General features: G+C 38.4%; 3 protein-coding genes across 4 annotated transcripts in view; all 3 read left to right on the forward strand.

The window, feature by feature from the left end:
* The window catches only part of LOC145771684 (uncharacterized), a 7138-nt gene extending 5729 nt beyond the window's left edge, over window positions 1-1409 (forward strand). Inside the window, exons 3-4 of the mRNA XM_082583417.1 lie at window positions 1-969; window positions 1150-1409. The exon at window positions 1-969 is cut by the window's left edge and continues 4983 nt beyond it. Of these exons, the coding sequence (XP_082439543.1) occupies window positions 1-252 (252 nt within the window). The 3' untranslated portion in view covers window positions 253-969; window positions 1150-1409. The remainder of the gene's footprint in view (window positions 970-1149) is intronic.
* A 28542-nt stretch (window positions 1410-29951) lies between these two features.
* On the forward strand, window positions 29952-37394 carry LOC145772679 (uncharacterized). The gene is made up of 6 exons (XM_082584550.1): window positions 29952-30214; window positions 32457-32615; window positions 33126-33393; window positions 34284-34488; window positions 35384-35668; window positions 36617-37394. The coding sequence occupies exons 1-6, from the start codon at window positions 30004-30006 to the stop codon at window positions 36872-36874; spliced, it is 1386 nt and encodes a 461-aa protein (XP_082440676.1). The 5' UTR covers window positions 29952-30003; the 3' UTR covers window positions 36875-37394.
* Window positions 37395-44177: 6783 nt separating this feature from the next.
* LOC145772244 (peroxisomal sarcosine oxidase-like) lies at window positions 44178-60135 on the forward strand. 2 transcript variants are annotated; one of them, XM_082584100.1, is made up of 8 exons: window positions 44178-44270; window positions 53679-53827; window positions 54487-54703; window positions 55223-55411; window positions 55985-56128; window positions 56626-56793; window positions 57444-57519; window positions 58298-60135. In XM_082584100.1, the coding sequence occupies exons 2-8, from the start codon at window positions 53685-53687 to the stop codon at window positions 58420-58422; spliced, it is 1062 nt and encodes a 353-aa protein (XP_082440226.1). In that variant the 5' UTR covers window positions 44178-44270; window positions 53679-53684; the 3' UTR covers window positions 58423-60135. The 2 variants fall into 2 exon arrangements, with proteins under 2 accessions (XP_082440226.1, XP_082440225.1); XM_082584099.1 differs by lacking the exon at window positions 44178-44270 and adding an exon at window positions 50372-50550.
* The last annotated feature ends 3814 nt before the right edge of the window (window positions 60136-63949 follow it).

Genomic DNA, 63949 nt, shown 5'->3' on the forward strand with positions numbered 1-63949 from the left:
CGCTGGACCCGTGAGTTCCTCCCATTCATCATTCAGAGACAGAAGTGGTTTCAAAGAGAGAAGAACTTTGAAAAAGATGATGTTGTCCTCCTCGTCGACGATTCCCAACCTCGTTCGAAGTGGCTGTTGGGGCGAGTGGTTGACACATACCCAGACAATAAAGGGACTGTACGCACAGTTTCGGTGAAAACTCGATACAATGTGGTCAAGAGACCAATTTCGAAACTGTGCTTGATTTTGGAAACTGCTTAATGCAGAACAAAATGGACTGTTTACCTGTCGCCGGGTTAAAGGCATTGATCAATGTGTATTATGAACTATTGAACGAATTTCTGTTGGCTAATAAAGCCAAAAACAAACATTTCTTGTTGAGAATAGTGAAAAACACACTACCTGCTTCGAAATTTGCCTTTAATTGTGATAAGTGACTGCATTTTGCAACCCTTTGTTCATGAGGGTCCTCTTGAAGGCTGATTGGATTGTGAAACATATCGTTCCAAACACGACTTAGTTTGATCGTAAAAAATGTTCACTCAGTTCCTATTTTTGTGTGGGGGTGTTACGTCGTATTTGTCCGCCTCCTTTTCTATGTTTAAAAACTAAATTCGGATTCCCTAAGTAGCACCTGGCAACCCCTGCTGTCTCACCTCGAGGTGTGATCGTTACGTCATAATTACATTTGCGCCTTTGCGTTCGTTACTACGTTTCTTTGTGCTTTGAGTTTTGTTAAGTGGCAGTAGGCTACATGTAAAGATCAGCTTAACGTTTACAGCAACTATAGTTAGCGACTGGTAGTTAATTCGAGCTATTAACGGACATAACGGTGCTGCTGTTTTTTTTAGTTGAATAAGAGTTAGCCTACTGCGTTAATGTACTGTGTGGTTGAAGCATAGTTGAACTCTGTGCAGCAATTTCATCTGTCGTTGCCGTTGGCCTATGTGGCCAAATCAGTGATTATCACAGTTCACGGTAAGCTTAACATCCTACTGCAACCTTTGTGATAGGCTAGGCCAATGTGAATTTTAGTGTCAATGGTTAAGTGTAATAAGTACCTCGTCTTATTTCCCGATGTTTAAATCAAGTACGGGACACACCTATGATGTGAAATTTATAGCATAATATTTTACTGTTTACCGTTTATATGTTTAGTTTCGATCTACAACGGTAGAATTTTCAATTGTTGGGTTTCTCCCTGTGCTGTTCCGTGCGCCACAAAATAGTCGGTAAGAATTCATTAGGCCTATAATTCGTCATCTGTAATTCCGCATTAGGCCTAATTCGTAAGTTTTGTTTGCTAATCGTTGTTTTGCTGTGTTGTCACAGAAACCTTCTTCTTCGTTTGACCTTCTGCTTGTTCGTTGTCGTCGCTGTCGTTGTCGTCGACAGTTGAATACATTACCGTCACTCTGTGTGCGTGTTCGTACGTTACAGTTTGTATAACTCTGTGGCGCAAAGACAGGGGAAATTATGCGAAGCCACCCAAAGAGGTTGTAGTCTTCGTGTGCCCCAATTTTTTTTAATATTACTAGGAGCTAACATGATTTAAGAAACGTTGTTTCTGTTTTTTGTTTGCATTGCACTACTGTCTATGCACAGTTTTTTTTTTACCCTGTAATGGAACTTTTGTGTAAGCTTGCTTGGCATTTGGACATATATTTTCTTTTGTCTCTTGAGAAGGCAGAATCGCTGTCACGTGTTCTGGTGCTGAGATCGACAAAACAGCACTATCCATCACACTTAAACTTTTACTCAGCAAAACAATCCATTGATGATGCCAGTCTCCCTCGACTCAACTGACACTATATAATTTCTTCCATTTGTAATTTTGTATCGAAATATGGCTGATCAACGTTGGATAACCGTTTTGTAACAAATCCCTGAAAATCTTCCAGACAACCCATAGGGTTGACTGCAAATCTTAGTGTTCAGTGTTCACGTTGCATGAACAGTTTTCGATGTTTTAGTTATGTTGCTGTATAACGTTTTTTCTTAACAGTGCTATTATCCCCACAAATGATGTCACACGCTGTGAACAACAGTGATGGACCTTCGAACCCCGGAAATGTTGCTAAACAACAACCTCATCAATCAGTGACGTCATCCGGCGAACAGTCGATGGGCAGCTCATGTGATTAAAAGCTGCAAAACCTTGCGTTTACGTTGTATTTTAATATTGTAATTACGTAACTTTTTACTGTAGTGTTTGTGTATTTTTAACAGCGCCAAGCTGTTGTGCTGAAACGAATGGTCTTAAGGATTGTCCACTCCAGCATTCGTCCATTTGTTTATTTTGAAGTCTGCAGACTCGCAGCAATTTAGGTTATTTTTGTTTGTTCTAAATACATGTGACTGTTTAATCAACCATGCAGTTCCTTGCAGGAAAGTTACAGCTTCTTCCAGTATAGCCATCTCAAGTACTTTGGAATGAGGTGCACCTCAGCCATTTGGCAGTTCTTCGATGTCTGGCTATATAAGATGGCCTACCTGCGTTTCAAAAGTTCTTGCCTACACTGCAGGTTATATAACTTCATCGCAGGAAAAATGCAAATATTGCATTAATACGTAATCGTTGTCTTTTTCTCCAACTGTCTGCATTCTTTCCAATGCAGAACCAGTGGTTGTCTATTTCAACCTTTCTCTCTGTATAGGTTGTCTGCTAAGCGTTTTTGTTTATTGTGTATGGTTGAATATGACTGCAACTGAGCGTGTGGCATGCAAATGCGCATATCTAACAGTTGGCATGGCATGTTACTAACCTAATTAACCTATGTTGGGCAAGCATGCATATGCCCACGAAACATTAGTTTACCTACTGTATGAAACAACCGCATGGTTTTGAATCATGTGTTGCATCTTTTTTATTTCTGTGTTTTGTTTGCAGTTGCTGAACGACTGTTCAAACTTATGCACATTTACGATTTTGTGAATGGTATTTAGACCTGTCGATGCCTATGTTCTTTTGTTTTAATTAGTTTTGTTCGCCTTTCAAATCGTATTTTTACATTTTGTACAGGTCGACTTATAAACCAAGTCGCTAAATATTTCAAAGTTGAACTTGTAATCAATTTGCTTTGCCTTTCTCAGAAATCATCATGAACAACCAAGATCAAAAACGCAAGTGTTCTGCCCTTTTCACCGCCTGCAACGAAAAAAGTGCTTCAGAGCCACTTGCAACCGACTCTCTAGCGCCTCACAGCGAATGCGAAAGCCAAATGCCAACAATTAAATGCTACGACTACGTCAATGATCTCCAACTGCGATGATCTCTAGCAAGCAAAAAGCAAGAAAAGGCTACATTTGTATCAAGTCAATCGGCATGGTCTGCTTTTCAACAGAAAAAGCCAGACAAACAATGAATGCCTGCTACGGTTTTCAACGGCGCTTACAAAACAATTAATGTTTCTACGAGGTGGACTCTTCAACACAGCACAAACTCAGACATTCCTTTGCGGAAGGCGGTGGACTCTTCTTATACGGCACAAACTCAGACATTCTTTTGCGGAAGGCGGTGGAACCACGCAGAATCACTTCGCGACACGATATCACAAACACAACACCACATTATTATCATAAACACTAAACATACCTATTTCATACTATGTCTGTTACAATTGTGTTAACGTTTTTAACTCCTTAAATTTGAACTAAACTTGGTACCCTTGGTTCCAATTTAGCCCAAATTTGGGGGGGCCTCTGTAGCGATCCATTATTTCATCGTATAAGTTTTCCTGCCTTTTACTAAAGTTTCTGTAATTTTCCATGCAACTGCTCCCAAAGAAAATAGAAAAAAGGGCGCACACAATAAAATGGTTTGTTCGTCCTTTGACGAGAGCTCTAACTCTATCAAATCGGACTAGCTCTAACACATCAAACCAGCTCAATTAGACAGAGAGCTTGATCACATCAAACCAGCTCAATTAGACAAAGAGCTCTATCAAATCGGATCAGCTCTATCACATCAAACCAGCTCAATTAGACAAAGAGCTCTATCACATCAAACCAGCTCAATTAGACAAAGAGCTCTATCACATAAAACCAGCTCAATTAGACAAAGAGCTCTATCAAATCGGACTGGCTTACATCAAACCAGCTCAGTTAGACCAGTTCAGCTCTCAGAAAAACATTAAAATGATTGTTTAATTAAAATGTAATAACTCGTGATAATGTTTCACTATCCTGAAATTTCATTATTCTGTACTGTTTAAATTCAAATTGTGTTATAGACCTACAACATTATACGAACACCTTCTGATAACTTAAAATTACAATTCGAATAACAATTGTGTGGAAATTATTTCATGGAGTCAGATAGCCAAACTAGATAAATTAGATAGATAGAAATTTCATCAGGCAGTTAGACAGCCTTCATCTTAATTCAACTTATAAACAAAACATTCTCATACTTAAGCTTATACTTAAATAAGCTAAATAATATGTAACCACAAAGGTATTGTTCTCAAGATGATCCCCACTACATGCTAGTACCCAGGATGTTGCTGTAGCAGCTACAGCTAGGTATGAGAGGATGTTCAGACCACTCGACGTCCGCTACAAAGGCAATACCTTAGCAAGGTATGAAAGGAATGGTCCAACAGGAAAGAGTCTTACTGTAGTGTCGAACAGACCTGAACACTTTTCATAAGAAGGTCAAATATGAAGGCAATCAATATTAAAATGTCGTCAGTGAATAAAGCTAAATTCATATCGTCATAATTGAATAATTTATGTTCATGTCGTCTAAATTCCTCAATCGTCGTAGGCTACTGCGTGATGTGCAGTTTGACCATGGGAAGAGCTCAACACTTTGCTCTCCTGGGCCGCATCAAAACGGGCTTTTGCCTAAGGATGGGTTTCTTTTATGCCTGGTTTTCTTTCTCCATCCTATTTTTATTATGATGACTGCTCATCCACATTAATATTGGAACTGGCAAATGCGAACCACAACACTTTTCATTAGGCTATCATTTATTGCTACATGTGTGCTTCTGTTTGTTTTTTGGGTTTTGTGGCCGTGCTAACTACAGACATACAGGCTACTACATGATTTACTATTCAGGCACGTTTTAAACCTTTCAAGGTTTTGCCACCATTTCCCGTTCATTAACGTCCTGGTAGGCCTATATCGACTATTGTAGTTACTATACTTAGTTAGTATCTTTTTCGTCCCGGATGCGTTAATGACTAAAAATAAATGAATGAATGATGTATGTATCATTTAAGTGAACATTACTACAGTAATTATTAAAAAAAGATTCTTTTGTAACAAGTCTATGATCAATAATATATTTGCTCATCACAAATTTATTTATAACATCACAATAATAGTAATTTGAAACGCACTCAATTGCACAACCACGAATCACTTGTATTGCTCAACAACTGAATTTCTGAAAGTATGCTCTGCTGGCAAGCCAGCGGTTGTGTTGGACTACCGATCGATCGAAAATGCAGCTGACTTTAGTGACCTTTTGGTCTATCGCTGCCATCTTTGTTGTGCGAATTATTTGTGTTTATTGTGTTTTTGTATATTTTTGTTTTTTTCTTTCTTTTTTGCCAACAAAACAAAAATAAATTGAACTGAAAGTGAACACGTTAGTCGTTACATTTCTGTGTAGGCCACCTACTTTTGAGCGTTAACATTATAATTCCAAAATAAAGTCTATAACATTCATATTTATCGGTATCTTATGACTTGTAGCGAATTTTAATAAACTATAGCAAAAATAATTCTGAAAGTAGCAAGTATATGTAAGAGAAATATTGATTATTATGCATTTTAAAGATTAAATTTAAAAAAGGCCAAATTTAAGGCCAAATCTAGAAAAAGGCCAAACGTATAATTTCTAAGGCCAAACGGCTTTAAAAAAAAGCCAAATTCGAGAAATTTGGCCTTAAAAAGGCCAATCTGGTAACCCTGAGCAGAAACAGGAAGTTTTCGCGCTAGTCAAGAATGAAGTTGCCAGATGTTACTGATACATGAGCTTTATTTCATGTCCAACAATGTGCATTGTGCAATAGGGTGGGACGTTTTTGACTTTTTTTCGAAATTCAAATACGGCTAGTCATAAAAAGTGGCACATGCATGAAAAAATTACGTGTGCAAAATTTCATCAGTTTAGGGGTGCATCTTCTGCCCTGCAGGGGGGTCAAACTTTCAATTTTTTGAAAAAAAAAGGAGAAATTTCACTTTCCATTTTAACATAATTTTTTTTATAATTTTTCTACTGGCTAGTTATAAATTGTAAGTGGGATGTACCCAGAACTTTCCTATGTAAAGGCATGTTCGAAGCTTAACGTTTACTGCCCCCACATTGACGACCAAAATGCTGAATTTTCACCAATTTGAGATGCTATTTTGTCATTGCTCAATGAACAAACTTGTCGTAAAAGGGCGAGATGGTGTTAATGCTCTACGTTCATTTATGTGCTGTGCATTAACTTTGCAGGATGATACGAATGAGGTACGAACATCAGTACATATTTATGATAAAGAGTTACAAAAAAATAATGAATAACCTTTTGAAGTCAAATTCTAAAGGTGGGCCTAAATTTCAGTAAAATTTGGACCACATGAAAGAATCTGCAAAGTGAAAATGTTTGAAATCGGTTGTTGTAGCCTAAGTGTTCCAACTTTCTGCAATGTACTTGCCTGCAGGAAAATTGTGTCTCTGTTACAGAACAACAGTTCCTTCTTGATCAAAGAACAACTCGCATAATGGTGATTGATAAACATGATAAATCGGCCAAAAAATCTAATTTTAAACGTTTTCCGAGGAGAGTCGCAAGATTAGAACAATTTCGTTCTTTACGTGAAGACCCAGGAGCGGGCACAAGTAGCGCTTTGGTTAAAACACCTTTAATTTATTCAAGCTCAGAAACTTTGTCATCCAATGAAGAACGCTGCGAAGATTTTGATTATCAACCCAGTTTTGCCTCTGAAAACCCCAGAAAAAGCAAGGTTACTTCCAGTTTTGTAGTATTTGCTGAATCATGCGATCGTAGGCTACTGGTATTTCAGATAGGTCTGCAGCACTTATTGCTTCATCACTTCTACAAGATGCGGTAGTTTAACGGATAGCGAATCTCAATTAGTCATAGATAAAAGCAAAGTGAGAAGAGCGAGTAAAAAAATGAGGTTTACAACTCAAATGGAAAGTAGGCCTATCATGTGCATAAATTTGCAAAGCGTATATTTTGATAGCTAAAAAGATTAAACCATCAAACAAAATGAAATTGCTAGGCGACTTCGAAAACATTTTGCAGTTGAAGAACACATTACTTTACTTGAGGAGCCAAGTTATCATTTCATTGGTCATTTTACTGCAGCCAACTGATCTAATGTGTCAATAGCTACCGGGATTCTTGAATATCTTGGATCCAATAAAATTAGCTACGATAATGTAATAGCAATTGGATGCGATGGAACCGCAATAAACACAAGTCAAAAAGGCGTCGTGATAAAGCTCCTGGAAGATCATTTCCTAAAGCCACTTCAATGCCTACTCCATACTAATGAATTGCCTCTTAGGCATCGCATCTTATAAAAGATATGGCAATACTAGCAGACCTGATAGCTTCACTGGGCCCATTATAAAGCAGCTAGCTGTCACGATTTCTTTCTATCTCTTACCAGGAAAAAGACTTGGAAAGATTCAATGACGTAGTTTAATGGGTTATAACCGAAAAGCAGTCAATTAAATGTCGAATGGTTTCACTAGTGAAATGATAATCTAACTTATTGAAGGACTTTAACGAACGGCTTCTCAAATAACTCTAATTTCGAACACAATTTATATCAGCACCAATTCTCATCTAGGCCTACTTGTATTCGATTTCTTCAACTCTCAATCAACAATAATTTCTGCACCAATTACCAATCCACAACTCTCATAATCAACTCGTCATAATACAACTCCCATAATCACATAATCAACTCAATAATAATGATTACACAAATTACACCACTATTTATAGAAGGTTGTTTCGGTCTAGTAACTTCGAGAAGGTTACGTAATGTCACATTGTTCTATCAAGTTGCATTAATGTAAACAAGCAGAAGCCCAAAGAAGTTTAAAGAATGTCACGTAGGAGTAGAAGATTCTTACATAATAAATATTTCGCAATCGGACATCTACTGGTAAACATCCTTATGACGTCACGACAAACGACGCTCAGAAATTATGAAAAACAACAGAACATTCCAGATTTGCATGCTTACAGACGATTCTGGAAATGCGTTACATAATACAGATTTCTCATTCAAAGGTTACTTCAGGTCAATACCCGATAATAACACATCGCTCAAAATTCCATAATGAAAACAGCACATTCTGTCAAGACGCAGAGTAGCCCGACGCGACACCTTGCACATTGACTGTGACATACGCCCCCCCTTAGAATATTCTTGCAAACAATATAACAACACAATCAATACAAAACATATTACAAAAACAATTAATTACTCAATAAATCAATTCTCATAAGTCCATCGTTGCATGATCTACCAACGATAGCTTTTCTCAAAACAATAGTCACGTTTTCTGCGAAAGTTTTCAACGACCTCAACAACTTCAGTGCATCGGCGAGCGAGATGACCCATCTTCCTACATCGGAAACACCTCCTCTCCGGACAGTCCTTGGCGAGATGACCTTCTTTGTGACAGTTGTAGCAAGCATTTTCATCAAAAGAGCAGCTCCTGGCTATGTGTCCAATCTCCCCACATCGGTAACAATGGTTGTCACGGCAACGTCTGTTTTCCGAATGTCCGCCGTCAGCAACACACTCCCTGGCGAAGTGTCCGCGTCTATCGCATCTATAGCAAACTCCAAATGATCGTCGCCTGCCTCTTCCCCTCGGTTCTTCGCGCTCATTGTATCCATGACCGTGAGATCGTCGCTGATTATCTGCAGAACAATCTCGAGCAAAGTGACCATTCTTGCCACAAGAATAACAAGTAACTTCAAAATTTCTCTCAATAGACCTTTCCCGCAGCTCTGTGCAATGAAGCGTGACGTTGAAAACAATCACATTGGCTGCTTCATTGGCAAGCACAAAATTGCTTGTCAATGCTTGATAACTTGTTGCGTAGTTAGTAGAATCTTCGTAAAAACATGGAATCAACGTTAAAAAACAAGGATCTGACTGTTAAATTTTATTCAAGTTACTTTTATATGAAAAACAAGCCAAGTTGATGAAGACTTAAGGGCAAACACTTAACATTTGCCCAAACTCATCCAATAAAAGCTGGATTTCCGCAGAAGTTTGGTGATTACTTTAGATATAAAATCGAAGCTACGTTTTAATCTTTTTTCCGACCACAGAAGATTTCAATTATTTGTTTGTTTAGCCTACCCAGTTTCATATCAACCACCCAGTAAAGTTGACATGAAGTCCAGTAATGGGCTAGCCTAATCATGTTTTTTTACTCCCATTGCAACAACATATAGAGTACGTAGCCTTCACTGCGATCACAAATGCAACACAATAAGAAGCAACGAAGAGATATATGGCCTAGTTGTCGAGTCAGCTGCTATCCTTATTTTAGCATGACATTAAGTGTCTTTGCCGAGACACAAGCGCAAACTCTGGAGCGGTGTCGAACCGACGTCCTTTGCGAACGTCGCGCAAACGTTTTCACCACTCAACCATGCAGTTGCTACATTACTATAAATTGTTTGTACTTAATTAGAGTTTTATAATGTTAAAAAGTTTACTAAAATTTAAGACAACAAGGCTAATAATTTTCACTGTCACACAGCTAGATGTTGTAAAATATAAAGCAGTTCCGGCACCAGAAATTGAAATTGATGAAAATGACCTCAGCACTGACCAAAAATATCTTCTACACATGCACAGAGCAGTGAAAATTGGAGATATATCAATTCATTTCGCATATAGGAGTCCAGGTATGATGAACCACTCAAGATGGTTGAACACTGCCAATAGAATTCTACGTTTACATGTTGCATCTAACGCGTCAGCTGTATTGGTGGAACGTGTGGACTATATTATGAATGTTTATATTCCAGTATGGTTTGCCATTATAAAGGAAAGCAATTTCACTAATGGCCAAAAACATTTCTTTAGAATTCTACACTCTGCTCAGAAGCTATCAAATAAACCCCCAATATCCTCAAAAAGTAGATAGAGGAATGCGTTTTATGCCCATCCTGAAAACATTTGTAAATGTTTGTAAATGACAAATTTGTGTAAACAAAATCATGATAACAATTTACGTGGAACTGTAGCTGTTACGGCCAATCTCTGTACAAATCAAACGTCATATAAAACCGTTCAAGTCTACTGAATATTACGTCATGGAAATTCCTAAAGCATGTGCCAAAATTGCACCATCGTTCATAAGACCTGTTTGGACCTGTTTGGGCCTGTTTAAACAGGAAATATTACATCAGCTTAAACACCTGTTGGAATGACTTCATAATTGTCTTTCATTTATTGCGTCACAGTTACTTTCTACGTGAATTTGAGATATTGATATCTATTCTGGTCATTCGTAAAATGATTGTTTGAAAGTTGGCCGCACATTTAACTGTTGGCTTAGTGCTTGCTAGCTGGACAAAAGTTCCGTCTTTTATCCAATTAATCTGTATTGTAGTGACAGTTTTTTTAGAGGTGTAGGCGTTACACCTATTTTCGATAGCCTCGGGCTAATTTTACTGGAATACACTGTTTGAATAGACGTTTCGAAAGTGTGTTTATTTTTGGGTCATTGCATGCAGACGAACGGATTTGGGAATCTTACGTTACAATTTTCCCACGAAGAGATTATGGTTTACCGCTGTGACCATAAAAAATAAAAGACGATTCTCTGTCTAGTGTTTGGCACAGAAGCACTTAGAAGCAAAGAAATAATAAAAGAAGATCTTATTGGTTGGTAGTCTAAAGAAGCAAAGAAAATTAAAGACATTTCTTCTCGGTAGGCAACTGAAGAACTTTAAGCTAAAAAGTAAAGACATTTCTTCTCAGTTTGGTACAGAAGAAAAAATAACTTTGACATTCATTGGCAAGAAAGAAGATTAAAGGCAATCCATCTGTGCTTGAAGATTCAAGTGGAAGAATCCAAGCAAGTTTTGTGGACGTTTGGACTTCACATACTCGTACAGCTACGGTATCGTGCATTTAAATTCTTTTTTGTATTTTTACGGTCTTTGCAGTTAAGTTTTTTATAACTACTGTAATTTTGTGTGTTTGTGTAACTTAATTTTTTAATTGTTAAATTTAGCCCTAACATTTAATATGTCTACACTCGGTGGCGACAGGGACTCGACCGCCGTAGACTCGACTGAGTTTAAGCTTGATGATGTTCTTTGCGGTCGGGCAGGCCATTCTGGGGAGGGACCCATTAACGATGAGGCTAAGTCAGTTCGAGAGGCCCGGCATCTTAGACGGGATATTTTGACTCAAATTGGGAAACTTTCTGTGGCCCTAGGTTCTTTGAGTGATAAGCAGGAACTGTTAATTTTTAGATCTAAGTTATCTACTTTAGAAGAGGAATTACGGCATTTCCATGCTCTTTTGAGTAAAATTGTTAACTCTGCAATCTTGGCAGAACTTCGTGATAGGGTAGATCCCGAATTTAACTCGTTAAAAAATAACTTCGAACAAAAAGAAAGTGAGTTCTCAGATAGGTTGGATGCTGACATACATCCTGAGGATAGCGCCTCAAATGTAAGCACTAGGATGTCTGAGAGCTCGTCACGGATAGTTGCACAAATTAACCTACAGTTAAGACGAGAGGAGCTCCAGATCCAAGCTGAGGCCGAAGCAAGAGCTGCTGAGGCCATCGCAAGAGCTGAAGCCATACGAGCTGAGGCTGCCGCGAGAGCTGAGGCCGACGCGAGAGCTGCTGAGGCCGAAGCGAAAGCTGCTGAGGCCGCCGCGAGAGCCGAAGCTAGAGCTGCTGAGTTCGCACTCAAAGACGCTCAGTTGAGGGCCGAACAAGGAAGGAAGAAGGCTTTAAAACAATCTGAATTTCGAGGAACTTGTGTAAATGATGTAATGTCTTCTTGCCCTGACTTGTCCGACTTGTTAAACCCTCTGGCAGATGTCTTGGCTAGATTTCGGCTTGAAAGATTTGGTTTCATGGCTGATGTGACCAAATACTTTTTTCACATTTTGGACTCTTCAATTCGTAAGCCCAATTTTATTGAACTGCTTACGTACACAGGCAGTGCCGTTCGGATCGTGAACGAACGCCCTTTGGTACCTTTGAGTGACGACCCTAGGGATTTTACTGTCATCACCCCTGCCTCACTTTTGACCCCATACTTAGACCCATACTGTGCTGTTGGGCAACCACATGATCGTGACCAATTAAGAAGGGATTATCGGTTCAATTTGTCACTTTCTCAGCAGTTTTGGAGTAAATGGATCGATTTTTACTTGCCAGGTCTTCAGGGCCGGAAAAAATGGCTAAAAATGGCCGAGAATTTGGAGCCTGGTCAACTTGTAGTGGTAGGTTCTCTCCAAGACATTGGTAAACGTGAGAAGTATCAACTTGGGAGGGTGCATGAGGTAGTTCCACAAATTAGGAAAGGGAAGCCTGTGGTTCGTAGAGCCAAAGTTGCCGTCTGCAACTATGATGAGAGTACGGGGAAAGTAAAAGTAGACTACGTGTTGAGGGATATTTCGTGCCTCGCCCCCGTAAAGAACACCTAAGTGTTATGGTTTGAGCCTGGTTTTGTCTGCGGTGGCCGACCCTTGTCTGAGCCCGGAACAGTCGGTTATTAGCGCAACCATTGTATATAGCGTCATTTTAGCGTGTACGTATGGTACTAATTTCATGTATCGTCGCGTATTCTTATTGCTGTTCATTCTTTGCATGCCCTTTGTATTTGCGTATTAACTTAAACGTGAGTGATTCAAACAATTTGTGTATCGTGTGTTTTATTCATTGGCTCACGATTGTCCTTCAATTCTTTTTTAGTTATGCCATGTTAGACTGTCATAACTAGGGGCCGCTATGTTACGGCCAATCTCTGTACAAATCAAACGTCATATAAAACCGTTCAAGTCTACTGAATATTACGTCATGGAAATTCCTAAAGCATGTGCCAAAATTGCACCATCGTTCATAAGACCTGTTTGGACCTGTTTGGGCCTGTTTAAACAGGAAATATTACATCAGCTTAAACACCTGTTGGAATGACTTCATAATTGTCTTTCATTTATTGCGTCACAGTTACTTTCTACGTGAATTTGAGATATTGATATCTATTCTGGTCATTCGTAAAATGATTGTTTGAAAGTTGGCCGCACATTTAACTGTTGGCTTAGTGCTTGCTAGCTGGACAAAAGTTCCGTCTTTTATCCAATTAATCTGTATTGTAGTGACAGTTTTTTTAGAGGTGTAGGCGTTACACCTATTTTCGATAGCCTCGGGCTAATTTTACTGGAATACACTGTTTGAATAGACGTTTCGAAAGTGTGTTTATTTTTGGGTCATTGCATGCAGACGAACGGATTTGGGAATCTTACGTTACAATTTTCCCACGAAGAGATTATGGTTTACCGCTGTGACCAGTAGCCTATAGTACATTCCATTTACTGAACCTGCAGATTATATTACTTTTATTCTGAAGTAAATTATAGGTTGCGTTTTATAGCTGCAACTGATCAAACGTAGGCTACTATTGCTTTTAGTTTAAGCAAGACTACGTCTTATAGTTTGTCAGTTCGTATCATCCTGCAAAGTTAGTGGACAGAACATAAATGAGAGTACAGCGTTAACACCATCTCGCCCTTTTACGACAAGTTTGTTTATTGAGCAATGACAAAATAGCATTTCAAATTGGTGAAAATTCAGCATTTTGGTCGTCGATGCGGGGGCAGTAAACCTTAAGCTTCGAACATGCCTTTACATAGGAAAGTTCTGGGTACATCCCACTTACAATTTATAACTAGCCAGTAGAAAAATTATAAAAAAAATTATGTTAAAATGGAAAGTGAAATTTCTCCTTTTTTTTCAAAAAATTGAAAGTTTGACCCCCCTGCGGGGGCAGAAGATGCACCCCCAAACTGACAAAATTTTGCACACGTAATTTTTTTATGCATGTGCCACTTTTTATGACTAGCCGTATTTGAATTTCAAAAAAAGTCAAAAACGGCCCACCCTATTGTGCAACCAATAATACTGTATATAGGCTACACTACAGTATAAATAAAATATGCCAAATAATGCTTTACAGAAACCTATTTTTTCAAATGTAGCTCAAAAATTCTACAGAACGCCATCAAATCTCAATTATTTTTTGAAAAAGGGGGCAGCCAACAAAAAACAAACTCACCCTCAGAAAGCGTCTAAATTAGTTAATTTCACCACTGTTTGCATTGATTTATTGCTTCTTTCCGCTGCCAAACTATTTTCAACAACTTTCTATAAACGTGATAAACCTTCAAATTATCATTTCACCTGCCCAACGACGTAAAAATTGCAAGACCTTTTAATTGGTTAGCGCGTGATTTCTGAAACGAAGAAGCTTCAAGATCAAGCGGCGCTGGTTCGACTCTCGGAGTGTGCGCTTAAACATCCGCATCTAATGGATGAAATAATTCCCCGGCAACAAGACTTCAACAATCGAAAACTTCACTCTGTCAATCTTGGTGACCGGGCCTGTGTCAGTGGTTCAAAGTCTCTACAGCCTACAGGTATGCGAAACTGTCCGCCCCGTTAGCTCAGTGGTTACGCGCCCGGCTCATAATCACGCGACGCAAGTTCGACTCTCGGGGTGTGCGCTTGAGCAACGCATTTCAGGACTGCTCTCCATTCAGCGGCACCTGGTGAATGGAATAATTCCCCGGCAACAAGACTTCAACAATCGGAAAACTTTACTCTGCCAATCTCGGTAACCGGCCTTGTGTCAAGAGTCTCTACAAGTATGCGACACTACCAGGAATAACCAAACAAGGCTTTGTCAATCCGAGGATAAAGATTCAAAACCAACCAACCAAACTGCCAGGATTAAGCTCTGCAAGAAGCTTTCCCAGGCCGATGATAAAGCTTCAATCAATCAAACGTAGCCGGTCGTTTGGTCGACAGACATTTGGTCGAAAGGACATTTGGTCGACAGGACATTTGGGTTAGGGTTAGGTTAGAGTTAGAGTTAGGGTTAGAGTTAAGGTTAAGTTTAAGGTTAGTTAACTAACCCTAAAATGAATCGTTCTGTCGATCTAACGTCCTGTCGACCAAATGTTTTGTCGACCAAATGTCTGTCGACCAAATGACCGGGTAGCCTACCCAATCCAACTGGCTGCGGTTGGCAACTTTGACCGCGTAGGCTATTACAAACTGGTGTTGCAACATAAAAAAAATTGGTTGTCCCTGTTTGGCAAAGATAAACATGAACTGTTTCGCAAAGATAAACATGGATTTAAATCCAGTCGGATTGGTGTCACCCTCCGGATTTGGATTGGTTTCAGCTATTTTAACAAATCATGTAGGCTATCTTTGTTATTCCAGTGATTTATTTATTGCAGCTGCTGAACAAGAACGACTGTTTAGACCTGTAGCGCACCCAGCATGGGGCTAAGGGGGCTTAAGCCCCCCCCAAACACGCCACTAAAAATGAAGTTTTTGTATGTTCCCTATTTATAGCCTACCTTTTGCTGACAGGTTAGATATGAATAAGACACAACAATACAACAGGGCTGAGCATTATAACAATATATTTTACATATTTACAAAGTTTTAACAGTCGAACGTTTTCGTCTTAATTTAAGCCCTCATCAAGAACCTGAAAATATTTATAAAAATGCAACAAATTTCAACTTCTTGAAGGTAAAATTACATTAGGAAAAGGCAACTAATTGATTGAATCTTTATCCTCGGACTGGGAAAGCTTCTTGAAGAGCTTAATCCTGGCAGTTTCGCATACTTGTAGAGGCTTTGAATCACTGACACAGGCCCGGTCACCGAGATTGACAGAGTGAAGTTTCCGATTGTTGAAGTCTTGTTGCCAGGGAACTATTCCATCCATTAGATGCCGCTGAATGGAGAGCAGTCCTTAACGTGCGTTGCTCAAGCGCACACCCCGAGAGTCGAACCAGCGCCGCTTGATCTTGAAGCTTCGTTCCAGAAGTGACGCGCTAACCAATTGAGCTATCGGGGCGGACTACACGAATATCTACAAAAAATCTGCACCACAGGGAACGTGATACCGGTAGGCTACCTACATCAAGTAAATGTTGAGGAGAATGGACGCAAATAAGTTAAGCTAATATTGTTTGTTTAAATTTGGGTTGTAGCTTTTGATTAACACTGCTTCCCGAATTTTGGTGTCAAACTGGGATTTGCCTTTGCTTAAAATTTTAAATGAGTCAGCAGAGAATTTTCGATCTGTACAAAAGAACAATCCATGATATGTTCTTTGATGGCACTTTTAAAGTTCAGATGCTCTCGTGGTCAAATGTCTGGTGGACACACCGATGTAGGCCTACCATACGTCAATGCCGAATCACAAGGACATGTAAAACTGTATACGAAATTTGAGCAGAGAGAAGAAACAGTGGCGTGGGAGCATATGCTGCCGCCCCTGGCTTTCGTTGAAAATGCCGCCCTAAGTAGACTGCAGCAAATTTTGAAATAGTTTCATGTTCAAGCAATCTTTTCAACAAAAATAATTACAAATAATGTGCCGCGTCTCAGAAGTTCTATATTACTTGAGAAAGAAGCCTCACTGTCTCAGCGTTAAGGCCAAAAATAAATTACAAAAAATGGACAACAAATGTAGGCTATTAGGCAAATAAAAGATCAATACCCAGGTAGCAATAGTTGGCGTGCAGCTGGCGTCATCAGGGCGGCGAGCGCTCACATTGGCGACATCGAAAATCGTTAGCGGTAGGCCAGCGCCTGGATGGCGAATATCGTCATGACTTTTTTTCTTCAAAGTTCATCGTTTTCTGCTGGCTTCGCGCGGTCGACTTTCGTGCGAGAGACGCGCTTTCGATTTTTGCTCGTTTTCCGCTGACAACGCGCTGTCGAGTTTCTTACGAAAGGCCGCGCTTCATTCCGTTTTAGTTGCGCTTGATTGAAGTCACGTGCCATTTCAAACACGCGATTGATTTGATTCAGTTGAAGCCTGTTTGCTCAGTTATTGGGTAGACTCAGGGCCGGATTTAGACCACGAGAGGCCCTAGGCTATTCCATTTGTGAGGCCCCTCCCTATTTTTGAGCTCAGAATTTCTCTCTAAACAACATCACATGTCATTGCTTAATGTTAAAAATATGCATTAAACTCTTCGTTCTTTTCAGTTTCCACATTCATGGGTTCAAATTTTTAATTAAAAGAATAAAAATTTAGTTAAGGTAGTTTTGCTTTTAATTTTAATTTTTTTGATCAAACAACCGTTACAATAATTGTAAAGTCTATTTACGAGGACATAAAAAATAGTTACAGCCATCAAATAGAGTAAGACTAGGCTACCAAACTTTTTTTCTAGCTTTCGTCCCCCTACTTTCGTCAAAGCAAAATCAAAATTTATCTGTTTAAGTTTGTCACTCTCAATGCACAGAATGCTCAGTACGAACAACCTTTCTTGAAACATTGTCGATCTCAGTTTCTTTTTGATGCTTTTGAGCCTTGAGAAAGATCTCTTTCCTGAGCAGTTAGGCTAGTGACCATTAAGCTTAGAAACAGTCTTAATATTGCTTCCACAGTAGGAAAGGCAATGCTAATTTTTTCCTTGCACATAATTTCATAAAGGTCTCTATGCGACAAGGAAATAGATTGCGCTTCTGTACCGGTAAGCAGTGCCGGTCTTTGGGGTGTGCAAACCGCGCGATCGTACAGGGCCCGCAAATTAGGGGCCCCGCAATTTACTCAGAAAATGCAGTAATTTTTGTCATTTCCAATGGAAAAATTCAACAAAAAAATTAGCAACAAGAAAACAGAGACACAACCTACTTCGTACCCTGAAAAGATCAAGAAAAAAAAAACAACAGAGCCGAAGTCGCTGATCGGAGTTGCTGCAAACAATTCAAAAATTCTCTCGATCCTTTCAGGGGACGAAATAGGTTGAAATTCGATTTTGTTGACAGCGCACAGTACCATTTTACAGTAATATTCATACCCAAAGTTTTGTTAAACATGCTCTCAGAATGCCCCAATTTCAAAGTAATTGTTCAAAAATTTCTGGGGTAGGTCCCCCCAGACCCCCCACCGCTAGGTGTCGCCTTTGGCGAACACACCATCAGGCAACGCCCGCCGACCGTCAAACCACCGCTCCCCTTTCAAAATACCTAGCTACGCTATTGAATTGGATCATTGTCATTGGGGCCCGCAGAGCATATTCCGCACAGGGCCCGAAATACCTCAAGACCGGCACTGCCGGTAAGCCCTTGTTTTTGTGTTTGTCTCACGTACAAATGTAAATGTAGAAGTTCATCAGTAAGTTTCGGGTCAACATCTTTTGGATACGCTTCCTTTAAAAGTTCTACGCCACGTACAATTTCTACCTTAGTTGCTTTCAGATTAGCAAAAAAGAGAAACATTTCTACAATGTCACTGTGTCTGTACACATTAGCTCTTCTTCTTAAATTGGCTTCAAGTTCGTCGAGCATAGGGATATTGGAATTTATTTTAAACCTTTCCTTTGAAGAGAGTTCTCTTAAAGCGTCAGGTGCATTTCTTTGTCTCCTAGTGACAGCTCTGTAGTTAATATTCGGCAAGGTTGCTTTTGCTTGCTGATCAAACTCATCTCTAGGCCTAATTTCGCTTAGAAAGTCTGTCAAACCAGTTGTGTATAGAATTTTCCACTCTGAAAAGCTTGATACATATATACTTTAGGTAGGGTTTAAACTTGTCAAGTTTTTAAAACAATTACAAAATTTGAAACCGAATTTCGAGGCCCCTGGACGTTGAGGCCCTAGGCTTCAGCCTGCCTAGCCTATTGGTAAATCCGGCCCTGGGTAGACTGCTGTGTAATAAAGCTTAGGGTTAGGGACCTCGTTAGTTAGTCGTTAGGTTACTGCGATATGCAATTGTGTTGCTAACAAATTCACTAAGTGGTTGATTTGATGGTGTCTGGTATTCAGTATTCTAGTCACTTGCGGTAAACCACTAAATAATGTTACACGTAATTTATGTAAACATGTTTTATTGCATTTAAGATGTAACTACCAATGAACTTAAGGCAAAAGTAGATAAGGAAATAGCTACAAAACAAATTAGGCTATCGTGCTTTTTCAGCAGGTTTTTAGGCACATTGATAGAGATTTCGGTAATGCAATTACAGTACTTTAGTGCTACAATGCAATAAAAACCTAAGTCTGAAGTTAGTCTGTGGTACAGGTATATACTTGTTGCTGTATAGATTGTGTATTACTAATTTAATTTTTGTATATATTATATTACAAAATTAAGATCGGAACAAACCATGAGGAATTATTTGTTTTACATGTGCTTTGTTCACAGGTTTATTCTTAACTAACTGTAGTTTTGTTCATAGCCTATTATTGATACAAGGTTTTCTTGGACGAGAGATACAGAAATGGAACAATATCATATAATAGAGTTTGATGGAGAGAATGGCGCTATGGCAATTATCCATAATAGTTGGATCTGATTCTGAAACCTGGTTACCGCCATTCAACCAGACAAACGCAGCAAAGAATGGCATTCAACCTATTCCTGGAAAATGGACGATGTTTCTAAAAAGATATAGCTGCGGTTAGTTTTGAAATGTTGTGTTGATTTGTGTTCACAGTGCTTCTAAAACTAGAGATACACACGAAAGCACCAGAAATAGTAGTCTACTACTCTACTGGTTTATTATTATGATGTAAAAAATGGCAAAACCTTTTTTGATGCCAACATGATGCAGTATATATTGTAAGCCTAGCCTATGCTTTTCAGGAAAGGATCAACCCAAATTGTTGACTAGGGCAGGCCTCAAAACTCGTGTTTTTTTTCGGCAGCCATCGTGGCCTACCGAAAGCTCCTTCTCGGCGGTCAAATCTGCGTGCTTGGAGGCCAAAGTAACGATAGCACAAACAAATAAAATTAAACTTGCAACAATGTTAAAATGATAACTTAGCGTTGTTGAACTCTGGGCGACGTCCTGCAATAGAATCGTTGCACCACGCGATAACTGCTTTATCGGGATTGTAATCCGGTATTGCGGGACCATCTAACGACACTAAATTGTTTCAACTGCTCGCAGCTCAGTAAATTGTTTCAACTGCATACCGCCCAGTGGCGCGGGAACTATTTTTCTCTAGGGGGGGCTGAAAATGCCGTAGTGTTGTCAGCTTCTGGGGGGCTTCGCCCCCCAGACCCCCCTTATATGGGTCAGCATTTAAAAGTGGTAGTAGCCGAAAGCATTCGGTCCCCTCCGGTGTAAGAGACGACGCCAAAACACATACATTGTAAATTATGACAAATGAAAAACGGCAACAACAAAGCAACTGTTCAGAAAATTCAAATGAAAACGTACAAATTAGAAAGTGATTTGAAAACGATACTTTGTGGAAGTGAGTTCTCACACGCTTCCGAAGATTGCTTTTTGCTCAGGTGTTTTCTCTATGAACTGTGTCATGAGTTCTTTGACATCGACAGTGTCCAAAATGTTTTGGTGGTCATGCATCAACGCAAGATGAGTAGCCTAAGTCTTTTTTGTGTGATTGAGCTTCTCAACCACGTTTTCAAGCGTCTTAGAGCAGAAAAAGAACGTTCTGATGATGCAGCTGAAGCAGGGAGGCAAAGGCAGAGCTCCACAAATTTTCGCAATTCTTTGAAAAGATCTAGTGTTTGAAGATTTAGTCAGGCCCGGATTTGGGGGGGGGGGCAGAGGATGCAGGTGCCCGGGCCCCCCTTTTGAAGGGGGCCTCCCAACGTGGAAAAAATGTGATTTTGTGTTATTTTTTTCTTTTAGCCTTTGATGTTTCTACAGAATTCTGTGCAGTGCAGGATTAATGCTACTGTAGACGTAGTAGTTTTTCGCCGGGGGCCCCCCGATGTAAAAGTGCTCCGGGCCCCCCATCATCTAAATCCGGCCCTGGATTTAGTTGTGATAGTATCACAGCAACCTTTTGGACGGAGTTTGCGGTTTTTCCACTTACAACTTCGCTGAACAAGGAAAGTTCCGTTTTTAGGCGATCTTTTCTGATGGCATCGGATAAACTGTTCTCAGTAGCCTATCAGATCTTTCCTCACCATTTGCACAGCTCAGAAGGGCCTTCTATCTGTTGGCTGCTGTAAGCAGATTTGCCTGGTCGAATCTTCGATCAAGCTCAGCTTGAACCGAATCAAGGGCTTCAATGTAGCCTATTACCGTTTCCACGCTCTTTCTCCCGCAGACGACAAACCATCAGATTCTTCTGTGTTTCGAAATCTTGCTGGAGTTTTGCCCACTCGGGGATCCTTTGGCGTTTTTAGGTTATCGGCAAACGTAAAGACGTTTGCTGCATCCATAAGCTTGGAAATGGATTCATCTTTTCTGAGATTTTTGATCCGTTTGCAGAAAATGGTGATGGATTCCAAAACTGAAGAAGCAGAAATCTTCTTGTTTTGGAGCTGTCTTGCGACGGCTTCTGCAGGCTGATAAACTTCACCACTGCAGATAATCGCAATATAAAGCCGCACGTGCGTACTTGTTTTACAAAGCCGAATATTTTTGCACGTAGTGGCTCCTCGCATTGCACTATCTTCTGTCATGTCGGTCAGTCATTGCGACAGGGTAGGGTAGCACTTAACATCTCTCTCTCTCTCCAAAATATTAATCTTTTCAGCTGGAACCTTTTAGTGATGTTTACATTGAGACCACAGCGTGAAAAAAACTTTCAGCCATGCATAATTAATGGTTTCTCTCACAAACCAAGGCATAAAACCAATTTCGTTTTGTTAATTCAACGTCTTCTGATGTTAACTAAATCCTTACACTAGGTTTGCTAACTAGAAAAGGGCGATAGGGAGACGGAAAAATAGAATCTAGAGTAGTAGCTGAGGCAGTTTTATTTTTTTGTAAACATCTTTAACATAAAAGTTACGTTGCAAGGTATAGATATGAAATCAGAATAGCACCATTTTGCTGCCTTCAATTGCCGATTTGCGTCAAATTCCCACTGGGCAAACAGACTATGCAGTGTTTGTATTTTTGGAAATAGTTAGTTTGTAACTTGTATCACTGTTACAAACTAACACAAATAAACAAATCCGTATCACATATAGTGTATCACAAATAAACAAATCCGTGGCACACAATCTTCTGACACATCGGGGTACTAAATTGTGGAGTGAATTGGATGAATGTATTAAAAGCAAACACCTTGCTTTGTTTAAAAAACTTTATATTTTTTTTTTTTTTTTTTTTTTTCGCGCAACGCTCAGAGTTCAAGATGGATACCACTACATCTTGCAGGTTTACAAATTGTCCATATGGAATGGATTTGTTTCCTGTCTCATCATTAGTGCGTCCGCTCCGGGAGCCGTCCACACACCCAAACACTCAGCAGGCACACCATACTTACATGGAAGATACCTACCAGGGAGGCGAGGGACTTTATAAAATTACCTTGTTAAGTTCTTATTAAATCGTTAAAATCGTTCAGTTAAATTATTTTATCTCATGTAACCTCGTATTTGTGTTCTTAAACGATATGATTCATTATATGCTCATGTTTTCCCAGCTGGTCTTGATTCAATATTCTACAAAACCTTATATATTCAATTCGATTTCGAAGCTACTGTTCCATCCATCATTATATTTTATTGATACAGTTATAATGTCTGATGCTGCAATGTAAGATGACTGATGACAGGCAGCACCTTGACTGGTTAACCGCAAGGTTGTTCGTTGCTGCCAGACCTTTCTATTGCCATATTTTGATTTGTATGTAATTGTGTTTCTTTATATCGAGTCGTATTAGAAAGGCAAATAAACAATATCTCTCTCTCTCTCTCTCTCTAACAACACAAGCGAGGCAAAAGCACGAAAGCACCAACGAGTAGGACGGAAACCAAGCAAATTGCAGGCAACTTCATCGAAACCAAAAAGCGACATGAATGAAGATTTACGCATAGACGGTTCACGAATTACAACTGCAACACTTTGAACGAAGTTTAAGGCATCGGCAATAAGCCTCGCTTCCTTTACAACATCTTGCAAAATCAAATCGAGAGCATGATTACTGCAGTGAATGTATACCGATCCAGGGCATAATGCTTTAAGTTTGGCCCGCACTCACTTCTAGCAACCAGACATACTGTATTTGCTGCACCGTCAAGACAGTAGCCTTGAAGGCGTTCAATCGGCAAATTCAGCTGGGAAAACAAATCGGTAATACACAAAAACAACGTTTCCGATTTCGAATCGGGAGCATTATAAAACCCAAGAAAAACGTTTTGCAACACGATTACTGAAAATATGTTATGTACCTGAAATTGTCAGAATTTTCTAGGGGGGGCTGAAGCAATTATCGAAATTTCCAGGGGGGGCTGAAATAGCTCTAGGGGGGGCTGCAGCCCCTTGAGCACCCCTACTTCCCGCGCCCTTGATACCGCCTTTCATAAAATCTGACCATTTATTCCGTTATGATGTCACCATTGAGGGTTTGAAGTCACTAACCCACAGCGGGAACATTTCTGAACTATGAAGACACGTGTATTCCCCTCGGATGTCAACTAACCTAGTTTTCCTTTTTAACAACGATTCAATGTCCGACAACATTGAATCGATATAAAAACGACAATATTGCCAGCCAACGTAAATTAGCACTTCGGATTAACACTTTGCAAGCAAGACCTACAGCGCTGGTAATCGCAGCTGGATATATTCCATACAACAGCAAATGTTCCCGCTCAATACACAGTGGTGATTATGACGCGCTGACCTAATTCTGCGTCATTCTTACTACATATTTTCGACATTTAATCCACGATCATAAGATGTGCTATCTAATAATGAGTTAGTAGTGTAATTAAGTTGTTGTTGTGAGCGAAATTGTTTTCACAGAGAACTCATTTTGTATTATTACAGATGTGATTCGAAGGCAAGCCAAGGCGACGGACAAAGATATCGAATCTGCAGTGAAGCGATATTTGAAGGCGGCTGGTGACAGATAGCAAAGCCAGATAGCACAAAAACCTCATTAATCTGAATTTCTCTGCTAGCTTCGTATTAACCTTTATTACATCAGAGAATACAATGGAAGCAATGGTAGTGTTCTTGATGTTGCTGTGTATTTTCTTCCAGTGCTGTGATTTTGACGTATTGCAATACCTACAATATATGCTTATAGTTATGATACTGTAGTACGTAGTACACAATTGGTTTCTAACCGGGAGTAAATTTTACTTACCCCTACCCTAGGCCTAGAGTAAATCTTGCAAGCAAACATTTTAATCAAACTCATTTTACTTTCGAAAACCAAGAAAGTTTTTTTTAATAGAATTTTTTGCTTAAAAATTATTGTTTCGCGAAAACTGTCAAAATTCACTTAACAGCTGCTGGGCTTTTACAAATAATCTCATGTTTATAGTCTTTAGCTTTGCTCTCCCATGGCTTGGACTTGTAAATTGTTTTGTTATTTGTATTACAAATGATCAGAAAAACCGCCATTCATTAATTACTGAAACATTTTTTAGCATTGCGTTACGAAAATGGAGCTGTGGTAAGTCAGTGTATTAAAAATCTTCATTGTTTTCGTTGTTTTACATTTTTGAATTGCGTCTCGCTTTAACCACAAAAAGACAATACACAAAATGCTTCAAAAAGTTTTAGTGTTTTGTTTTGATAATTTCGCAAAACAACAGCTGCTGCTGGTGGCCGAAAAAAAGGAGGCTTCAGCAGGGCGACATTCGTCAGTCCAGCGACAGTGCGCGCAGCCGGAAAAACGTGCCAGTAAGTTTAGCGAAATTCGTAGGTGTACAGACAGCGCACCGTTAACTAACTTGAGCGACTTTCGCCATCGAGGTGCTTACGCACAGCCGACTTTATTGTCGAATTTCGCCAGCGTTACGCCGGTTATGCGATGAGCAGATCGGTGGCGGCTGGCTGGCGATTATCGCTGGCGCGTCGCCAATAACTTCGCTAGCGTGGAGCTGGCTAGACGCCAATCTTTGCTACTTGGGTAGCTGCCTCAAAATTGAACTTTTCGAGCTTTCGCCGAAGCTAAATCAGCGATAATATCTTCAAAATCAAGTCTTTGAACGTATTAGCAGAACGTTCTATAGAAGCAGAACGTTCTATAGTTCGTTCTAGCAGAACGTTCTATAGTTCGTTCTCTTTCTATAGAAAGAATCGATAGAGCTGATAGCCGATCATCATTCATGGTAGAACGTAAATACGACATTATCATTTTGAGCTTTGAGAAACTCCTCTCACAGCTCGCAATTGAAACACCAATGGTAAGATAAAGTTTCAGACACAAGCATAAATAAGTAAATATGGTGCCAACGAACTAATAATGGAATTGAATCGTTTTATTTATGTCATCGAGAAAGAGAGAGGACTTGTCACGGCAAGCATTTTTTTAACGTACAAGAACAGCCTTCAGGAGATATATCCGAATCTTTGCATTTGCATCAGAATTTTTCTGACCGACCACACAAGTTACTGTCGCCAGCGTTGAAAGGACCTTCAGCAGAATGAAACTAATCAAGAATATCCTGCGCTCAACCATGACAGATGACAGGCTTTCTGCTCTTGCAATTATCATCGAAAACAAGATTGCCAGATCCCTGGACTATGACCCATTACAATTTGCGCAGAACAAGGCTCGAAAGAAGCGTTTTGAGTAATTATGGAATACATGTACACACTGTCACTGTAGTCTGTAGACCTATGTAGGCCTATAGCAGTGTTTCTCAACCTTTTTTGACCCAACGCCCCCTTTATGAATGGGCGAAATTTTACCGCCCCCCAACAAAAACGATTGATTACGAAAAGCAAATATATATTTGCGAGCATGAAAACAGTACACTGGCAGAAGTGATTACGTCATAATGGAACTCACCAGATTTTGTGATATACTGAAAAATTACTGAATTTAAATTTTAAATAGATAGCGTTTGTAAACAAAACGGTTGGTCAATCAAATACTACGATGGTGTAAGAGAAATTGTTTGGCTATCGTGCGAGCATGTAGAGTAGATTATCTAGAAAATGATGTGACGAAATCGTTACGCTGGGCGGTAGATGGGTTAAACCAGAATGCCCCTTAATAATCAAAACGCCCCCCTTAAGCCGAGGTAATCATACCGCCCCCCCCTGAAAAATCAAAATGCCCCCCCGGGGGGCGATACCGCCCCCGTTGAGAACCACTGGCCTATAGCCTACACAGTGGTGGGCGCAGCTAATGTAAAAGTTAGCTTTCAACAAAGAAATCAGCGGATTTCCAATAAATTTACTTTCGCTAACGAGTCTGCTAAAATTTCTAAATATTAGCGGAAATGCTAATCCGCTAAGCAAAGCCTATTAGCAGAACTGTGCCCTCTACTGTGTAGGCTATACAATATACATAATATGAACCCTGTATGTTGTGTAAAATAAATATCACATTCCAGTTTCTGCGTTGTAAGGGGCCGCGGACTTTTGTTTGGAGGGGCCACGGTCTTTGTTGCTACGGCCCTGGGTGGATGTATGGCACTTTTCGCCTTCTGAGATTCTTGTACATTCGGGTTCGCTTTCAAGCGCATGAAAAAATCGGAGATGCTTGAATTTTGAAATGAAATTTTTCACTTCACTGACAAACTTGCTTTGAAAAAAGTGAAACCTATAAATTTTACTTTTAAACGAGTAGGCTACGGTAGGATGTTTTCGTTTCAAATTGACCGAGCAGTTATCTTTTAGAAATTGGGCGTAAGTAGCTATCGTTGCTTCAAATACTTTATTTCTGTGCTGAAATAAATTACGTAACCTACATTTCTTTTAAGTTTTTAGATGGGTCTTTTGTAGTTTTTGTATAAGTTCAATCGACCTCGCATTGCTTCACGAACCGGTGCGCTTTTATTATTTTTGATAATATTGAGATGACTGAATCTTTCCATTGTTCAAAATACAATTTTTGCTAACTATATTTGTTTCTTTGCATTCTAGGCCTACTCTTTTTTAATTTAACGATTTGGATAGAATTTTGCTATGATATTGCAAAGCAAATTTCTACGTTTAATTATTGGGGTTTGCCAAAGAATTGTAGTCAAGCGTATCAGTCATATTCCCTTGGTATAAGCTGCTATACAAATACTGGGCCTTAGTGCAGTCTTGAGCTGTTTTTATTCGTAATGTCTTACGCGCACACGCCATGAAAACAGGAGATATGTTTTAGATGAGTAAAATGATTTACCAAGATTCCAACCAGAAAGAAGTAATTTTCATTTGAAGTTTAGTAGCCTAATGTAGGTTACAGCATGAAAGCTGCATCTCAATTTAGAAATTTTGAGTCGGCGTTTGAGCTTCAACTTCGTAGCCTACAGTGTGACAGTGTGCTGAAAAGCCGTTAGTGTGTTCACATTGGAACAAAACACACCGGATCGTATTTCTTTGTATTGAACCACAGCACAATACAAACGCGACCCTTACAGCAAAGCAACCGTTATTTGCATCGATTCAACCTCTGCAGACGTTGAATCAATGCAAATAACGGTTGATTTGCTCTCTGTGAACCGCGCCATAATGTTCAGTTTGAATGGTAGATTTAAAAAGTCGCGAGAACACGTTCTATAATAGCATTTTACCACAGTTCAGTTTGTTTTTATTTCTGACTATCATCAAAAACAGTAAATGTTAAACATCGCAGAGGTCTAGAAAAAAGTAGAAGCGACAAAACGCGGACGTTATAACGTGCATGATACCAAAACAGGACAATCAGTTTAAAATATGGCTCAGTCGCAACACCTTAACGGATTCTATTAGATAAACCTGCGACAATAGAAGATGATGAGGTTGTTTTTTGCATTTAAAGTCAAAAAGACTGCATGGACAGGACTATCCTTGAGATCTGTAGCCCACTAAGTCGATTACGCAGAAGCAGATTTGAATTTTTCTTTTTTTCAATCCAAGCTTAAGCTTTGATATTTGTGACGTAGCAGATATCGTCAATGTAGTTTCGATGAAAATTTGGCCAAAGCTCACATTCAGTGGTATCTAACCGTCATACCTAAAACTCGTAGGAGATTAGCTGCAAAGCCAGAAATTGACGAAAGACCCTCTTTTTCGAACACAGCAATGTACTGCTAGAACAAACGTCATCATTATGTTGAATCATCATTATTTAAGGTTGAATACTATGCGCCATTGTTCTGGACCATGAGCTGCACTTACATTTTTTGTCCGTTTAGTTATGTTTGTTGTCCAAATAAACGAGAGAACAAATAATCCAGAAAATGTTTCCGTGTCTATAGTCTTTCAAATCATGTTCAAGTCAAATATTCATAGCAGAGTGTGATAAGGTTTCACGTGGAATCAGCCCTTTACAGCCTTTTTTGTTGGAAAAAAGTATATTTTCTGACTTTTTGGAAATCATTTTAAGAATCTTAGCTGTTTAGAAAGACATTTTAGCGTTTTTTGAGTGAGAAAATTGAATTGTTGGATACGTTGTGAAACGGATATAGCCGATATAATCTCAGCTGTGCTCTCCGGGTCGTATAACTATAACGCTGCAAGATGTCATACTGTCGAACTACGTGTAGCCTACTGACAAGCTTTAGTAGGCTAGTTCTTTCTTGTCACCCGTGTCCACTGACCAAACATAATATCCAGTTGAAACTAAAACAGCCAATAATATTAACATTTTAGGTTGTGCATTCAGCTACAACGTTCAAACAATTTATAGACCTATTGTTGTAAACAGTGGCACACATTGGATTTCCTCAAGGGAGGATTTAATTTTTTTTTCCAATCGAAACGAAGTAAAAATGTAGGCCTAAACGGACAACTCAAAATTGTAATAGTTCAATTAACAGGCAATGTCTTCAGATTAAAGCATAAATCCAACCTTTCTGTGAAAGTTTAAATATCGAATGCAATTTATTTCGGTAGCCTACTTCGTACAAAAGTTATCACACTCTGAACATATATAACAAAAAAGAAAGCCTGCCCTGCATGGCTGTGTGAGCACCATGTCGTCCCCCTGCCTCTGAAATTCATGAGTGCACCTCCACATTTTAGTAGCCTAAAGGTGCCTAAAATGTTTTTCAAATCACAGGTTATGAATTCGGATCAAAAACTTCAGACTGACTTTACAATCTATTGGGAGTCCATCTTTGACTGCGTAGTGATGCAAAGGGCTATGGAGTTTAACTAAAATAATTAAAAGATTTTCGTCGTTACAATCATCATTTTTAGCCTGTGGTAGCCCATTGCTGAGCAAAGACCTTCTCCTTTTCTTACCAATCTAGTTGATCGTCTGTTTCTTTATACCAATTTGTTGTTCCACATTGCAAAAAAACTCAGTATTTTGTTTTGAAAGAAAAAGACGCTGCTGGGTTAAATGCAAAACTGCCCACTTCAACCAAATAGTTACAAAAAATTGGCGACGTAGAGTTTTTTTCCGTATGCAAGCCCCCTCTCCTAATCTAAAAAGTTTTTCAATTAAAAAAATCATTTTGAATGCAAAAGTATACGTTAGATAATAATCTTATAAACGCTTCTGGATGACAGTATTCAACATCTTCGTCGTTTTACGAGCATTTCATTTTGGACAAGTCTAATGCTATCAACCGTTGAAAGACATTTTCCAAGAAAGCGAGAGCGTAGAGTCATTTCTTTTGTAAACTCCAACAAAATAACATAGCCTATATTTACGGGTTTCACTGATTTAAATAGCTAGTCATTCCAAATGATGACCAACAATATAAAACCGATTTACTGTACAACACCATATAATGTCTCTTGTGTTATCCTTACAAGGAGGTGAAAATATTATGTTTTATATTGCTTTGACTGGTTGGAAAATAGAACTAAACTTACGTTTCCTCCCTGCATCTAGTTACTTCGGTGAAGCTACACATTTTGTAATGTGAATTGGCGTTTAGTTATTTGTTTGAAAGATGTACTTAAAACATTTAAAAAGAAAGTACCTTTTGGTTGTTGTTGTTTGCTGCTTTGTTGGATATCTGTTTCTGCAATTAACCCAGTGGACTGTTACTCTCAACAACGTTGTTTCATGCACCCATATAGAACCGAAGGATATACCTAAACCAATTACCGCACCCACAGATCCTTTTGACTGCAGAAGAGTATCCAGTAATATTAGAAAGGGTAAGTTTCAATCGAATATAGGTAAAAATCCATTCCGAAAATACCCACATGGAAAATATCCCGAGTGGAAAACGTCCTTATTTTTCGAGAAGGAGAATATTTTCCCAGTAGGTGTTTTCCTGATGGATATTTTCAGAATGGGCAGGTTCCGGTCCGGATTTTTTCTGTACGGCTATTTTCCTGTCAGGATATTTTCTCTATAGAATTTTACCAATTATCGTTTTAATCAGACACGTGGCCATAAGGGGAAGGGAAATAAAACAAAGTAACTTCAGCGGGTTTAACATGATGCATTACATACACAAATATAACATAATTAAAAAAAACTCTAACGTTTTCGACACGTACGTGTGTTCTCATCAGGAATTACATATCTGCAATATACATAAAATGCAATTTTATGCTATATTTGTGAATGTAATACATCATGTTAAACTCGCTGAAGTTACTTTGTTTTATTTCTCTATGGTTTAACAAAGCAAACTCTCTACCAAAGCTTTATCATGAAGAAAGGAATTGGGGAAAATTTTTTCTTGATAAATTTGATCATAATTCTCTAAAAATGGTGTTTTTATCACCGATAAAATCTGGTTGCATTGAGGAAATATATAATAACCCATGGTCATAATGACATTATTCAAAAAAAAAAAAAAACTGTTATGAAACAAGTATATATTCAAACTCGTTTGCCGCTGCACTGACCCTGGTTGAAAAATCAGTTAAATCATGCATAAGATTGCAGTAATGGCATCAGGATAGGTCACCGTAACCGCAGTTTATGGTACGATAGCTTATTAAAACAATTTATCAAAAGACATTTAGATTTAAAAGCTATTGGAACGTTTTTACAAAATTTTATCTTATGGAAGGCAAATCAAATAAACAAAATTAAAAAAACAATTACTAAACGAAACGAGATCAAATAAAAGTATTTTAATTCCAGTTTTAGGACTGTTTACGAAATAACAACTTACCGTAGGCTATTTATTTAAAAATTAAATGTAATTCTAAATTTTCGATCACGCATAGGCTGCCATTAGGCCCACAATCGTTTGCTAAAATTTAATAACGAACTTCTTTTTCGGCCTACTTCTGGTAGTTCAGTTAAACCTATAAATATAAATTGCAAAACTAATTTTTCTGATTTGGTGTGATGCTGTCTACTTTAGATTGAGTTTCTCTTTTAGCAGTCTACTTTGTTTCAAATATTTTATCACAATGCGCATCCTAATCATATCATCAGTTAAATCATAAAAAGATTTGATGAAAAGCTTAATAACGATGTTTTGTTTGAAAATCTATCAATGTTTGTATTTTATAATTTTATTGATATGAATATTAGGCTACAAAGAAATTCTGCAATTGTTTCAATTCTTTTAACACTTCATATCAAGCCAATAAATAGGGCTTGATTAAATGAATACGATGCCTATTTTATAATTCTAGGCTGATTGTGATTCGTGACAATGAATTTGCTACTGTCTTGATTAATTGTGATAATCTTTATTGTCCCAATAAAAATGTTCTTTGTCTTTTGTAGTTTTGCACACTTGTAGATGCTTTGAACTAGTGACGCATGCTCGGTCACAGAGCTTGACAGAGTGAAGTTTTGCTTGCTGTTGAAGTGTTCTGAATTTATCTATGAACTAAATCTCTGAATTTATCTATCCACTTGAAGCCGCTCTATGGAAAACAGTCATTAAAGTGGGTTGCTCAAGCGCACACCCCCAAATCCATATACACTAGTCCTCGCTTATTAAGGCCACGGTTAACAGGCCCACCAGCTTATTAAGCCCAATCCATTCCGGTCCGAAATTACTGAATGCGTAAGAGTGGCAGCAAATCGTACCCGTTTAATAGGCCCGCCCGCTTAATAAGCCCAAAATCGCCCGGTCTCTAGGGGGGCTTAATAAGCGGGGACTACTGTATTAATGTAAACGGAATAAGTAAGGTATCCTATAGTAACTCATAAGGGATCTACTCGGCTGCATAGCCGAGTGGTGAGAGCCTTGGAACGGCAATCGCAAGGGCGCGGTTTGACACCGCTCAAGAGCATGCGGCTGTGTCTTTGGCAGGACACTTAAAGGCATGCCTGAAGGTAGACACGAAGATTGGCTTCTTTGCCTTCCGTTTACTTAATCTAAATCTTGAACCACCGGGTGTAAGCCTGGATACGACAAACAGGGATCTGCTGTAAATAGAGATATCTCAATTAGGTTTATTCAATTATTCCCTTTTCTAGGAATCAACATTTGCCTTCTTCACTATGAGGTTCCTCAATGCTCCAATGTTGCTCAAAATATGATCAAAGGAAAATGGGTTGAAAAACAATACCCACAAATACAAGAGGATAAAAAGAAATTAGATGATATGTTAACACGATTTCGAACATACCATGAAGGTAAATACCAACAAGCAACTTGTTATGCTCTAATTACAGTTACACAACGCATTTAAAGTTAAATCAAAGTAGGCCTATATGGACTCACATAGACGAAACAACCGTAGAAAGATGAACTTTGCTTTGACAAGCCTAATGCAAAACTAGGGAAAAAACTAACTTTCTCTGCCTTCACTTTGCATTATAAATTGTTCTTAAAGAACCTATTTCAGGCATACCTACCCAGGTGCCAGGCCCTGTAGGCTACCAGGCCTTCAAAACAACACGAAATGCCTAAAAGATGAAATACTAGAAGGATACAACCATCAAGAGAAAAAAAAACTGTTTGCTTTAAAAAAGCAAACGTTGTTTCAAAATTAAATGAACTTGGCGTTAATGCACTAGAGCAAAAAAAAATATGCAGTGTTTTTTTAAACTTCTCTTGCCTTTTACATAGGTCGGCCATGGTCCACAATTACTCCTTGGAGCACCAATAGGCTGTTGGAAATACATGACTACAATTTGTTGCAGGATTTTCTGCACCTCTTTTCAGAAAGGATGATTTGTGTGGCTTTAAGCACATGGTGAAGCCAAACTGGTGTCTCGACAATTTGCCACCTCAATCGCTACGTTCAATCGACGCGTCGTCTTGGTGTGATCCAAAAAGCGATAAACCGTGTTGCTCTCATGACTTTGACGGAACTTGTTTACCTGAAAGTCAATGCATCGGCCCCAAGAGCGTTAATTTAGCCAAATTTACACATGCTGAAGTTTCAGAATGGGTTCCAAGCAACATAGAGTAAGTTTGTTTTCTACAGATGTTTGTGATTTGTCATCCAGTATAGTATTATTTGTCGAAAGTAGGCTGTTATCCCGTTATTCCTGCTATCCCGCAATTTTGGCATATCCTGCAACTCAGGGGCATTAGAAAACCATCGATATTTGATCTGTCTCACGCAGAAATTTTAAACATTTAGCTAACTTCCAACACTGCAGTTGTGTACTTGGCCTAAAAATGTCTTTTGTAACTATTGTAAGTAGGGTAGCCTAGGCCTATATCATGGATTACTGATCCATGCCGTAACTTACCTATGCGGCTATGCCTATATGAAGATTCTTAGCAGCTCTTCCTAACCGTTTTAAGCTCATGGCAAATGCTTTTGAGACATTGCGCTAAAATGACAATGGAGAAATAGGGATTTCGAACAGAAAAACATCAGCTACACAAATCCATTAAAATGTATTTTTTTACATAAATAATGAGCTTGTTGATTTGACGTGAGGAGGTGAAGTTGTGGCTTGATAAAAGACAAGCTCATGAGAGCAGCGGACGATATGACTAATGGGTCTTTCGCTGCTCCTGGCTAATCAGATTGAATTGTTTAACACTAAGAGTAGCTACTTAAGGAAAGCCGTTGAGAGAATAACTTGGCCACGGTGCCATTGGGGAACCCAAGCACCCCTTAAACAAGATACTTTGAAAGATGAGAACAAAAGGACTCCAAATGCGGTATTTTTGTTCTTGTTCTTCCTGGAAAGATTCTAGGCCCTTAAAATTATCACGGTCCCGGGTCCAAAAGTACCCCCTGGACCCCTGTCAACGCCATTGTACTTTTAAGCAAACCTTCCACTCCGTTAGGTAAGTTGAAAACAAAAAATCGATTATAAAAATGTGCGTGTTTTTTTTAGTTGTAAGATGGTCCTTTACAATCAAAATACTGCTTGCTCTTTGCTGCACGACAAGAAAGTGAGAACGATAGGATTTATTGGAAATTCTTTCGTTCGTAACATGTATTCGGTAATGCTACAAATGCTGCAAAACAATTTCTACAACGGTACCATAAAAACGTGTGTACCAGGATCTCTTAGGAAAAGATGTGTAAACCAATTTCAGGTGAGATTTTTCCGTTTTGTTTTACCCAGAATTTTTTTTGTTTATACCAGCCTTTCCTTTTCATAGGTCTCTACAGAAGTGACATTTTATAACATTGTGGGAGCAGTGGCCGAGTGGTTAGCGCGTTGGGCTCGCAGTCGAGAGCCTGCATGTTCGACTCCAGCCACCCGCACTTGCTGTTGTTTCTCTGGGCAAGAAATTTTACGATAATTGCCTCTACCCAGTGATCGATTTCGAGTGATGGGTAGTACCAAATTTAAGTCATAAATAGAGTAGACAACCGGAAACAGACATTGCAGTCGGCTGCAGCGTGGGTCAGGTGTACGTCGGAAGGCGTACACCGATGCATAGCGCTCAAGTCCGCTTTCCCGCAATGCAGGATAAAGATAAAACAAAACAAACAAACAAACAAACATTGTGAAAATGTCAATTCTTAAATGGCAGTTAATTCCTTATTCAGTTGATTACAGACAGATGTGTGCCTATCGCACTAATAAGTTGATAATTTCAAAAAGTTTGGGTTAATTTTATCATATTTTCATTGATTAATGTAGTGCTGGCATATGCAGAAAATGTTTGTCGGTTGAGGAGTTTAACGCATTATATTTTTGTACTGGGATACATTAAATTTGTATTTTTTAAAGTATGTATAAGCCAACGCTGTTACTGGATTGCGACATTTTGAATTGCCACAGAGGAAAATTTAAAATGGTATCGCACTGACCTATGGGCTACCATGTTGCAGTATTTTTTTAGTAAAGAAAAACAAAGTCGTGTGGTGAAAGCATACTCATCTAAGGATATTGACCGTACAGAAATCCAGCATCAGATTTACTTTGTAGATTGCTAGTGCTCTTTCTAAAATCATTTCTCAACAATCAATTTGTTGGAACAGAACCTGGACAAGTTTTGCTTGAATGATGCATTGGCAATCAACAACAGGGTATTGCCAGGAAACGGATTGTGCGAAGGCTTTGGCGATCTGTTGCTGTTTTTAAAATCATTTTATCTTGCTGAACACGGCACTGATCTTAAAAAACAAATTCAAGATCTGCTAGACAAACCTGGGACATATTTGGTTGTTGGAATAGGAACGCACGACGCCCATAATGCCAGACTGGTAAAAGAAAAATATTTGAAACCTTCATTTGATGTTTTGAAAGGGCACATGTGGCCAAAGGTAAGCAAGCTACTCGTAGCCTATATCAGTAGTTCTCAACCTCTTTCGTCCAATGAATCATGTTTTTAAGAAAAAAAATTCTATAATCGCTTTGTTTTGCCTTACACCCCAATAAGGTCATCTATCGATACCGTGTTGCACATGGGTCAGCGAACTCCAGTGTCAGTCCTTTGTCACTTAAACAATGTCTCTTAATTTGCACACTAAACCAAACTAATGTTCTATACGAACAACTAATAACTGAGTGGGGACCAATAGCGGACCTAGAAAACAATTGAGGAGGGCAACATCAGATATTTGAAAGAATCAAATTCGTAAGATCAAATAAACAATGAGTTTTCATCACAAAAGTTATTTTATAGTAAGGGTCTGATTGACAAATTTAGCTTAATTTTGACCGCCTTTTGTGCATTATTAGTTCCAATAAGAATGTTTGTTTTGTCAAGATGCACACCTTGTAGGCCTACTTGTCCAAATTCACCAAATAAAACTGAATTTCTCTAGAAGTTTTCGTGACAACAGTAATAATTTACAGCAGTGGTGACTGCCTTGGTTTGATGTTTCTAACACAAATCACAACCGATTTTTGACAATTTTTTTCAATCCTAATCTGATTATTTTTCTGCTATGGATGTCCAATCTGTGGACCATTAAATACTTTGGGTGGATCACTGGTGGTCCACCTGGACCGTATTGAGAATCACTGGCCTCTATCAAACACGATGCTGTGCAAATCAATTCTCAGAGCTTTGATGAACAATGTGTTTTGTTTTAGTACAGTAAAGAATGTTTTCTACATGAACACAAAAGAATGTTTTCTATAGTGAATCGTCATTTACTTTATTTGCAAAAATAAACCAAACCTTTTTTGATGTTTTAAAGATAAAGCTCTCCTCAATAAGTCAACAGAAGTTAGAAATTGATAAGTAATTTCTTCAATATCTTTAGTTTATTTGGATTCATCCGTTGATGACTGGAATATACAAACCGCCAATGTTCGTTGCCTTGCACGGAACAGATGAAAAAGTGGATGAATTTATCAAGGAAATTGAAATGTTTTGTAAAGCACACAAAGTCCCGACCTTTGACTTTCGAGAACTGACGACAGGGGTGTGGAGTGCCGAAGGGACGCATTATGGGACAAGAGTGAACTTTATGAAGCTTCAAATAATTTTGAATTTCCTAGCTTCAAATGAAGCTTTTTAATAAAAAAATTCATTAAATGAAGTTAATTTCTTGAAAAAATCTATTTCTTAGTTATTTTACTTTTTCTGAATTTGTGCGCTTGTATTGGGAATGATGCACGGAGATGATCTATTGTCTTTTATTTGTAGGCTAGTAGCATAGCCTACTATTTCTAACGCGTTTCTTGCAAGTGTAAACTGACTGTTGTAAAACTGTTTGACTGCAGCCGTGTTTGATTTCTTTGAATAGAAAAAAGAATATATGCAACGTTTAACCTAAAGGTAGGCTACACTACAGGGCCGTAGAGAGGATAACACTTAAATAATGGATTTTGAGTGTAATAAAAATATGTTAACCTGATATCAGTACAACTAAGCTTGTTAGTATTTCTGACCATCACAATGAAAAACAAGACAAGACAAACATAGCAGAGTTCTAGAAAAAGGTAGAAGCGACAAAACGCAACCTAGTAGAAATATATTTTTCTAAATTTTTGAATATTGCGTATAATATTATTTAGAAAGTTTAACTCTTTCGTTTAACGCTATAGAAACATATAATTATATTTAAATTGTGTATTTTTTCCTTTTTTAATACATAAATCGGTGAATTTACGGATGATCAATCATCGCTCATTCAAGCAAAACAGTGCCAAACACATCGTCACTCAACCTTGACAAGCGAAGTTAAAAACAGAAACTTTGCCAGCACAGTGCAATCTCTGGTGCAATGGCAATGCAATGCAGCGCCAGCACGCGCTACGCAGTAGCACACTTACGCAGTGAGCATAGCGCAATGGTTACAGCGCTTGGATTGAATAAAGTGACTGCTATCGTCTTGGGATCTTACACACAACTGATGCAAGGTTCAGAAAAGTAATAGGCTAGGTCTGGGTGTGTAAACTGTTTATGATATAATGAAAATTATTGTCAACCTTTCAGCATTTGTGCATTATTTTCTTCATCTTTCATATGAGAAGTTATTGTTTTTTCTACTAAATTTCATCGGGATCGAATGTCTGAGCACTCCTTGAGCAGCCATTTGATGGTAGAGTTCTCCGGCGTTGACAGACCAACCGCCCTTCCTGGAGTAAAAATCGGGCCGTGATAGAGTATATGGTCTACTGTCTGTTCCTCTACACCACACTTGCATGCCGTACCCAGGCAGGTCGACTGAGATTGCTTCCTTGAGGCATGGATTCAGCGTCAGGGACAAAGGAGTGAAGTCTAGAGGTTTTCTCTTTCGTTTGAGACTAGATCAAATCAAATTTCAGGGCAGGTGGTGGAGAGCCAGGTGAGTTTAGCTTCGTCCAGCGTTGCTATACCATGCGTTCCATTTGGTGCCTTGTAGATGGGGCATTCGAGAACGACATGGTCAGCAGTTTGTTCCTCCGCGCCGCATTCGCAGGCCGATGAGGAAGCCAGACCCCACTTGTGCATGTTGGAATGGAAGCGACCGAGTCCGGTTCGGATTCTGTTGAGCTTGACCTAAGTCGGCCGAGGCAGGTCCATACCAGGGGGGCGCGTCACCGGGTGGGGTATAAAACAATGTAGTTTGGTGTCGGTGGTGCACCACGCTGCATTGCAAGTGTCTTCCATGAAGTGTGCTACGCTGATGGCATGATCGCTGAATGGATGTAAGCTTAGTAATTCAACAGCAGCTGGCAAAAAGGGGTGTCTTGACTTTAGTTGCCGGGGAGATTCCTGAGGTGGGATGTTGAGTTTTGCATGAAGCAAGTGGTTAGGATCCCCCGCCCGGCGAGCCAGGTGTATGATGGCTCCCTTTCGACGGAGCTCAGCAGGTTGGATGCCTGCAAGGATTGGTAAATACTCTGTTGGAGTTGGGCGCAGGCATCCAGTCACAGTTTGCAATGCGTCGTTGATTGGGCTGTCGATGAGGCGGGTGTGGGCACTGCGGCACCAGGCAGGGGCGCAGTATTCAGCAGTGGAGTGAACCAAAGCCAGGGTTGCAGTGCGCAAGGTGTCAGCACCTGCACCCCAAGTTGTGCCTGCTAAACGTCTCAGCAGGGCGACGCGAGATGTCAGCTTTTTGCGTAGTGACTGTAAATGTTGACGGTATGTGAGTGACCTGTCAAGTATAACCCCAAGGTATGTGGGTGTTCCAGACAATTGTTCACCTAATCAAACGTCATATAAAAACCGTTGAGGTCTACTGAATCTTAGCGTATTACGTCATGGAATTTTTCCTAAAAATGAGCCAAAATTGCACCATCGTTCGTAAGACCTGGTCAAACCTGTTTAAACATGAAACATTGCATCACCGCCTTTGAACACCTGTTTGAATTGCGTGACAATGTCTTTCATTATTGCGTCACATAACTGCGTACGTGAGTTTGAGATATTGCCATGTATTCTGATCATTCGTAAAATTGTTGCTTGAAGTTGGTCGCAAATTTAACTGTTTCACTTAGTGCTGCTAGCTGGACAAAATTTCCGTCTTTTATCCAAGTAACCTGTTCTGTAGTGACAAGTTTTCAGTGGTGTATCGCGTTGCACACCATTTTCGACAGCTATGAGGCTATTTTTACAGAAATACAATTCTCGAATAGACGTTTCCTGAAGAGTGTTTCTTTTCGGTCATTACATGCAGACGAACGGATCTGGGAATCTTATGTTACAATTTTCCCACGAAGAGATTATGGTTTACCGCTGTGACCAGTGGGTTCTGGGCAGTAGCTCCTCAATTTTTTTTACGTTGGCCCAAAGATTTTAAATTAAGTTGGCCCAACTGCGACGAATAGTGCAAGATACGTTGGGTCAAGAGAGGAGCACTATTTTACCAACTGTCACACTACGTTGGACCGAGGTACAATGTTTGCTGGGTAACCAACTGATTGATAATAAACCTTGTTCCAGTGAAAATGATAAAACTTGTTCAAATGAAGATGTCATTTCAACACAACACAGCCAATAAAAGGTGTCCGCTTATCAAGTCACTTGGAACTGATCGAATTGCATAAAAAAGATAATTTTCAAAGCCATATAACAATACGAGACACATGTTCAACAACTCGCTCCCAGATGAAAAGTCTTGCAGACTGCAGTACAAAAACGAAAATGCATCCAACAGCACACTTTCAGCTGAATTATAAAAATACAACAAGGCAATTTCTGCTTTAATAAAAATTTAGCACAAACTCAAACGATATAAGTGTGCAGGTGCTGGTATGAAAAGGAACGCTCATAAAATCGATAAGAAGTAGGCTACCGGTATGCGGTAGTTTAAGTTAACACCCGAATCGCACATGCTCAGCTCATGCTTATCTGTTGATAATTTTTATCAAAACATTTGTCCTTCTTTTTGGTTATAAAAATATTTTTTAACCTGATATCAGTACAACTCAGTTTGTTTTTATTTTTCACAACGAAATACAATATATGAGAAACATAGCAGAGTTCTAGAAAATAGTAGAAGTGACAAAACGCAACCTAGTTGTAAATATCTTTTCTAAATTTTTTATTATTGCGTATAAAATTGTTTAGAGGATTTAACTCTCTCATTTAGCGCTATAGAAAGATATAAACATATTTTTGTTTTAAATTGTTTTTTTTTCCTTTTTTAAAACGGTGAATTTACGGATGATCAACCATCGCTCATTCAAGCTAAACCATGCCAAGCACATCGTCACTCAACCTTGACAAGCGAAGTTAACTTAAAAACAAAGTTGCCAGATGTGGCTAAAACTAGCCATTGTGGCTAATTTCTGGTGTGCTTGGCTAGAAAAAAAAAAACATTGAGTTTTAGCCACTTGATTTTTGGTTAGTTTTGGATAATTTACAAGGAATTAGAGTGTTAGTGGAACTGTGGAAGATTTCAACGCTTTTATGATGTAGCCTACCATACATTTAGTGCTATTTCTTAGGCCACTCTCAAGACATTTTCAATTCCTGTAAGCAATGCATTTGGGGAACGAGTGTTTTCTTTTGTCACCAATGTCAATAGCGAAGAAAGAAATAAGTTAAACCTCTCTACACTGGCTTCAATATTAAGAATTAGGTCCCTGTTAACTTTAAATCAGAACTGCTGCAAAGATTTTAAAGTAACAGCCAAAATGCTGAAACTGTTCGCTAACGATATGTATCAACAATCAAAAGAACCAAATACAAGGAGATACCAGAACCATTTATGGTTGGTTGGTTTTGAATCTTTATCCTCGGACTGACAAAGTGTTGATTGGTTATTCCTGGTAGTTTCGCATACTTGTAGAGGCTCTATAGTAAGATGCAGGGCCGGTTACCGAGATTGGCAGAGTGAAGTTTTCCGATTGTTGAAGTGTTGTTGCCGGGGAATTATTCCATTCACTAGGTGCCGCTGAAAGGAGAGCAGTCCTGGAATGTGTTGCTCAAGTGCACACCCGAGAGTCAAACCAGCACGGCTTGATTTTGAGCCGGGCGTGTAACCACTGAGCTAACGGGGAACTTGCTGAGCAAGAATGTGAAGTTGTTTGTATGAATTTTTAATTGTGTCAGTTGTTTTTATTGAAGTGTGTTTTAATTGTTTCATATGACTTTTGATTTTCATTAGGGTTGATATAGGGACTGGCTAATTTTGGCTAATTTTTTTGTGTCTTGTGGCTAAAAACTCTTTCGGCAACCTGGCAACCCTGCTTAAAAACAGAAACTGTATTCAGCATTTTCACCACGCAAGTGTGCAACTGCAATCTCTGTCCTCTGTTGCAATCAGAGATATTAGATAACAAATGTATGGTTAACGTTTTTGTTAGAAAAGTGTTATGATATATTATGATAGTTCAAAATAAAGTTTCAATGCAGCACCAGCACACTTACGCAGTGAGTATAGCGCAATGGTTGCAGCGCTGAGTCATTCCATTATAATTCAACAAATGGTGAACACTACCACCTCTTAGATTTTCTTCATTTTTACATATTTAGTACATATTTTAGAATAATATTCATAACTGTTGGAATTTTTTTGATACCTTGTATCGTTTTCAAGTTATCGCGATTTAAAATTTCACATTTTTGCCACTAGTGGCGCCATTGTGTGTGGGAACATTTTGGGAAAATGCTCTAAAGTCACCATTTCTTGTCCAATTATGATGAACAAAGTGTCTATTCCCATGTTCTCATGGGTGAGGAATTCAATTATGCTATTAAAATATCAAAAAAACAATTGCTTGATATGAAAATCTTCATGTTAATTTTGAAAAGTTCCTCAAACTTTAAGGCCCCCCCACTCCCCCATGATTGCATAATTTTTTTTCTGATTGGCTCCATTTTGTAAAGTGATTATTTAGTTACCAAGAAACGGAAAATCTTTCACTGAACTTTTCTCTAAGTGCTTTTTATCACATTGACTGTTAGCATACCCATTGAAAGCTAATGATTGTATTTAAGCTATTGTGAAGTTAAGGATAACAATTATGACTTCAAAGCCATTATGACTTCACAAAGACATAAAAATGATGTGGTTAACCTCAATTTAAAATAAACAATATCACACAACATCATAAAAATCAATTTATTAAAATATAGAGCTTTTGCCACACATGTGTGGCTTCTTCAGTATAATCTTATTCAAATAGAATTATGTTTGAATATTTTCAATCGCTTCAATCTTATTCAAATAGAATTATATTTGAATATTTTCAATAGTTTCTATTTGAATAAGATTATACTGAAGAAGCCAAACTTGTGTGGCAAAAGCTCTATATTTTAATAAATTGATTTTTATGATGTGGGGTGATATTGTTTATTTTAAATTGAGGTTAACCACATCATTTTTATGTCTTTGTGAAGTCATAATGGCTCTGCTCTGAAGTCATAATCGTTATCCTTAACTTCACAATAGCTTAAATACAATTATTAGCTTGCAATGGGTATGCTAACAGTTAATGTGATAAAAGCACTTAGAGAAAAGTTCAGTGAAAGATTTTCCGTTTCTTGGTAACTAAACAATCACTTTACAAAATGGAGCCAATCAGAAAAAAAAATATGCAATCATGGGGGAGTGGGGGGGCCTTAAAGTTTGAGGAACTTTTTAAAATTAACATGAAGATTTTCATATCAAGCAATTGTTTTTTTGATATTTTAATAGCATCATTGAATTCCTCACCCATGAGAACATGGTAATAGACACTTTGTTCATCATAATTGGACAAGAAATGGTGACTTTAGAGCATTTTCCCAAAATCTTCCCACGCACAATGGCGCCACTAGTGGCAAAAATGTGAAATTTTAAATCGCGATAACTTGAAAACGATACAAGGTATCAAAAAAATTCCAACAGTTATGAATATTATTCTAAAATATGTACTAAATATATATGTAAAAATGAAGAAAATCTAAGAGGTGGTAGTGTAAAATTTCTTTAAAATTTGTTGAATTATAATGGAATGACTCCGCTTGGATTGAATAAAGTGACTGCTATCATCTTGGGATATATCATCTTCGTTTCGCCTTGTGGTTGCTATGGTATTAGGTAGACTTACCATAATTTCTTGGGCATAACCCGGGACCAACTCGAAACTATGAATGAAAGAACTGGACAAAAGGCCGAAGGCCTGAGATTGGCAAATTTTTATTCCATGTTTATATTTATAAGCTTTAATATTGCATAATAAAGTATTCTACTTAGATTGAATAAAACTTTTTATTATTTTATTTAAAGGAAAATACATGTTAATTTAAGCAACACTAAGTCACAAATTAGACATTTATAAGAAAAAAAAAGAACAAACACTGAGAACAAAGAAATAACACTAACTCAGTGGTTCTCAAACTTTTTTTTGTTGCTACGCCTCTGGAAAAGTTTTCTGGACTTGCGACGCACCAGCAAATAAAAGTTAATGAGGAAACTTATTATTAAAGTTTTTTTTGTTGATACAACAACAAAAAGCAATGCATATTATTTAATGTGACGTGTGGGCTTGTTTGTTTTTACAAAGTTCATTAAATCTTGGGAGAATTTTTGAAATTGCCACCCGCATTTGTCTTTCAGTGTTTATTGGTGATCGAAATTTGCTTTTTATCACCGCCAAGGCAGAAAATCCTGCTTCACATAAATATGACGTGACATATGGGATAATAATTCGTAGGCCTAGTGCTTTCTTCACCAAAGCTGGATAATCGCCATTCATTGAAATCCAGAAATTTGCCGGATTTCCTGAATTAAACATCCTTTTCAGGGAATTGTCACAAGAAAGGTCAATGTAGGCTTCTTTTTCTTGTGCAGTAAAAGACAGTGGAGTAGGTTGGACGAAAGGATCACGAATCCATTTGTAGTTTGATACATTTTTCGAGAACTATTTTGCAACTTTTGACTCGAGCTTGGACAAATGTTGCCCAAATATGCTTCACAAATTTGAAGGCAGCGTCATACTTTTCTTTTCAAGCAAATTGGACAAGAAAGTGAAGTATCGAGAGCTTCCAGACAGGTTTGCTATATCTTCCTTCCACAATAGCAGCTTTTTAACAAATGCTGCAATTTTATCTGAAATGTCATTTTTATTCGACCCTTGCATAGAAATGTTCAGTTTGGCGAAGATATCACACAAGTAAAGTAAGCCAATTTCAATAAGAAATTGTTCTGAGCTAAACAATCTGTAAGTGGATTATTTTCTTGCTGCAAAAAAGCCTGAAGTTCATCCACCAATTTGTAGAAGCGTTCAAAGAATTTTTTAAGCGAAAGCCACTTGGATGAAAATTAAAAGAGCAAACTCCGATGCGCTGCATTCATTTCTCCACAAAGTTTTTTGAAAACTCTTGACTTCAGTGGGCGTGTTTTAATGAAGTTAACAACTTTGATGACAACCGAAACTGCTAATCAAAGGATTAACCTCATCTTTATAAGATAAACTGAATTCAGCTACGAAACGAAACTCTTCTGCGACGTTGGAAAATTGAAACGACGCACCAGGGCGTCGCAACGCACAGTTTGAGAACTACTGCACTAACTCACAGATCAAACATTTATAGGGGGATGCATTCAGAAACCATTGGCTTCATCGTTTCATTGAAGTCAATACAATAATGACGCAATACATGTCACTCATTATTCCCTAACTAAAGGATTTCTCAAGCTATGCACGATATTTTACTTAACCTCATAAGCTAAAACAATTAAGATATTAAAATAAGACTCGAGTTAAAGCAAAGTTAAGCCTTTTGAGACGGAATTATTTCATAATTTTGCATCAGGTTGGAGTTAATTTTGAAAATTTCACTAAAGTAAAATTCCGGGACATTTTGCTAATCGGGACGGGACACCGGGACAGATGTTTAAACCGGGACTGTCCCGGCCAAACCGGAACGTATGGTAGGTAGGGTGAGGCTGGTGCCCCTTAAAAATTGAAAACTTGAGCTAGTCATTCGGTCCTTTGTATATATGTTCTACAGCCTCTCTATAATTACTATTTGAAAGAAAAGATGTGAAAAATGACCATTTAAGGATGCCAGTTTTGATCTGAAAATTTAAAAAAAATGTCGTTTTTGTTAAAAAACCCACATAAAGTGTGTTTCTAATACAATCAAAAATTTGTTTTGCCAAAAGGAACTTCATTGTCAATACCATTTTTCACAGTTTGATATTGTTGAAAAGACCCAAGGATAAAATAAGAATGATTTATGAAGTCAATTTGTGTCGTTTTCTTTGGTTAGAGAAAGAGATTTGGTTCAGCTCATGTTCCACAACTTTCAGCACGTTTTGAAAGTTTTCTTCCAGCCTATAGCCACTGATAAAATCACTTGTGAGTTTAACACCTCTTTCTGCACAATCGTTGGTAACCAGCAGAGATTTGATAACATTTTTGGCATTAAGAAAATTGATATCCGTTGACCGTTTTCCACGAGCAGACAGGCTTATTCAAAAACTCTGTGTTAATGTTCAACACTTCAAAGAAAAACCAAGAGTCTCGTTTGAACCAATCCTTGTATGTAATTGAATAGGTGAAAGTGCAAGTATCAGGAAACTGTGGTTTTCCAAACCCAGTGCTGTATCTTTTTAAGGGTTTTGATGTTTTTTCAAAAGACAGCAGTTTTGTAGCTTTGCTTGTCACTTTCATTTACTTTGTCACTGAACAAGTTCACGGGAAAGATTCTGCTGTCAGATACTAAAGATGTTTTTTGAAGGCAAATGAAGCTGACTCTGCAATTTCTTTATAAAGGAGGATTTTTTCAGAAGCTTGATGTTATTGTTAGCAGCATCAGCAGAGGAACCACATTCTATCCACCACTGAACATGAAAAAACAGAACAAATTTTACAAAACGTTGAATTTTCTACATTTGTTTTGGGGTACAAACAGTGGGACTCTTTGGAAGGGCAAGAATTTATTCGGATAAAAGTGACATTTTAATAGCATAAATCAGTTTTGCCATCCATCATTCCATCAGGCTTCATGCATTGCCCCACAGCTCAAGAACCTGAACTTTTTGTGTACCGGTACATCGGAGACGTCTGCTTGTAGGTAGAAGGCTGTGAGCTCAATCAACTCTTTGTAATCATCTCTTGGTGTTTTCTTGGAATGTAAGATAGCTTTTATTACTGTGATCAGCTCTTATTTGTATATTTCAAGTTCAGGGTGATCATCATCAATATTGGAAAATGAAATTTTGTCTAAACTACTATATGACAGGCTGTTGAAGTTTCTTTGAATCTTTAAAATATCATAACATCTTGAGATTTTGATGATTATATTTGCAGGTTATTAAACACCCGGCCGACAATTAGCTCACCTGCGTTATGTCTGCATTCGCCATTCATGCCAAAATAACGATTTATTTAACTGATTTTGGATGGCAATACAGCTAGCTGTGATGTGGCCAGTATTGGAGCTGGTGGTATCAACACCATAGCTTCCACCGATGCTTTGCAGTTCCAATTATCAAGTAGCTTTTCTGTTGGAGTACTGATCAATTTTCCCATAGGTTCTGATGAGCTAGCAGGCAACTTAGGCGTTCCTAGAAGTTTAACGCCACTCGGACCAGAAACAAGGACATGTAGCAGCCTTTCATCAATGACCTTTAAATTGAGGCTGGACATCAGCTTTCTATCCCAATGTAGGGATCTAGTCCCAGGTAACGGAGGTTGCCACTTTTCTTTAATGGCACTGGCAGTTTCTTTAGCTGTTTTTGTGCGATACCACAGTGCCTGTGTATAATTAAGGTTCACCTTTGACATATCTCCACCACACGCAGTGATAAATTCCCTTATCATTATGGAAGCGGCCACAGGGCTAATTTTGTTCCTCAAACAACACCCAACTATCGAAGGGTATTTGAGGATATCATAAGGCACCCGAATCGTTGTGCCATCTTTAACATTTTGACGATGACACCTTTTGTAAGATGTTGGCAACATAGCTTCAGTTCCCGAGTCATTATCAGATGAAAAGTTGCTGTTTCATCAAGTGTTGTGTCTATGAATTGTCTATCTTTTTCCTGTTTTCTTCCTTTTTAGCTAATTCTACAGAGTGTTGCTCGGTTCCATTTTTCTTTTTCTTTTTTCTATTGTTACCATGTCTCCACCTGCAAATGTGGCAATCCTGTTTGTCATCATACTTTCTAAAAATTTGACATCTTCTTCCTCCTTTTAAAAGCAACTTGAATATGTTTTTAAGCCAAATTGGCAAAGTTTTGCTTAAAACATTCTGAAAATTCATTATTGCTGTATTGTGATCACGATCAGTGGCATTGCATTTATCTTTTGCAACTTTTTTAAATCTTTGTCGTAAAAATTAACAATTTTTCCATCCATCTTTTTTTGTGTAATTGCGTTTATGTTTGCAAGTGAATATGATCTAACCCAGTGTTTCCCAAACTTTTTTTAATAGCGCCCCCCTGGACAACAAACAGAGTATCAAACGCCCCCTCGACAAAAAAAAAGTAAAACCAAAGTTGTTTTCCATTCATTACAACTTAAAGTCCAACTCTAGTGAGACAGATGAGGTTGGTGCAATGTCATCAGCCTCTTGATATCGGGTTCCAGTTTGGATAGGAACAATCTTAAGTCTCCCCGTCTAACTTTGTCAAGACGGTTTCTTTTGTTATCCAGAAGCATTGTCATGGCACTGCAAGCACGCTCCACCAAGTATAGGCTGAGAAAGGCTATGATAAACACGTTGACCCGATTCCACACGTGAGGGTATTTCTCTTTGATTTGGTTCTGCAGCCATAACGAGTGAGTGCAAAATTGCTTTGCAGTGTTATCAGTTCCTTCTCAAGAATTCCATGTTCAAAAATATCACAGAATGGGTCGATTATCCAGTCAGGGATTTCTAAATGGAATACATCCTGGAATCGAACTCCCATGTCTTTGTGTACTTCTTGAAGATGATTGCTTTACGTCTCTACATTAACATCAGATATGCCTTTGTCACTGGTATCAAGTTGATGCAAGCTTGAGATTTGGAAAAAGTTTCGTCTATCTAAATTTCTCTGATACAACACGGGCTAATTACTGAAACCAGACAGTGCCGATTTTACTTTGATTAGATTTACTTCGTTACCCAGAAGGGATACATTTAATTCATGAAATTTGGAAAATATGTGGCACGAAACAGCTTAATACGCTTTCAGGATTTTGCTCTATTTCGGTACCACAAACCTAAGTTGTTTCTGGTAGAACACAATGGTCGACTTTCCTTCGCTGAGCAACCAAACATCGGGAGCTCCCACTCTCGCATGTTGCCTTCAACGTCGACTGAAGGGCGTGAGGACTAGTCACCCTCCCCCGCACTGGTAACCCCCGACGTTCAGAACAACGCAAGACACTCTACCTTTGCGTGTCTCGGGCAAACCCAGCCCTCAGACACTAGTGGGGTGTTATGAAACAGCTTAATCCGCTTTCGGGATTTACCTCTATTTCGGTACCACAAACCTAAGTTGTTTCTGGTAGAACACAAGGGTCGACTTGCCTTTGCTGAGAAACCCAACATATAAGGAGCTCCCACTCTCGCATGTAAGGCAAAGTCGACCAAAGGTCGTGAGGACTATAGTCACCCTCTCCCATAAATATGTCTGACAAGCAGGCGATATCATTTATCACAACCAGAAGGCCATTAGCAAGATCAGGGTGACAACTCTGTAGAAATTCCACGAGAGTTTCAAACAGCGAATAAAATCGTGCAATTCCTTGAAAAGCCATCGTAGTCTACTTCGGTGTGGAGTAGTAAGCACTCAAAAGATTGGATTTGCGTAATCGCAGTGCTTCAAAGTAAGTCATGCGTTACGACCCAACAAACTTGTAAGATACAGCAAAGCGACGTTGCCAACATAATTGCATGATAACAAAATGCTTTGCGATCCTCTTGTAAATGCCCCGATTTACTCTCAGCGCCCCCCAATCGCCCACTTTATAGCCAGCGCCTCCTTCATGGTTGCAAACGCCCCCAGGGGGGCGCTGGCGCCCACTTTGGGAACCACTGATCTAACCATTTGATTAGCAACTTTTTTGGCAGCTTCTCTTTTATTTCATGTTCCACCTGGATTCAATGCTTGTATTTCATCAGTGAAAGCAATACGCCACTGCACTGCATGCACCTCTACATAGTTTATAGTATCGTGATAGCACATAGATCCATGTTCTATGTTTCTGCAGGCTGAACTGAAATGAATTGAGAATCTACAGCAAATCGTTGACCACATTAGTACATTAGCCTTATATATATATAGCGTATGTTGCTGCCTTGTTGTTCTGCCATGCTGATGGTAAGTAGCCTCCCTCGAAGCAATGCCTCCAATTCTCATGTATTTACAAGCAGTATGACCATTAACCTCACCTTGATCATATTCATGGCCTGTTGAGTAGATCCAAAATTGATTTAACATTGCTAAAAATGGCAATTTTTTTAGATTTTGCTATACAAAGCTAAAGGGTATGCATAGCACGCCACTGCAGGAATTTGAACATGAAACTGGCACCCCAAGGGGTCAATCAATTTTTCTGAAAGTTTGGATTTTTACTATTTATATGATATGGAACATTTGTTGAAAGGGCCAGAAAAACTGGGAGTCATAGGGGCATCAGCCTCACCCTAATTGGTAGGTCTAGTATTAGGTAATGCATTAGAAGTGTTTATATCCCATTTTAAGGCTTTGGGAAATAAGAGAATGTAAAAAAATTTAAGAAAAAGGCTACAAGGTTCATAGATCACAATATATTTTTGAAGTAAAGTTACTGTACCGGTACACCTGTAGTTGTAGTAGAAAATAATTGTTAGCGAAGGACTATTCGTTTATTTTGATTACCTATACTGAAACTTATCCTTTAAGATTATATTTGCTGTGCACAATGTGACATATTGTGCTTATACTGCTTATATTAAATATTATAACTAGTATGATATTGTGGCATAGTAATTAGCAACTTTTTTAGTCGTTATAACTAACATTCCAGTTTATGCTTGTTACTACTCCTTTTGTGCTTGAAATAACTTGAGTGATATGATTTTCTTGATGTTTGTGATGCCATGCTACTGATGAGTTTCATAACCCATAGGGGTGTCTCTAACTTGACCTGGTTTTCATGTTTAGAAAAGTTGTTGATATGCACTACCGGTATTATACACTATAAGAAAAAGTAGGCTGCTCCTTTATATTTTAAAGCAACAATGAATCATGAAGAATATGATGTGATTATTGTGGGCGGTGGTGTAATAGGATTGAGCACGGCTTATTATTTATCAAAACATAAATACAGAGTTTTAGTTTTGGAACAGGTATTTCAAACGATGTTCTTATGCTGCTTATTTTTTGCTGGTATTATGTTTGTTGAAATTGTTGTTGATTTTATTCATTTTAAACCAGTCACAATCTCAATATTTAAAGCAAGATATTCTGTAATTTTCAAGAAATTCTGGATAACATTCAAACCTATGTAGATATAGCTTTGTTTCTCATGTTTAAAACTACTAAGTGCAAATAATTTTAGAAAATATATTTGTTTTGCAATTACAGTCAACCCTCGATTTAACGGACTTTGATTTAACGGATTTCGGATTTAACGGACTCAATATGCGCAGATCTATGAGTAAAAGAATGTACCAAAAGAACGTTTTTTATTGTTTTGGAATTCACCAGATTAGAAAGCTGTCTCTCACAACGTCACAATACGCATTGTGATCTATCAGCGTACTCTGTCAGCGTACTCTGTACTGTACTCTGTTAGCAAGAGCCTTCATTCGGTGCACCTTACAATCAGTTAGAACCTGCCTGTGTTTAGTACGGTGCATTATGTCTAAGCCAAATGAAAAACGTAAACGTGTGAACTTGTCGGTGATGCAGAAACTAGAACTGATCAAAAAGCTTGAAAAAGGGGCCAGCGTTGCGAGTGTTTGCGATCAGTATGGTGTCAAAAAACAAACACTCTCAGATATTGAGAAGAGCAAGGACAAGCTGTTGAAATACGCTATGTCTTATTGTGTTGATGCGGCGTCTTCCAAGGGTGGTAAAGTGAGCAACAGAAAACATATGAAGATGGGTAAGGAACAATCTTTGGACGTAGCAGTTATGAAGTGGTACGTTCAACAACGGTCCAGTGGAGTAAATGTGCGTGGGACAGAGTTAATCGCAGCTGCTGCTAAACTTGCTACCAGTCTTAGCTTAACCGATTTTAAGGGCAGTGATAGGTGGCTTTGGCGATTCCGGACTCGCCACGGATTATTTAACGAGGTTCTGCATGGCAAGGCTGGTGATGCAGATACGGCAAGTATGGCCCCCTTTCGCGAAAAATTAACAAAGCTGATTAGTGACGCAGGCCTCACCCTATCTCAAGTATTATATATAACGCAGACGAGACAGGAATTTTTTGGCGTTCTCTCCCGAAGAATTCTCAAGTCCGTCAGGGTGAGGAGAAGACCAAGGGGAAGAAGACAAGCAAGGAAAGGCTGTCGGTCCTGGTCGGGTCCAATGCCACCGGTACTCACCGACTGAAGCTAGCCGTGGTGGGCAAATCGAAGAAACCACAGGCATTTAAGGGATTAAACGTCAGGCGTGACCTGCCAGTAGTTTACTACAACTCTAAGAAAGTTTGGTTTAACTCTGCAATATTCACTGATTGGTTTTTCTCGCATTTTGTGCCTGCGACTCGGAAATATCAAGAAGAAGTGCTGAAGAGTTCTCCTGATGATGTACGAGCGATTCTAATACTCGACAATGCCCCAGCGCACCCTAGTGAAGAGAAGCTTGTAAGCACTGACGGCAAGATAAGGGTCCTTTATCTGCCCCCTAATACAACATCGGTTATACATTCAATGGACCAGGGGGTTATTAGCGCCTTGAAGAGGCGCTACATCCGACGTTACTTGGATGAGGTCCTGGTCATTGTAGAGGACGAAACAGATGCTGAGGTCGACACCAGGGGCCAGCGGACCTTAAGCAACATAAAAAACTACAATATTTGCTCAGCCATTTATAACTTTGCAGCAGCGTGGCAAGACATTAAGGTGTCTGTCCTCGCAAATTCATGGAAGAAAATCTTAGAGGACAAAGATTCAGAGGCCAACTTTGAAGGAATAGAGGCAGGAGATTTTCTCCAAATGTTGCAGCGTGATGGGGAGGTATCCACCTCCATCGATGATATAACAGCCTGGCTGGACGAATTAGATCTGGACCCAGGGTATCAGTTCATGTCTGAGGCCGACTTAGTGGCATCTGTGGTGGATGGTGGAGAAGAGGAAAGCAGTGACGAGGAAGAGGCGATTGAAGTCCCCAAGGTGAAGTTGTCAACTTTACGGAGTTATATCGATGCCCTCATTGATTACTCCACCTACAGCCAACTACCTGAGATGGCGCACCAATATGGGAAGCTCAGGATGATCAGGGAGCATATCATCAAAGAACAGCATATGGGGGGTCGCCAGACAAAAATCAACAGCTTCTTTGCCCCTAGCCGCCCTGTTCAACATGGTGCTCCAGCCAACCCATCTGTGTCGTCTCCATCTCTCTTACGCATCCCACCTGCCCCTGAAAATCTGAACAATGATGCCCCATGCTGCAGTCATCGTCCCGCCATCCCTGAGGTTGATGTTCAGGAGGATGGACATGATGAGTTGATGATCATCTCTGACTCAGATTAATCTACATTTAAGTTTTGTACTGTAAATGTACCTGTGTACTGTAGTCGCGCAGGCTATACAAAATACAAACAAGGAACGCATTTCATGTGTCTTTAAACTGCTACTGTGTTGTACTGTACAGTATTTGGTTTATTAAGCGGTGACAGATGGTCTACGCTATAGCAGAGTACTTGACTGTACAGTAGTGGCAGTACTGTATTTTCGATTAATGGACTTTTTCCAGCAACGGACTGCTGCTGGTCCGCATTTGTCCGTTAAATTGAGGGTTGACTGTATTGTGCAATTTAAATGTTTTTGTTCACAACTGCATGGTTTTGTTGAACATATAACGAAAAAGAGTCAAAATGGATGTATTGTTAGTAGTTACATATAAGAATCTTCTGTAAAGGTGAAGTAGACTGTTAAAGTTACTTAGATCATAGTGATTTGATTTTCCGAAAGAGAACTTATACATCATCAACTTTTCTGGATACATAGCTTAATGATATGAGTCTCGGTGCATTTGGCTGTGTCTTAGGCAGTACCCTAAGGCATGTCTACTGCCTAAAGGTGGACATGAAGATTGGCTTCCTTGCTTTCCTGTCCACTTAATCTAAATCTTCAAGAGCCAGGTGTAAGCTTGGATATTGCAAAAATAAATTTGTGTGTATTAAGATGTCATTTATCTGTAATCAGCTAAATTTAGTGAAGAGGTCTACTAAAATAGCAAAAAGTTTTTCAAAATGCATATTAACCAACAAGCTTCACATCATTTATCTTTGTCTGTGTAGTTTCCCATGCCACACACTAGAGGAAGCTCACATGGCCATTCTAGATTATCCAAGGTTTCTCATTTGAAAGATTATATGGTTGAAGCATTGCCCATAGCCCATCGTTTATGGTTTGCTTTGCAAGAAGACTCAAAAATTCCCTTGTTTGTGTGAGTAGAGTATGTATGTATAAATTATACTATATATTTATTATGTATTCATATCTAATAATAATAATCATTCGCTATTTTCGCTCGCATCAGATTGCGCATCAACATGGGTTACTTCACAGGGTTTTATGTGATTTTGTGAGCCGTACTGCTTCCATGCTGGCTCAAGACAGATTGGAAGAGGGTGATATGTCACCAGATATATATTATATAATACTTTATTGCGAATCATCAATTACAATCTAAACATTTTTAAGATTACTGAAAATAAGCTCAAAGTAGATTATGAGACAGAATCAGAAATATCTATGTCATAACTGTTGTTATTATATCCAAACCTGCATTGACTTTACAATTTAATTAAGGAAAAGTAACTTTTGTGGATCTTGTTTTTGGAGTTTCAAAGTCTGTATAACATTGAGCTGGTTAATTTTTGCCTAATATATATTTGAAATTTTGACTTTTGTATAAATGTTGTTGCATAGAGAATCATTTGTTTTGTAAGACCAGTAGCTGTTTTTTTATTAATTGTCACATGAGGATTCGTATATTGTATTTATAAATGTATTTACTATTGTTTAAGCAGTTAAAACTGGTTTTAACCTAAGTCCGTTTTATGAGGAAATGTAGCGTATTAATTGTTACGGTACTTTGGAAAGCAATACAGGCCACCTATCCATTTGTGAATCTCTTCAACACAAGTTGCTGAATGTGAAGAGAAATGGTTTGATTGAGCAAAAACTTGAGTTTACTGATCTCCAAGGAAATGAGATTGGAAAAGCTTTTCCTGGTTTAAACTTTGGTGATAACTTCAATGCCATATTTGAGCCCAATGGGATAGTATTAAAAGCTGACAAATGCCTACAAGCTCTACAGGTGTGCAACAAGATATCTTTCGCTGAATATTTCCTTTTCACTGTTTTTTATTCAATTATTTTTCTTGTAAATTTTAATGTTTTTGTTTCCAGTGTATATTATATATATTATACATTAAAGTGTAGAAACACTCTTTTTTTATTTAAGTTAATTGAAATTATTTCTGTTTAAGTTTATTTTAATGCATTAAAAGGATTTGTTTTTGGCTTTACTAGAGATGTACGCATATCAATATTTTTCCCCAATACCCATATTTTATTTTTACCGATACTTTAGTGTTACAAAAAGCAGCAGTTCTGGTATTTGTAAAGAGTACGGTATATCAAATGCTTAGTTTGATCTTATTTGTAGAGAACTATTAAAAAAGGCTTTGAATTGGCATAATTTAGTTGTAAAGATTCAATCAATGTAATTTCTCTGCATTGTTGTGCCATAGTAGTAATGTTTACTAATAAAAGGCCGATAAACAGTATATACAGTATATTATATATATATATAATACTTAATTAACCTTTTCAGAATGAAATAATTAGATTTGGAGGATCAATTCACGAATCTGAGGAAGTTTTGTCTGTGACGCCGCTTGGAAACAAGTCTGCCAATGTCCATTCAAGTAAAGCAACTTACCACACAAAAGCTGTGGTGTTGGCATGTGGCCCCTGGATTAAGAAAATGGTGGAAAAGCTTCATACTCCGATAGCTGCCCAGGTTGGAAAATCTGTGTAAAGTAAACTGGACAATGCTATCACCACCCTCAAGAGATATTATAGAGTCCTAAATTTGACAAAAATGAAAATAATCAATATCATGGTACAGTAGAACAAATTGAGAGATTCGTCTGATCTCTTGTATGCTTATACTAGAGGCGGAAAGGAAAAAGCTCTACATGATGGTGCTAACCTTGCTTTACACATTGCCATCAAGAAAGGCCTTAAGGCAGCGAAAGATATCAAAGAGCTTATTAAGCTCATACTTTGGCCAGTGTTTGCTTAATTATCACAGAAGCGCTACATGAAAACACAATTGCATTTGTTAATTATTAAAATACTCCGTACTGTAAGAGGGTCCTGACCTAATTTTACAGTTGCACCTTTCAAAACCGAGCATTTATCGTTTACACAACACAGGTGGTACTAACTATTCTAATTGAACAAACGACTCAGAAAATTAAACTAAGTATTTGTTTTTAATTCTAATTTAAACTCACCAGCTTTTCTTATGTTTTGTTTTTATGAAACTTTCGGAAATTCTGTGACAAAAGTCTTTATCTTTCCATTCTAGGCAGTACGTGTCACAGCTTACTTCTGGAAAGAACAAAAGAAGGATGTTTATTCAGTGAAGTCTAATTTTCCCCCTTTAATGCTTCATTTCTCACACTACCACCTGTATTCCACCCCCTCAATGGAATATGATGGCTTGATCAAGGTATGGCCACATTTGTTGTTTGTGAGTTCTGTGACTTATTCCCCAAAGCATAAACATCAAATCCATGTTAATTGCAAGTGCTTCTCTTCAAGATTCCTGACTAGTCAAATGAACACAAGAAAAGATTAACAAGTGTTTAAAGGCTATCTTGTTTACTACGCTTACTGCTGCTTTGCATATATCGGTTCTTATACGTATTTACAAGTACTAAAAGTAAAGTTTACTGCACTTTCACAGCTGCTTGAAAATGGCCAAAATAGCTCTTTGTATTGTACTGCAGATTAGTATCGTATCTACATGAAACTAAAGCATTGAACATATGAAGCATTTCGATCAATCTGTTGCACATCAGGTACTTCGGTCGAAAATTGGAGGCAATAAATCTATAGATTTGTCCGTTTGAGAATTTTTCAGTTCTAGTTTTGCAGTAAGTCATTCGTCCATTCTATAATGATCCTTCTTACTGTGTGTAACCCGGCTAAGCATCTCGTTGACAGATTTGTTACCATCATCGTGCTCCTGTGAATCCGGACTTGCCCGACGTGATCTCCAAAGAAGACTCAAGCAAAGAAGAGGAAAGATTTGGTATTTTAAAAAAGTTAATATTGGAACACTTTCCATCTCTTCATCCAGATCCTGTTTTAAAAGAAACATATCTTCAAACGGTGAGATATGAACGATTGAAGAGCGTTTTGTTGTAAAGTTTATTTTCGAGATGTCGCTACAAATACGTAGGCATTTGTTGAATTACGAATAGGCCTAAAGATATCTGCTTATTGCTAATACCAGTTAAATTTTTGATTTACGAGTCTGTTTCAAGATTTAAACGACACACGCAAAGCAAAAAAGAACATGTTGTGCTGAAAAATATCTTTAATCAAGATAGTTACTCGATCACTCGGAAATACCATGGTGTTAGATTAGTAATGGTGATGTGTACCATGGTGTTAGATTAGTAAGAAATCCATAAGGTTCCAATAATAAATCCCAGTAATTGGACATCTAAAACGGAATCGTTTATTGTATGATTGATTTTGTTAACTTTAGAATTGATGCATCAAAAACCTGGTGTGGACTACCAGACGCTTAACTTAGTCGTAGTTCTATCTAGCACTTCTGAATCTATTGATTTTGAATCCACACTAGTCGTGGAAACCATTGTTCTGAAAGTTATTGAGATTGCTCCAATACCATATGACAGTTTTAACAGGGCCGCTGTATGGCATTTGAAAATCTATTCCAGGACTGTCTGCACATTGATTAGACAAAGAATCTTATAGCATAACACAACGGTTCAATTATTGCTTATTTCTAGATCACGCCTGATTTAAATCTTATTGTTGACAAGCACCCTCTTCACTCAAACATCATTATAGGAGGAGGTGGTTCAGGTAAAATTTATCTGTACGCATTTTCGATGCGCCCCTTGCATTTATCAGCCATCGTCGTTAAGTAACTGAATAGCCGAGTAGTGAGAAAGTCCTGGTGGGACGCTTGAAAGGAGTTTATTTGGTCAATAAGCGATGACGATTGCCGTTAGTGTTTGAAGATAGCCAACGAATCTTAATCAGGCTCTAGAATTCTCTGGGTGTGTAATTTTTGGTGGAATGTGGATGATTTCATAGTTTTACGTATGAGTTTGCTAGTATACAGTATGTCTGCACTACGGTGCAAAAAATGGTTCATTAAAAAAATTTAATAATAATGCGTGTTTTCATATAGCGCTGTATCCATTGCAGATATGCGTTGCTCCCAAGTGCTTTACGAAGCAGACAGTGTCAGTGCAGCCGTATATAGAGGCGCAGATGAACACATTACTGTATTACCGGAAACGATTCCATTGCTGAGTGCCACGCAAGAATAAGATTCGATACCACTTTTAAAAAGTCTTTGGTGTGACCCGATAGGGTATCGAACCCATGGCTACCGATTCAGAGGCAGACACACTAACCATTAACCAATAAGCCATTGATTCTGTATTATTTCCAATTCGTGATGAAAAAAGTTGTGGCATCCTGCATGCTATATGATCCACACTCCCCGTTACAGCTTGCTTTGTATATTTTAAAATAATATCGGCAAATAGTTAGACTATTAAATTTGCAGGTAGGCTAGGTAACAAGAAAAATTTAGTTCCAAAATTTACCTTCATTCATTTTAAAATGGCAGGTTATGGATTTGGGGTGGCACCGGCGCTTGGAGAAGCTCTGGGGAAGCTTGCAACCTTTCAGACACCAACTTATTCATCCGAAAGCCTTCTGCTTAAAAATAACTCACGAACTTCGAAGATGTAACACTGATTCTATCAACCGATGTGAAATGATTTTAATCATAAATTTTAATTTTCGTTTTTTTGTGGTTGCTAGTTTATGTAATTTTGCGATATTTTAACATACCTCACAGTCACTATAAGCTACTCACAAGGCAGAACTTTTTTTAAGACTTTTTCTTAACCTGCCTTTTCTTCAGCTGCAAGCTATGTAATGTTTTCAGATAAAGATTGTTTTAAACAGTGGCGGCTCGTGGTCTCAAAACATGGGGGGGCTGCATCAACCAGTAGGCTAACCTAATATAAATAATTATAGACCTGTACCGGACTGAGTTATAAATGCACTGAGTTAGGGTTAGTGACACAGTAAAATGTTCTTTTAGTTGGCTGTCGTTTAATGTTTTTATCATTTAAAGTAAACTTTTGATAATGGCTTGAATTTGGTCAAGTTTAGGTGGTCACCAGATGGAGCTAGTACTATTTTGGGACTTGGTATTGACTTAGTTGGTTAGATCTATGCTTATGCTTTCTAACGATAGCAAATTTGTTGAAATTGAACAACAAATGAATAAATGGGAGACAATTTCCTTCATGTGTTTTTCAGTGCATTTCCACCCCATACTTCCTCCTTTATAATAGTCCATTCCAACCTGTGTGACGTTTCATGACGTCATTATCACAAAAGGATGAATTGTGAAAGAGCACCAATAATTACAGTAATTGGCTTTACTTCACATCAAAACTAGTCTGTCTCAGTGACTTCTCAAAACACAGATCAAGTAAAGTAACCTACGATCCCTTCACCTAATCACCGACAGCTTCCACACGCTTACCCTGAAGATTTACGAGAAATAAGTTGGAATCCCTTACCAGGGTCTGTTCTATTTGCAGTCCCTACAGCGCTTGTTCAGTGACGCTAGAAAACTTTTTTCTGAAAAACCTACGTCATAAAAAAAAGAACAAGAAACACCGGACCTGCAGAATTTGCAGACCCAGAGTTGCCAATTCATTTTTGTAACACAAATTTTTTTTTTATTACAAAAAAAAATTAATATTAAAAGTTTTTTTAATTCTTCAAGCGAAATAAATTAAAAAAACATGGCAAAACTATTTATATGTAATATAATTCACATATGCACAAACATGTTGGGGAGGGCTGCAGTCCCGCAGTCCCTTATGACGAGCCGCCACTGGTTTTAAATGTTTCATGTAAGCAATATTGGTTGGATAACATTAGCTAACATCATGATAACCTGTTGTGCGTGACTAAAAGTAAGCTACTTCGAATCAAAGCTGTCTTTCAATGCCAGCTTGTTACATTTAATGTCCTTGCGTATATTCAAAGATTCGCTTTTGTCGTATAGCCTAAGATTTCAAATGTGTTTAAATTAATACAAATCTATTTGTATTCTTCATCGAGAGATTTATTTTTTTAGATCTAGTTCTTATCAAGGGCAAAAGTTGCTAGTTTAATTTTACCTCTCTGCAATTGTATTTTGACTTCATATGCATTATATTCGTGATTATATTGTATAAATTTTTAGTTTGACTTTCTGTGATCATAACGGTATAGGCCTACATCAAATCTTTGACTGCACGCAATCTTCATTGCTTTCGTTTTTGTATCAATAACTTACTTTAACAAACCTATTTTTGTATTGTGGTTTGTTTAAAATGTTTAAATCTCGTAGGCTACTATAAAATGTGGTCGGTGGAAGGATTAATCAAATACAGACGTTTGCCGGTGTTTGGTGCTCTGTGAATCATACCGTTTTATCGTTGTCTGGGCCGTAAGAGAAACTAGTTGGAATAAGCGTCATACCAGCAGGCCAAGTGAAGGGAAAAAGTGGCATAGGCCTAACCATGAAAGGTTTAAAACTTGCATGAAATACTTGTTTTGGATAGCACGATAGGCCACATATCTGTAGCTGGTACGACCTGCTACATTACTACAACGTTGCACTTCAAGTAGTTTTTTACATATTAGACGTTTGGGAGCAAAATAGTTGAAACGCCTGGCTAGTCTGATCAAAAAAAAAGAGCCCAAAACTTAAATACTAAACTCATATTCCGCAAAAACTGTCTTTAGTGCTACAAATATAATGAAGACAGTACAGTTTTCGAAACGTTTGCTGAACATAAGTTTAGTATCTACATTTTGGGTTTTTTATGTTTTTATCATATTTAGCCCGTCAGTAATATTGAGGTGATTGATTAAATCTTTGTCCTCGGACTGGAAAAGCATCTTGCGGAGCTTAATCCTGGCAGTTTCGCGGGCAAGGACAGGTTAGTTGATACACCCCCCAAACCAAAAACAAATAAACAATATTTTTGGGAAATACTGCCATCAGCTGGTCAAGTGTTATGATAATTATATCAGATAAAGATTTGGCAGCGTAGAGTTGCTTAATTTGGAAAGATTGAAAAAAGTTAGAAACTTAAGAGTTTTTTGTTATTTTTATCAGAATTTCATTACAATGAATTAGAGAAGTTGAGTTAAGGTAGAAAATTTACTTATAAGTGAGATTTAGTATCTTGAGGCAAGGTAACAATGTGCAAGTGAAAAAGTTTTCCAACTCTTGTGTTGGCACAATGACATCCAGTGGCGTATTTAGAAAGTTTGTTTGGAGAGGGCCAAGACATTATGTCAGTCAGCCGCGTAGCGGTTGACTCGGAGGCAAATGGGGATAGTACACACCGGGTAATCTCAACGGTAGCCTAGTATACACAGAAAGCTCAAATTTTGTGAAATTGGCTGTTGATTGGTTCAAACGTTTTCTACTTGGGTTAAAATTAGACTGGTTTGACCCTTTAAAAAGAATGGGGTATACCAAAATGTCATATAATGCGTCAGAACGGAGGGATGGGGTTAGCTGAAACAGTCAAAATACCGTCAGATAAGGGGAAGGACAGTCCATCAGGCAGTCCATATCTTCAAGAACCAATTCAGGCAGAAATGTGCTGACTTTAAAAACTAGCGAGCAGTGCTCATTGAATCTCTTGTGAATTTGTGTCATGCAATTGTCTAGAAAAGGAAGAAAAACTGTTCGTTTGAAATAAACCTCCACAGTTTCAGCTGAAAGTTTAGGTCGATGTTGTGGTTAAGATTCTCTCCGGGGCATTCGGATTTCTTCGTGAAAAAGCCTATTATCGCCCCTTAGGTCTTGCAACACAGTTGCGCAGCTTCTAACATTCATCATTGCAGAATTCAACGAATGTGTAGGTCCTTGTAGGAGCTTAGAAAGAGGCTTAGTAACCTAGAAGAATGTTATTTAGAAAATTTTGTGGTGCTGCAGCACCATTAGACGAGCCGCCACTCTATATGCAGTGTATAGGCTACTAGTGATTGTATAGTTTCGGGAGAGAGTTTGCTTTTTTATACCAAAGACAGGCAAGACACAACAATACCACAGGGTTGAGCATTACAACAGTATATATTTTACATATTTACAAAATAGTTTAACATTCAAACGTTTTCGGCTTAACCTAAGCCCTCATCTGGAATCAATTTCAGATTCCTGTAAAAAGTAAAAAGTATTCCTACCCGTGCCTACCCCCCGTGCTAGGGTGAATCATTCAAGAAATTATGTCTTGCGCTAGCCTAGAACTTTTTTTTTTGCAAAATTTGTTTTTTTTTAAAGCAAATTTTATCTGATCATTAGGGGGAAGCCATCGCCCCTTATCCCTCCCCCTAAATACGCTACTGATGATATCCATGTTTTTCAAAATTTTAAGAAAAGGTTAGTTGATACATTAATCTATGGGTTAGTTGAGACACCCCAAGTAGCAAAGATTGGCGTCTCGCCAGCTCCACGCTAGCGAAGTTATTGGCGACGCGCCAGCGATAATCGCCATCTATAGCCGCCACCGATCTGCTCATCGCATAACCGGCGTAACGCTGGCGAAATTCGACAATAAAGTCGGCTGTGCGAAAGCGCCTCGATCGCGAAAGTCGCTCAAGTTAGTTAACGGCGCGCTGTCTGTACGCCAACGAATTTCGCTAAACTTACTGGCACGTTTTTGCGGCTGCGCGAGCTGTCGCTGGACTGACGAATGTCGCCTTGCTGAAGCTCTTTTTTTTCCGGCCACCAGCAGCAGCTGTTGTTTGCGAAATTATCAAAACAAAACACTAAAACTTCTTGAGCATTTCGTGTATTAATTATCTTTTTGTGGTTAAAGCGAGACGCAATTCAAGAATGTAAAACAACGAAAACAATGAAGATTTTTAATAGCCTACAGCCCTACACTGTCTTACCACAGCTCCGTTTTCGTAGCACAATGCTAAAAAATGTTTCAGTAATAATGAATGGCGGTTTTTCTGATCATTTGTAATTCAAATAACAGAACAATTTACAAGTCCAAGCCATGTGAGAGCAAAGCTAAAGACTATAAACATGAAATTATTTGTAAAAGCCCAGCAGCTGTTTAGTGAATTTTGACAGTTTTCGCGAAACAATAATTTTTAAGCAAAAATTCTATTAAAAAAGAACTTTCTTGGTTTTCCAAACTATAATGAGTTTGATTAAAATGTTTGATTGGAAGATTAACCTTAGGCCCAGGGTAGGGGTAAGTAAAATTTACTCCCGGTTAGAAACCAATTGTGTACTACATACTACAGTATCATAATTATATAAGCATATATGATAGGTATTGCAATACGTCTAAATCACAGCACTGGAAGAAAATACACAGCAACATCAAGAACACTACTATTGCTTGCACTGTACTCTATGATGTAATAAAGATCAATACGTAGCCAGCAGGGAAATTCAAATTAATGATTTTTTTGGGCTTTCTGGCTTTGAGGGTTGCCAGCACGGCAACCACAATTATAAGGAAGGGCCGCCTGAACGACGACCATAACGCATTTTCGTTTGCACATCTGTTGTGGCTGTCATGCTGGCAACCTTCAAAGCCAGATAGCACAAAATTCAAACGAACCCTCATAACATACCATTGCATGAAAACAAATGTAAATCCACGTATGATACATGCAGTATACCAACAATCATAAGTGATTATTGCGTTCCGACATCCATTAGGTAAATATAAAAAAATGGGAACAGGTTGTTTTGACGCCAAAGAGCTTTGGTTCGGGGTAATGTTAGGGATTAGGACTGGCGGCAAAACACCCCTCCGAAAACACGTTTGAATAACAACATTAAACATATTAATTAAATGATTAATAACATTAAACTCGACTTCACTACAAGAATTAATATTAGTGAATAGACGGCACTACAGTGTTTGGCAATAGCTTGTCGGGATAAGATTTTTCCAAATACAACTACTGTACGAAGGAAGCAAACCGAATTAAGAGGCACAAAAATAATAATTCGCAGCAAGATGTTAAAATAGAACACTAAAAGGTCAACAAACAATCAAAAAACAGATAGCGTTCATGTATCGTCGTTTTTTTTTCATTTCTGTCACCAGCCGCCTTCAAATACCGCTTCACTGCAGATTTGTAAACTTTGTCTGTCGCCTTGGCTTGCCTTCGAATCACATCTGTAATAATACAATATGAGCTCTCTGTGAAAACAATTTCGCTC

Source organism: Aplidium turbinatum, chromosome 6 (genome assembly GCF_918807975.1).
Source record: "Aplidium turbinatum chromosome 6, kaAplTurb1.1, whole genome shotgun sequence".
Taxonomy (NCBI): Eukaryota; Metazoa; Chordata; class Ascidiacea; order Aplousobranchia; family Polyclinidae; genus Aplidium; species Aplidium turbinatum.

What these genes read in the sequence shown, in the direction of transcription:
- LOC145772679 (XM_082584550.1), top strand. Translation starts at nt 30,004, where the DNA reads ATGTACTTAAAACATTTAAAAAGAAAGTACCTTTTGGTTGTTGTTGTT. An exon ending in ATCCAGTAATATTAGAAAGG is followed by an intron (nt 30,215 to 32,456) that starts GTAAGTTTCAAT and finishes TCCCTTTTCTAG; the next exon opens with GAATCAACATTTGCCTTCTT. An exon ending in ATTTCGAACATACCATGAAG is followed by an intron (nt 32,616 to 33,125) that starts GTAAATACCAAC and finishes AATTTGTTGCAG; the next exon opens with GATTTTCTGCACCTCTTTTC.
- LOC145772244 (XM_082584099.1), top strand. Translation starts at nt 50,443, where the DNA reads ATGAATCATGAAGAATATGATGTGATTATTGTGGGCGGTGGTGTAATA. An exon ending in GAGTTTTAGTTTTGGAACAG is followed by an intron (nt 50,551 to 53,678) that starts GTATTTCAAACG and finishes TTGTCTGTGTAG; the next exon opens with TTTCCCATGCCACACACTAG. An exon ending in TCAAAAATTCCCTTGTTTGT is followed by an intron (nt 53,828 to 54,486) that starts GTGAGTAGAGTA and finishes TACTTTGGAAAG; the next exon opens with CAATACAGGCCACCTATCCA.